The following is a 60,948-nucleotide window of genomic DNA, read 5'->3' as shown; positions in this document are numbered from 1 at the left end:
TCTATTGACTGAGAAGGAACCATCAAAATGTAAAAGAGTACAAAAAATTCCATACAAGAATTAAGAGTTTTTATTTTCATAAAAAATAAAATGTATTGAATTGTATGTGAGAAATCTCTCCACAATACAGAAATTAAATTAAAAAATAAAATGTATTGAATTGTATGTGAGAAATCTCCCCACAATACAGAAATTAAATTAACGTTCAAAATATCTCTAAAACTCTTAATAGGACAATAATATTTTTTTTTAATTTATAATCAATTTATGTATATCGTCTTATATAAAAACGAGAAAAAAAAAAGATTTAAAAAAAAGAAAAATATGAAAATATTTAGTTATAAAAAGACTATAGATAGAAACTTGCATAGAAAATTTATGTGCATTCCTTCGCCAGTATACATCTAAATAATAATAATAATAATAAGTCACAATCTTATCATTATTTTAATGTATATAATATATTTTGATTGATTGATTGAGTGTAATAATGAATTTCCTTATATATTTGTTTATTTTGTTTAGTAATGGACTATTTAGATTCAGCCAATCAGAAGACAAAATTGAAGTCAAGAAGGGCGGTGGTGGATCATTAAATCGCAAACGAAGATAGCCTCCTTTCCACTTTGAACATGGAGCAGCACCAATTCTTTTCCTTCCCAATTTTGTTCATCTCCTTCATCTTCATCTTTATGATCCTGAAGATATGGAGAAGGTCAAAAACCAATCACTCCACCACAAATCTACCCCCAGGACCAAGCAAGCTACCCATTATAGGGAACATACATCAGCTTATTGGCTCTCAGCCTCATTATCGCCTAAGAGACTTGGCCAACCAATATGGTAGCATCATGCATCTTCAGCTTGGCGAAGTTTCCAATATAGTGATTTCTTCACCAGAAGATGCAAAACAAGTGATGAAGACCCATGATATTGTGTTTGCTCAGAGACCTTTTCTCATTGCTGCTAGTATTCTAACTTATAACTTCGCAGACATTGCTTTTTCACCTTATTCAGATTACTGGAGACAGCTGCGAAAAATTTCTGTATTGGAATTGCTAAGTGCAAAGCGTGTGCAATCATACAGATCGATTAGGGAAGAGGAGGTATCAAATTTGATCAGTACAATATCTACTTCTGCAGGGCAGCCCTTCAACTTTAGCAGGAAGATTTTTTCTTCAACCTATGCCATCGCTGCTCGTGCTACTTTTGGAAGGAAATGCAAAGACCAAGAGGAATTCATTCCACTTGTTGAAGAAATTACAGAGGTGGTAGGAGGATTCAATCTAGCAGATTTGTTCCCTTCCATGAAATTACTCCATGTAATTAGTGGGTCGATGTCTAGACTCGTGAGGCTGCATCGAGAAGCAGACAGGATCATTGAAAACGTCATTAATGATCACAGAGCTAGGAAGAAAACATCAAAGACAGACAGCGAGGTTGAAGAAGATGACCTTGTTGATGTCCTTTTGAGGCTTCAGGAGCAAGGAAACCTTGAATTTCCATTGACAAACGACAACATTAAAGCAGTCATCCTGGTCAGTATGCCGATTCATCAAGGTTTTTGAGAAAATTTACTGTTCTTTCTGTTGCTGAATATTCTACATGTTAACTGTATTTCAGGAAATTTTCATCGCTGGCAGTGAGACATCATCAACAACAGTAGAGTGGGCGATGTCCGAAATGCTGAGGAATCCGAGAGCGATGGAGAAGGCACAAGAGGAGGTGAGGAGGGTATTTAGTAAAAAAGGAAATGTGGATGAAACAGAGATCCATGAACTGAAATATTTGAAGTCAGTAATAAAGGAAACTTTGAGATTACACCCTCCTGCTCCTTTGCTACTTCCAAGAGAAGGCAGAGAGAGATGTGAGATTAATGGATACGAGATCCCAGCCAAAACCAAAGTGATTGTTAATGCATGGGCAATTAACAGGGATCCAAATCACTGGACTGAAGCTGAGACATTCTACCCAGAAAGATTCCTTGATAGTTCGATTGATTACAAGGGGAACAACTTTGAGTTTATCCCATTTGGTGCTGGAAGAAGGATGTGTCCTGGAATATTGTTTGGAATAGCAAACGTTGAGCTTCCACTTGCACAATTTCTGTATCATTTTGACTGGAAACTTCCTAATGGATTGAGCGCAGAAACTCTAGATATGACGGAGTCTTTCGGGGCTACAGTTCGAAGGAAAAACGATCTGCAGTTGATCCCCATTCCATATAAACCATCCTCAGCTGCCTGTCAATCTAGCCACCAAGACTGAGACAGCAAGGAGTATGTTCACCTCGTATAATCGTATTGCAGTTAAATACAGAACAGAGGACACTATCTTCCATATTTTTCTGTGTAATTTTGGGAAAGGAAAATTTCAAGCAAGTTAAAATAATAACTTCAGCTGTAAGTTTGAATCTAAAATATTTTTAAATTTTGAATAAGATCCGGCTACAAGTTGAATTTAAAGTGTTTTTAAAATTTAAATGTTATTATTTTTTTTAAAAATTTTTTGAAAATCAGAAAATGTGATCTGATAGTTAAAGTTTTATGGTCATAACCATTGAGACATTCTCTGGGTCTTTTCAAATCGTTTAAACCCAATTTTAAAGGCTTGTCTGGATTTTTTCAACTGACTTAAAAGAGAGATTGTTGCGAGAAATTTACCCTTAAAATGGTTGAAATGATCACTTTATCTGTGAAATATTTGATATTGTCTTGTGGAATGATGGGTTTAGCTTGTCCTCAAAGCGACTCTGTTTTTTTCCTTTCAAATGGGAGAGTTTAGTTAGTGGTAAACTAACAAGAAAGATTTGACAACAAGTATTAATTAGACACATCATGATTTATATAAAAAGTTGATATTTAGTATATTTTTGAATTGCATGAATTGTATTAGTATGTGGTAAACTGAGCTTAAAAAAAGAAAGTTACATAGTTTTGTTACATAGTTTTGTTAGCTTGGTGTCCTCTTTACCCTTTCAAGCACTTTTCTTTCCACTGGATTGTATTAGTATGTGGTAAACTGAAAAAGGAAAAAGGGTTTTGGATGAAGTTTTTATTGGCTTAGTTATGGTCCATGTGATTGTGTCGGTTCAATTATTTTTTTTTCCTGTTTGGGAATTAATTCGATGTTGAAAGAGCCTTTTTCAAATATTGCTATTCTTATGGATTAAGTTGCTATGAATTAATGTGGACCATTATTAATTATTTTACTTCCAATTCATAATTGAACATAAATTATATCAGTCAGAAACAATTAGAGTTAAAAGAGATACACCCTTAGAAATTCATAGTTGCGATTTAGCTAAAACAAAATAAGATTCACATTTCAAATTAAAATCCGACGTGGTTTCACTTGATTCAGACACGTAGCTCTCATTAAAAAAATGCTTTCCAAGTTTTCTGCATTAAATAGTAGTTGGTAGTTAGCTATTAATTAAGATTCAGCCAATTAGATATCATATTTCAGAAACTCAAACTGCATAAATGAAGATGTGAAGCTTTTCAGTAATGGATATTCAACCATAAGCCTCCTTTCCACTTTGAAGATGGAACAGAACCAATTCCTTGCCTTCCCAATATTGTTCACCTCCTTCATCTTCTTCTTTATGGTTCTCAAGGTACGGAGAAGGTCAAAAACCAACCTCTCCACCACAAATCTACCCCCGGGACCAAGCAAGCTACCTATTATAGGGAACATGCATCAGCTTATTGGCTCTCGACCTCATTATCGCCTAAGAGACTTGGCCAACCAATATGGTAGCATCATGCATCTTCAGCTTGGTGAAGTTTCCAATATAGTGATTTCTTCACCAGAAGCTGCAAAACAAGTGATGAAGACTCATGATATCGTGTTTGCTCAGAGGCCTTCTCTCGTAGCTGCTAGTATTATATTTTATAACTTCTCAGACATTGTTTTTTCACCTTATTCAGATAACTGGAGACAGCTGCGAAAAATTTGTATATTGGAATTGCTAAGCGCAAAGCGTGTGCAATCATACAGATCGATCAGGGAAGAGGAGGTATCAAATTTGATCAGTACAATAACTACTTCTGCAGGGCAGCCCGTCAACTTTAGCAGGAAGCTTTTTTCTTTAACTTATGGCATCACTGCTCGTGCTACCTTCGGAAAGAAATGCAAAGACCAAGAGGAATTCATTCCACTTTTTGAAGAAATTACAGAGGTGATAGGAGGATTCAATCTAGCAGATTTGTTCCCTTCCGTGAAATTACTCCATGTAATACGTGGGTCGATGTCTAGACTCGTGAGGCTGCATCGAGAAGCAGACAGGATCATTGAAAACGTCATTAATGACCACAGATCTAGGAAGAAAACATTGAAGATAGACAGCGACGTTGAAGAAGATGACCTTGTTGATGTTCTTTTGATGCTTCAGGAGCAAGGAAACCTTGAATTTCCATTGACAAACGACAAAATTAAAGCAGTTATCTTGGTCAGTGTGCCGATTCATCAAGGTTTTTGAGAAACTTTACTGTTCTTTATGTTGCTGAATATTCTACATGTTAACTGTATTTCAGGAAATTTTCATCGTTGGCAGTGAGACATCATCAACAACAGTAGAGTGGGCGATGTCCGAAATGCTGAGGAATCCGAGAGTGATGGAGAAGGCACAAGAAGAGGTGAGGAGGGTATTTAGTAAAAAAGGAAATGTGGATGAAGCAGAGATCCATGAACTGAAATATTTGAAGTCGGTAATAAAGGAAACTTTGAGATTACACCCTTCTGCTCCTTTGATTCCAAGAGAAGGCAGAGAGAGATGTGAGATTAATGGGTATGAGATACCAGCCAAAACCAAAGTGATTGTTAATGCATGGGCAATTAACAGGGATCCAAATCACTGGACTGAAGCTGAGACATTCTATCCAGAAAGATTCCTTGATAGTTCGATTGATTACAAGGGGAACAACTTTGAGTTTATCCCATTTGGTGGTGGAAGGAGGATGTGTCCTGGAATATTGTTTGGGATAGCAAACATTGAGCTTCCACTTGCACAATTTCTGTATCATTTTGACTGGAAACTTCCTAATGGATTGAAGGCTGAAAGTCTAGATATGATGGAGTCTTTTGGGGCTACAGTTCGAAGGAAAAATGATCTGCAGTTGATCCCCATTCTATATAAACAATCCTGAGCTACCTGTTAATCAAGCCAAGACTGAGACAGCCAGGAGTTGGCTGTTCTCCTTGTATAATAATTGTAAAGGGTTCTCTGGGTCTTTTCAACTGACTTAAAGATAAATGTTGTCCCTTAAAATGGCTGAAGGGTCAATTGATATTTACTCCCAAACCCTACCGCTAATAATTTCAAGTGCATATTACTACTATGTTGTTGAAGTTTAACCTAATCAAGTAAAATATATTTATACTTTTAAGATTATTAAAAATTTTTTATAATTTAATTCGATTAACAAGTAGAGACATCTATCCATTTAAGAGATTTTTTCTGTTAATCAATATAATTTAACTTGGTCAAAATTAAGAGAAACAATTATAATACCCTAAATATTCTCAAAATAGAAATAAAGAGGAAAAAACTCCCTCTTGTTAGCATCACCCTTCCGCAACAACAACTGCTCTCATTCTCTCAAAAATTTGACGAGGATTCTCCATGTCAACCTTATCAGCATCATGGGTTATACTGTTGGCAAGGCTGATCTTTTCTCTCAAAATGAAATTTTCTATGACACCTGTTATTTTACTATAACAACTTTTGTTTTCCCCTGCTTTCTCATGAATTTTTACGCCAATCTCTTCAAGATTTGTGATTATGACTATTAGCGTAAGATGCTTATCTTTACAAAAAGCAAAAGAAAATCAGATCCTAATAAAAAGCCTTTTTTTTTTTTTTGCTTATTCTATTATTTTAAATCAAGATTATTTTTTTATAACACTTTTAAAATATTAGAATACAAAACAAAAATAATTAATGATGCAATTCGATAGCGCTTCAATAATGCTATAATAATAATAATAATAATTTATTATTTAATTTCTAATATTATAAATAAATTCACTTATTAATTTTTTATAAAGATTTTTAATTATTCTCACCATTTTATTCATTATTCAATCATGTTATCAATCTCATTTAACAATTTGAATTTGAAGAAATTAATCTAATCAACCGAATTACTAACTCTTACAAAAATATATAAATTAAAAAAAATAGAGAATTGAATTGCCTTTATTATTTTTTTAAATTAAATTACACTTTCATCTTCAAATTTTAAGAAAATTAATAAATTAATCTCTTTATTTTTAAAATCAAATTATTAAATTCTTTTATAATAGAACTGTCTGATAATATAGTCCTTTCATTCCTTTTACTGTGAGTTTAAAGGATGTTAATAGTCAAACTTATGAAAAGAAAATTTTATTCCTACAATATCTTCCTACACCCTACTGCCTATAAAAAGAAAAAAAAAAAAAACTATTAACACAACTCTTCCTTCTTCCTTTTTCTATTTCTTTTTCTAGCAAGTGAAAGAAATAGTTGCTTCAAGTGCATATAAGGAAAGAGTTGACAAAAGTGAAGAATGAGGTGAAGAAATTGAAGGATGATCATAAACTTATTTCAGAGAAATTTGTAAGAATGGAATGCATCTTAAGGCATTTGAAATCTTTATGTGTAATTTATAAAATTTTATTGATTATGGTGAGAAAAATAGTTTAGTTGTTTGAAGTCTTGAATGAAAATCGAAGGTTTTTAATACTTGATTATACATAGGAGTGAAAATAGCATCAAGTATATAAAAATGCATTTTGCACTTTATGTATGAAATTCTAATATGAAGTGTATTAATTTTTATATATTAAAAATGTGAAGACTTAAAGGTTCATAAAAACTTGATTGCTATGATCTAAATTGTACTCGATTAATTTTTTTTTAAAATAAAATTTATGATAATGGTAATAAATAGGGTCGAATATCACAGATACTGATAAGTAAATTAATTTTATTGAATTAACAATAAATAAAAATAAAATAAAATAAAATGGAGGAAGTTTTAAATGTAGACATGTGAAAATGAATAAAATTAATTTAAAAAATAAATAATAAAATTTAAGAGAAAAAATTTTGAAATATAAATAATCTTAGTTTCAATTTTATTGATGGATCACAAATATAAAAAATAATTCTAAATTAATTAATGATAAACCAGTCAAAGATATTAAAAATGTTTTATAAATAATTAATAAAGAATAAAAAAATTTATAATTAGTTAAATTTTATAATTTTATATGTATTTAAGGAAAAATATTTTACATATTAAAATAATATGGGAGCATCAAAGTCATTTTTTTATGACTTAACGAAAACTTCTTTTGAAAAGGGACGGAAGGGTTGCATTGTTGGATGATTACACTGTATAAAAGTTTTGATTTTAAAAATAGAGAGATAAATTGCTTAATTTATTTAAAACTTAAAAACGAAAGTGTAATATACTTTTATTATTATTATTTTATATTATTATTTATTTTTATTTTTAAATATCAATATTAAATATTATTTTAATTATATAAAATATTTAAATAATTTTTAAGAATGATAGCTTATAATAATCATATTGTAATATTCCTTATTTTAATACTATTTAAAAAAGATAAAAGTTTATATTTAATAACAAAAATAACAAAAAGATTGTAATGTAAATATTTTATTGTTAGTATGGATATTTAAGATTTATTAAATTTTGATTAGAAAAGGAGAAATTATGAGAGAGGTAATTGGAGAAAAATAATATTTTATTTATACTAATCTACAAACTTGCTATAGTGAGTAAGAGTGAGTTTAATGATATTTTAAAGTTAATGAGTTTTAAGAAAGAAGCTAAGTTGACGGGATTAAATTGAAAATATTCTCAAAGTTGAGGGATTTGAGAGTGAAAATTATCTATCTCTTCGTCTATATAGCTAACTGAAAATCAAACTCCTGACATAAGGAATAGTTCAATCACCTGAGTATATCTGGACAAAAATCCATTCTTGCCAATTAGCACAAATTAATGGTGTTCTCACACTTCTTCTCCTTGCCTACACTTGTCCCGTTCCTCTTCTTTATCTTCATGGTATTTAGGACATGGAAGAAACCAAGAACTAAAGCTCTGGTTACCACAGATTTGCCCCCGGGGCCTTGGAAGCTACCCATCATAGGAAATCTGCATAATTTACTTGGGTCTCTACCACATCACAGACTTCAAGACCTCGCCAAGAAATATGGACCTCTTGTGCACCTTCAACTTGGTGAAGTTACCACCATAGTCATTTCTTCCCCAGGAATTGCAAAAGAAGTCATGGCAACCCATGATATTATCTTCGCACAAAGACCCTTTAGCCTTGCGTCAAATATAATCTCTTATGATTCCACAGACATTGCATTTGCACCATATGGAGAGTATTGGAGACAGATCAGGAAAATTTGCACATTGGAGCTTTTAAGTGCTAAGCGCGTGCAATCATTCGGATCAATCAGGGAAGAAGAGGTATCAAATCTAGTGAGTAGAATTTCTTCTAATGCAGGATCTGTGGTGAACCTTGGCAGGATGTTGATTTCTTTCACATATTGTGTAACTTCAAGGGCAGCCTTTGGTAGAATAAGGGAAGAGCAAGAAGCATTTGTACATCTTGTTAAAGAATTAATGGCAGTGTTGGGAGGTTTTAGTATTGCCGATTTATTCCCATCAATTAAAGTTCTTCAAATGGTTAGTGGGATGGGAGCTAAAGTGAAAAGGTTGCATCAGGAAGCTGACAGGATACTCGAAGATATAGTTAATGGTCACAAAGCCAGAAAAGCTGTGGTTAAGATTGCTGATGAGGTTGATGATGATCTTGTAGATGTTCTCCTGAAGCATCATGATCCAGAAAACCTCGAGTTCTCTTTAACAATTGAGAACATTAAATCAGTCATCCTAGTAAGTGTTAAGTTAACCAGCAGGAAACTTCCTCTTCGTTTTCCATTTGATTTGATGCTATTTGTTTTTCTGTGACAGGACATTTTCGTTGCAGGAAGTGAGACTTCATCTACAGTCGCAGAATGGGCGATATCAGAGATGCTAAGAAACCCAACAGTGATGGAAAAGGCACAAGCAGAGGTGAGGCAAGTATTCAGGGGAAAAGGCCATGTTGAAGAAGCAGGCCTTGGAGAATTAAATTACTTGAAAATGGTTATCAAAGAAACTCTAAGATTACACCCTCCTCTTGCTTTGCTACTTCCAAGAGAATCTCGAGAGGAATGCGAGATTAGTGGACATCGGATACCCATCAAGACCAAAGTGATTGTTAATGCATGGGCTATCGGAAGGGACCCAAATTCTTGGATTGAGGCTGACAAATTCAATCCAGAAAGATTTTCTGATAGTACAATATATTACAAGGGAGCTAATTTCGAGTTGATCCCCTTTGGCGCCGGAAGGAGGGCTTGTCCTGGAATAGCATTTGGCATGGCTAATGTCGAGATTCTACTTGCAAATTTGCTGTATTATTTTGACTGGAAACTCCCCATTGGAATGAAGCCAGAAGAACTAGACATGGCAGAGTCTTTTGGAGCAGTTGTCGGAAGAAAAAAAGACTTGGAGTTGCTTCCTACTCTCTGCCATCCTCTACCGTCGGCATAACAATTCCAAGGAGGATGATTTTGTCTACTGTGAGTATTTGAAATAAGAAACTGTTAACTGCATTTCAGAAACTGTTCTTTCTGTTTTTGCTAGTATTGAGTTAAAAGAAATTTTACAAATTATTGACCAAATCAGAGTATTTTTAGCCATGCAGTGGGAGATGAAATTTAAACATTTCCAATCATAGTGGTGGTATTGTTTTCACTGAATTTTAGCAAAATGCTCAAAAACAAATATGCAGAAAGGAAACAGAAAATGAGATTGCTGATTACGTCAAGAGATCTCATGTTAGTTGAAAACTTCTTCAGGAAACAGAAAATGAGATTGCTGATTACGTCAAGAGACGTGTTAGTTGAAAACTTCTTCCATTATTGGATAAACACAGTCCACCCTGTTTGCTTAATTTAATTATTCGTAAAAGTAGACTTTGCTTTTATAAACAATAATATTATGGTAGAAACTCTTGAATATGTGGAAATAATAATGACATGATTGCATGTAAAATACCAAGTAAAAGCCACCCCTATCAAATGATAGAGATGCATGAAATTTTTTAATTAAGGGTAATTTTTATCTAGATCGGTCTATACATAAAATCGGTTATAGCCTCATGTCAATACTTTTAATTATAAAGTAGTAACAAGAATCAAATAGTAACAAGTGATAAAATCAAAAGAAATACAATCTACATCTTAAATCCAATTATGAAGTAGATAACTTTTGCCCTAAATATCTCACTCCAACACGACTGCATAAAATCACTTGTAAGGAATAGGAATTAAGACAAGGAATTGTTTTCTTCTAGCAGTTAGGCCACAAGTCTCTGTCATGTCTAGATCTTCATGTTTCAGCCCATTAGCAAGTTTCCAATCAAAATGATATAACAAATGAGCAAGTGGCAGCTCAATGCTAGGCTGGGCAAATGAAATGCCTGGACAGATTCTCCTTCCAGCTCCAAATGGGATGTATTCAAAGTTGGTTCCCTTAAAATCAATTGAACTATCAACAAATCTCTCAGGAAAAAATGTCTCAGCTTCACTCCAGTAACTTGGATCTCTTCCAAGTGTCCATGCATTCACAATCACTCTAGTCTTGGCAGGTATCTTGTACCCATTAATCTCGCAAGTCTCACTGCATTCTCTTGGAAGCAGCAGGGGTACTGGAGGGTGCAGCCTTAAGGTCTCTTTGATTACTAGTTTCAGGTACTTTAGTTCTTGAATGCTTCCTTCGTCCATATCAACTTTTCCATCCAACACTCGCCTTACCTCTGCTTGTGCCTCCTTCATTACCCTTGGGTTTCTCAGCATTTCGGACATTGCCCATTCAATTGTTGTTGCTGATGTCTCGCTCCCACCTCCAAGTATGTCCTAGAACATGATTATTTGACTTTTAGTTCATTAATAATGAAAAAATTTATTACTAATCAATAAAAAATTCATTATTAACCTGTTTAGTAATGAACTAGTAATGCATTTACATCCGTTATTATAAGTCCCGGTGCTAATAATTAACAATTCATAATTAATTTTGTAACGGATTTATAATGAAATTTAGTAATAGATTAAAAATCCGTTACTAATTTAATAAAAATTTAAAAAATATATAAAAATTAAATATATTACTAAATTTAGTAACGATTGAAATCTATTATTAATTGATTATTAATTTGATAAAATAAATAATAAAAAAATATATTAAAATTATGTTCCGTTATTAATTTTAATAAATATTAAAAATTATATTAAACTATTAATTTATTTCATTAGATTTTACCTTAAATATTAATTTAATTATGATAAATTATTAATTTTATCATTATATTTTACATTAAATATTAATATTTTAAATTTTATTAATTTTATGAGAAAATTATTATAAAATTATGGAAAATTTTAGAAAATAAAAAAATGCGAGAGAATGGAAGAAAATGAGATACAAAATAGAAAATAAGGAAAAATAGAAAATAGAAAAAAATAAAGAAAATAAGAAAAAGGGAAAAAATAAAGAAAATGAGAAAATGGGAAGAAAAAAGAGAAAAAGGAAAAGAAAGATGAAGAGAAAATGAATAAAAATAAAAAGAGAAAATAAAGAAAATAAAATAAAATAGAAAAGATGAAAAGAAAAAAGTTGGAGAATACGATAGAAAAAGAAAGCATATGAAAAAATAATGAAAAGAAAAAGAAGGGAAAATGATAGAAAGTGGGAGAGGAAATAAAAGAAAATGAGAGAAAATAAAAGAAAATGAAATAAAAATTAATAGATAAAGGAAGATTGATAATGAAAGAAAATTAAAGAAAATGAAATAAAAAAATAAAGTCAATAATAATAAAAAAATAAGATATGAGAAAAATGAAGGAAAGAGGATAGAAGAGAAGAAAGAAAATGAATGAAATGGTGAAGGTAGAAATGAATATATAAATACGTAAATTAGTAAATTAGTAATAGATTAAATTTAAAAGAAAGTAAATTAAAAAAATTAATAATCTAAATTTTAGTAATAGATTTTTTGAAAATGAGATATTTTTTTTAAAAAAATTAGTAATGAATTATAAAATCCATTATTAATTTTTGAAATAATAATGAATTATAAAATTTATTATTAATTTTTAAATTAGTAATGAATCATAACGGTTATTAAAGTAAAATGAAAATATGAAATTTAATAAAAATAAAAATTTAGATTTTTTTCCTAAAACATAGTAACTATTTAATTCGTTATTAAATTTGTTATTAATTGTATAATAATTTTTATTCTATTATTAAATTTATTAATATTTTACTCATTTACAATTTAAATAATTTATTTATTTACTAGTTTATTTAATAATAAATTTATTAATGGGTTGATATCCGTTATTAATTTTTTATTAATTTAATAATAAATTTTAAAATTAATTATTAAATTTATAAGTAATTTTATTAAATAATAAATTTATTAATCCATTATTAAATAATAAAAATTAATAACTGCTACTAATATCCTATATTATATTTTTTTAGTGTGCTAAGTAATGGTAAGTTTTTTTCAGACGTTTGGAGAAATATTCGTGGTTATTGGGAAGTGAAGTATATAATCCAGTAGTATACTAATTACCAAGATGACTGCTTTGATGTTGTTGTCGGCGAGGGAGAATTCAAGGTCACCCTTGTCTTGAAACCTTAAAAGAATATCAACAAGGTCTTCTCTTCCCTCTTCATCCCCTGTTTTTGCAGCCAACTTCTCTTCTCTGTGCTCCTTGAGAATGTTATCGAGTATCTTATCCATCTCTTGGTGCAGCTTCTCCAGCTTTGGCTTCATTCCACTGATCACTTGAAGCGCCTTCACTGAAGGGTACATATCACCTAAGCAGAAACCTCCAGCTAGCGCTGAACTTCTCAGGATAAGTGACATAAACTGTTCTTGATCTTTGCATTTTTCGCCGAAGGCAGCTCTTGCGGTTATGCTATAAATCATTGAGAAAACCTTCTCTCCAAGATTGACGGGTGATCCTGCAGATGAAGATATAGTTTTTATGAGAGTTTCTACTTCGTCTTCTCTGATAGATCGGAATGATTGTACACGATTTGGACTTAAAAGCTCCATCATACAAATTTTTCGTAGTTGTCTCCAGTAATTGCCGTAAGGAGAAAAAGCAATGTTTGTTGAATCGTAAGACATGATTCTAGCAGCGAGAAGATTGGGCCTGTAAGCGAAGATTATGTCATGGGTTTTCATGACCTCTTTCGCCATATCTGGAGAAGAAATTATAACGGTGGATACTTGGCCAAGCTGTAGGTGGACAACGGGGCCATATTTTTTTGCGAGGTTTCTGAGGGAGTGATGGGGTAGGGAGCCAACAAGCTGGTGGAGGTTTCCTACGAGGGGAAGCTTCCGAGGCCCTGGGGGCAGTTTTTCTGTTTTATATTTCTGTAGAATTTTAAAGGTGATGGGCAAGATGACGAAGATGAAGGTGAAAAGGAGTTGAAAGAAGGGAAAAGGGATCTCCATTGGAATCACACGTAGAGGACACTAATGCTTGGGAGAGATGTCACCCTAATTTGCCGTTATATGTATAGAGAATACGCAGTGGAGTTGAAAGAAGAAAGCTTATTTAACGAAATTGTTTAAATTAATAGACTATTTTGTTAATTATTACACTTGCAAACTTAATTTTTAAAATTTTTAATATTTAAATAATGAATTTATATTTTAAAAATATAAAATATCCATCATGCAATCTGCCTAATAATGAAATTCACAAAATGTTGGAATAAGTAATATTCTATCCTTATGCTTATCTCATGATTCTGCATGTATGGGTGGCTGAAAGACACTAAGAAAATAGGGAAATTATTAGATATATCTAAAATTGAGATATTTTACCTAATTAATCCCATCACAACAATTCATTATATAATTTCAAATCATCACTGACTCATGATATATACACCGAGTACCACCGAAATTTCTCAGCTTCAGCCCGATTGAATTCAAAAATAAGAATGTGGGTTCAAAACTCATCAGATTCTTTTTAGATAAATCGATTTAATATTATAAATTCTGATCTGAACATTTGAAGAAATCAGATCCATCGTAAATATGAATTTAATAAGAAGTAATTCAGATCGGTGATGTGACGTTAAGGAGAACAACTAATCTAATCATTTCGCAGTTTTGTTCGTATATGTGCTGAAGAAATTAAATGATCGTTTGACGTAGAGAAAAACTTTAATATATCCGTATGTATGGACTTAAATGACATAAATATATAATATTGTATAGAATAACAGAAATAAGTAATACTGTGATATAAAAATGGTTAGGCGTTTATTAGCTGACAAAAATAAAAAGGTTAGACATTATTAGCTGATAAAAGTAAAAAGGATAAAAGGTGAAATATTTTTTTTATTCGGTCAAATTTATATATCATTGTAAATTTTATTTTTTTTAATTTCAGAATATTATACAGTAATTTTAAATTTTTATTTTTTAATAAAATTATTGATTTTTTTTTATTGTATTAGTTGGATATGTCATCTTAATTACCAAAATCTTCAAACTGTTTTCTGTTTTGTCGTGTTGTGAAGTGGTGGGGTTTAGCTTGATGTCCCCCTTACCCTTTCAGGCAACTTTTCTTTCTATGTATTGGATGTATTAGTATGTGATAAACTGAAAAAGAAAAAGAAAAAACGTATTGGATGACGATTCTCTTCGCTTAGTTTTTGCCCATATCATTCTGTCGGTTAAGTTGATTTTTTCTTTTGGGAATATATTTTGATGTTGAAAGACTTTTTTTTTTCTTTAAATTTTTTTTTTTATAAAATCATCTTTTTAAATAATTTATATGCAAGCCTGTAAATTTTTATATGAAAGCGTGTAAATTTTTATAAAATAAGATATTTTTAATTGATATTTTTCTTTATTTTATTTAAAACAATTTGTTAGTTTCTTTTTAAGTTATTCTAATAGATTTAATTTGAAAATATTAAAAAATAATTTTAATTACTAATGAGATAAAAAATTATATAATTATATATAAAAATTATATTCCATATATTAAAATAGTTTTTACTTTTAAAAAATTGTTGATATTTATTTTATTTTCAGGGATAAAAATATTAATAGTAATGTTTATTGTTGCAATAAAGAAATTTAGATATCTTTTGGAAGAAAATCTATATCATCATTAATAGTCTTAGTGAAATTATTTGATATTAGATATATTAATGTTTATGAAAAATTTAAATTAATATTAATACAATATATTATCATTAATACTTAATAAAAATAATAAAATAATAGATAGGTATAATTTAAATATTTTTGTATTTGATTTTATTTTGAGTTAATTTTATAATAATTAAATTCTAATGTCAATATCTTTATTTTAAAAATATTTTCATCTTAGTTATTTATGTAAAATCAATATATATATAATACTAAGCTTATGATATAAATATTTTCATCTTAGTTATTTATTTAATTTTTTTAATAATTTTTATATTTCAATATAGATTAATAAAATATTATTAGTTTTATAAAAAGATTTATCTAAAAGTCAGGCTTAAGAGACTCGGTATCTATCCGTTAATCTGGATGGTCCTTTCGGCTGGTGATGGGAGTTAGCAGTGCAGGAATTCAGTAGTGGATGATAATTGCTGGATTTCTTCACTCCGGATCTAAGGTCAGGCCCGCAAGAACAGTCCATAATCTGAATGCTTGTAAGTCTCTCTCAAAAGTCAGGTCCAGCCCACACAGCCATAAGACCGGACTTCACTTAGATTCCTTAATCAGGTCGGCTTAGTGACCAGGCCTTCTCTAGGTTCAGCCTTAACCCTATCTTTCAGTCCGGTCTGGAAGAAGGAAAATGACCAGCCTGTCCAGCTGGTGGGTCCGCCCGCATGCGTGCCAGAGGAGAATTAAATGACCGTTACGCATGTAACAGGAACATGATACTCTCGTACGTCCATATCTGTATGGCAGAGACACATGCCCCAATGACGAGAACTTCGTTATATGTCACTAGCAGACAAAAGAAAAGTAATAAAAGGAGAAACACTCTCCTCACGAAATAAGCCTTTTCTAAGTTGAGAGAACCCTTATAAAACCCTATTTTCTGGATCTCAGATCATCAGTGGATATTGAGGCTTTTTATATTTAAAGTAGACTTTTTCTTTTATCTGTGTAATTTTTTACTTTTGATTGTTTGTTAGAATTTGATAATGTCTTATTCCAGAGTTTGTTGGAATTGATAGTGATCTAATTGCAAATCTCACATGCCATTTGAGATGGGTTGTTACAATTCATGGCGATAGCAGAGAACAGAATGTGACATAACCTAATGAAAAGGAGGAAATCAAAACAAGTAATTATGAACAAAAGTTCCACAATAATTAAAATCTTGCCACAAAATGTATACCCTTTATTGCCAAAACATCTGCAAATCAACAATACACTGTTTAAATTTATATGTAAAATAAAGAAAATCCAACATGATTGGATAAAATTACTTGTAAGGAATAGGAATTAAGACAAGATTTTGTTTCTTTCTAGCTGTTAAGCCAAAGGTCTCCGTCATGTCTAGATCTTCATGTTTCAGCCCATTACCAAGTTTCCAATCAAAATGATACAACAAATGAGCAAGTGGCAGCTCAATGCTAGGCTGGGCAAATGAAATACCTGGACAGATTCTCCTTCCAGCTCCAAATGGGATGTATTCAAAGTTGGTTCCCTTAAAATCAACTGAAATATCAAGAAATCTCTCCGGAAAAAACGTCTCAGCTTCACTCCAGTAACTTGGATCTCTTCCAAGTGCCCATGCATTCACAACCACTCTAGTCTTGGCAGGTATCTTGTAGCCATTAATCTCGCAAGTCTCGCTGCATTCTCTTGGAAGCAGCAGGGGTACTGGAGGATGCAGCCTTAAGGTTTCTTTGATTACTAGTTTCAGGTACTTTAATTCTTGAATGCGTTTTTCGTCCACATCAGCTTTTCCATCGAACGCTAGTCTTACCTCTGCTTGTGCCTCCTTCATTACCCTTGGGTTTCTCAGCATTTCAGACATTGCCCATTCAATTGTTGCTGCTGATGTCTCGCTCCCAGCTCCAAATATGTCCTAGAGCATGATTATTTGACTTCTTAGTTCACTCCGTCAAACGTTACTGCTCAATTAAAAAGTCAGTTTTTAACTGTATTTATTAGTTTAATTTTAAATGTCAAAACAGCATTGAAAAGGGTAATTTATTAGTTTAATCGCAATAATGTTGATAATTATATTAATTATGAACCTATTTAGTTGTGAAGAATCATTAGTCTTTTTATATTTTTAAAAATTTATTAAAATATTTTTTTCGTTAATAAAATAATTATTTTATTTTGTTGTTAAAAATAAATAAAATATAAAAAAATTTAAAATTCAAATATACCTTTAAATAAACATTCTTATTTAATCTCTATGTATTATCATTATTACTAAGTATATCTCTGTATTTTCAAAAATTTATAAAACATCTTTTTCAGAGAAAAATAATTTAATTTTTTATTAAAATTTTAATGATAAAAATAAATGGAACGAGTATTTTATTGGTTGAAAAAAAAGTAAATATATATTTTAATAAATTTTTTAAAATTAAAAAACTAATTTGAAATTAATTAAATAATAAATCTCTCTGTCAATTATAAACATATATTTACCGATTAATAAATGACAAATGGAAAGCAGAATGGCAGTTATAAAGTGTGAATAGAAGATCTTAGACAGCCTTGAATGGTGTTAAGGCAGTCTAGACTGGGAACTCGATGATTAAAATTTTTATATAATAATAAAAAATAATTAAAATCATCTAAGTTATAGTAGCAATATAATTTTTAATTTAACTAAATTATTCATTAATTCACCTAACAATTCCAATCTTAATAATATTGTTATTTCATTAATCTATCAATAGGAAAGTTGAATAATTAAGAAAGAGAAAAAAGAAAGTAAATAATAATAAGATAGGAAATAATTGTTATATTACTTTACTAAAAATAGGAGTAAAATTGAAAAAAGATAATTAATATTTTTCAATCTTCTCGAATAATACTTATAATTTTGGATAAATAAATTTCTCAAGGATTATTCATTATTTTAAAGTTATAACTATTTTAAAATAACTTTTCATGTATATTAAAGAATTTATTTTTAATAGTCTATAATATAATTCGTAAAATTTATAAAACCACAATTTATTATTGTTTTTCTAATAAAAAAAACAACATATTCCTTTATCTTTTATTTTGTTTTTCTAATAATAAATTGGAAACCATTTACTTTGGTAGAAATTTGGTAGATTGGTGCGTATAGGTAGGTAATAAACTGACCAAGATGACTGCTTTGATGTTGTTGTCAGTGATGGAGAATTCAAGATCATCCCGTTCTTGAAACCTCAAAAGAATATCAACAAGGTCTTCGCTTGCTTCTTCATCCCCTGTTTTTGCTGCCAACTTCTCTTCTCTGTGCTCCTTGAGAATGTTATCGAGTATCTTGTCCATCTCTTGGTGCAGCTTCTCCAGTTTTGGCCTGATTCCACTAATCACTTGAAGCACCTTAATTGAAGGGTACATATCACCTAGGCAGAAACCTCCAGCCAGCGCCGCACTTCTCATGATAAGGGACATAAACTGTTCTTGATCTTTGCATTTTTCGCCGAAGGCAGCCCTTGCTGTTATGCTATATATCATTGAGAAAACTTTCTCTGCAAGATTGATGGGTGATCCTGCGGATGAAGATATTGTTTTTATGAGACTTGCTACGTCGTCTTCCCTGATAGATCGGAATGATTGCACACGACCTGGACTTAAAAGCTCCATCATACAAATCTTTCGTAGTTGTCTCCAGTAATTGCCGTAAGGAGAAAACGCAATGTTTGTAGAATCATAAGACATAATCCTAGCAGCGAGAAGATTGGGCCTGTAAGCGAAGATTGTGTCATGGGTTTTCATGACCTCTTTCGCCATATCTGGAGAAGAAATTACAACAGCGGATACTTGGCCAAGCTGTAGGTGCGCAACCGGGCCATATTCTTTTGCTAGGTTTCTCAGAGAGTGATGGGGTAGGGAGCCAACAAGCTGGTGGAGATTTCCTACAAGGGGAAGTTTCCAAGGCCCTGGAGGCAGTTTTGCGTTTCTCAAATTCTGTAGAATATTAAAGATCATAGGGAGGAGAATCACGAAGAGGAAAGTAAAAAGAAAGTGAAAATGAATCTCCATTGTTATAGCAATTGGAGGAGCAGTCGATGCTACCCTAATTTGCCATTGTAATGTACAGACTGTGCCAATATATATAGCGGTGGAATGAGATTTTTTAAATAGGAAATTCTTACATGAAATTAGGTTTAATAAATTCAAGTAAGTTTTTCCCTAATTAAACCTGATGGATTTCAAATTCATATCAAATTTTAAATTAGAGATGGGCTAAGAAAGCACGTCGATCCCGTCCTGTCATGCATATTTTTTATTAATAAAATCAGAAAAAATTTAACATCATAAATCCAGTTAATCCAATTATTAAACCCCAAATACATTGAATCTAAAATAAATTACGTACATATATATAGTAAAACTATATTATGTTTCAAAAGTATAAATTTTTGAAAATATTTTTATATTTTTTATTTCATTAAATGCAAAATTGAGAAAAAGAAATAAAAGGTTGTAAAACAAATACTTTAATGATTTTCCTTCTAATTTTAAATAAAAGGTTAAAAAAATCCATTATTTATATACCCTTTATATTTTTAATGATTTTGATCTAATTTTAAAAAGCTGATCAAATAGTTTAACATGCTATTTATTTTATTAAATTTAACATCTCTTAATTTAAATTGATAAAATCTTCACGCATAGTAATTGTTATTTTTTAAAAAATACAATAAAAACAATTTCAAATAACATTAAAATTTTAAAATAATTTAAATTGTAAAAAATAACATTAAAATTTCAAATAATATTATCAAAAGTTATCATTAAGAAACCGTTAAATTTGAATCAGACTTACAGAGATTGATTTATTATTTTATTAATATTTTTTAGATGATAGAACTAGGGTTGGTAGTATGTAATTATTCAAACGTGGGTGGAATTAATTAATTTTTCATTTTTCTCGGCATTTAACATGATAGAACCAGTCTTCATTTTGGACTGGTTCGTAAATATTTTTATATTTATTTTAAATTAGTAAATAAGTATCATCAAAACAATAATTAAAAAAATATTATTAAAATGACAATAATATTAATATTAAAAACTATATTTTATGTAATTTTCAGTAAGAATAAAATGTTATTTTATATATAATTATTAATTGTATAATTTTGAATTAAAAAATATATGTGTAGTTAATGTTTAATAATATTTTATATAATTCACTTTTATAATTAAAAATTATAAAACAATTTAATGTATGTATATATGAAATAATCAGTACATATATATAATTGATTATATATAGAGAGAGATTGAACATAACTATAACTAATTAATTTATTAAATTACTTAAATTATATATATTTAAAAATATTGAATAACTAATTAAAATATATGATTAATTGTTTATAATATTATTAATAATTAATAAAAAGAGTTTATATATTAAGTTATAAAATTTATTTTATAAAAGGTTGATTCAATGCATACGTAACTCTAGAAAAAAATAATAATAAAGAATCATTCAACTTTCTCGTCAAATAAAATAATATAAATTATAATTCATAATTTTCTGGGCTTGCTTCTCTTTTGGAATCCAAACTCCCCAAGTGCATAATTAAATTAAAACTTAATATATGAAAGTCAGTCCATCTTTGCATATGATTGGATTACACATTGTGAATTAGCCTTTGAAATAGTAAAAAAAAAAAAAAAAGAAATATATTTTTAAAAAATACACCGACCGTTTTATTTCTTTAATTTGTCTGCTACTCATTTTAAAATTTTAATTTAGAACAAAGAAGAAAAATACTTCAACTCAATAAATATTAAAATTTTATCAATCCGACGTCGTAATTACTGATGCAAGTAACCACTCTATGTTGACATTATTTTAGTAATTATAACGTAACCTAGTTATTTTTTTAAATTACTTCCCTCTTTTAGGATGTCAACCAACCAACCCAGTTCAACTTTACATCATTATTTTTTTTTATCCAATTCGATTTTTATTTATTTTAAATTTAAATTAAATATTAATAAATTTAAATTTAATTTTTTTAATAAATAGTTAAAATAAATTAAATTTTTATCGAATTTAATATTTAACTAATTTATTAATAGTTTAATTTATTTATAATTATGATGAATTTTACTTTAAAATTAATGAGTTTAGATTTTAGCAACATGAATATCCGTAAGTTTTGAAGTATAATTAAATCGTATAAAATTAAATTTTGAAAAATTTATATTTAATTAAGAAAATGTTATACCGATTTTGAGTTTAATTTTTTTATAATATTGAATTTAATCTATCTAACGAATTAATTTATAAATTAATTTATAAAACTGTTCATAAATTTAAAATCGAATTTAACGAGTTAAATTCACGAATTTTAAGTATTAAACTCTAACTCTAACTCATTTATTAAATAAATTTAAAAATTAAATTCAAACTTAACATTTTAAAAAATTGAAATGAATTTGGTCGAGTTTTTATCGAGTAAAATTTAATAATTTAATTTATTTAAATCTCTACTTCTCTCACCGCCTTTTTCTTTTACGAATTAAAACCTCCACTCACATAAAAATTAAAAATAAATGAATAAATAAACTCCAACCAAATTAAAATTAATTCTAAATTCTTCTACTCAAATTGCGAAATTAGTTGTGAATGAGACGAAGAACCAGAAATGGTATTTTCGACCAGTCGCTCCTGCCCCTCCTCTGTAGACTATACAAGCTTCCCCTAATCTTCATTATCGCATTGAAGGAGAAAGAAAATAATTTAAAAAAAAAAAACCTGAAAATTGAAGTTTACTGCCTCTATTTCAACAGTAAACACTGAAGAAGACAAAAAACTTAATTTAAAACCAAATAAATTTAATTAATTGGGTGTGATTTTGTTATTGGTGAAAATTTTATTTTTTATTTATTCCGCTGCCGTTTCATCTAATTATTGAAATTCAAAAATAGTATTAAAATTCTGTTTAAATAATTAAAATGTAATAAAAAAATTATATTTGTTATTAAATTAATTAAATTAAATTTTATAATAATTTATGATTAAATTAAATTTTGGGTGCTATAAAATTTAGTGTTGTTCAAAATTTTTTTAAATTTTTTGTTTTGAAATTGTTTTATCTATAAATTAAAATAGGTTAATTTTGATTAAATTAATTTTGATAAAAATTAAAATAATTTAAAAAAATTATGAATTGAACAATTATCGTGAATCAATTTTTTGAGAAATCATCTGCAAGCCTCGGGGACGCCCGATGACAAACGAAGGTTGTTGGAGATGCACAAACGCTGCGCTGAGTGGCCGTATGAGGGACCGGGCCTCCTCCATATCGCAGGGAAGCTAGAACCGTGGTGCTGGTCGTTCTCATCGCCGGTGGAATCAGGGGAGAAACTATATCTCACAAGTCTAATTATTATCTAATTATAATAAAAATATTAATTAGAAATATTTAGATACACTATATAAATATAATTGAAATTTTACAATGAGATTTTTTTTTCTCTCATTCGCAGATAGATTTTATTTTATTTTTTCTCTTATCGCAGATAAATTTAATTAAATGATTAAAGGTCTATTTATTTTAATTGTTTGATACAGCCAATAATTAATAATTAATTACTAATTAATTGCAACTAAAATACTTCAAGTATTTAATAAATTATATCTAATTGTTACTGTTCATGGATAACATTATGTATAAAAATATGTATATTATACACATACTTTCGATACAAGTTTTCCTCTATGGTCCTTTTGAGACTCGATATACTCTCGTATTTTCTTTTTTTTTTAAACTTAATTTTTTTCTCTTTTTCATGTAAAACGATCTGCGTCAATTGACTATTGATAAACAAAAAGATGTCGTCTCTATTAAAAGTTCTAGAGATATTTCGATCTTCATTTATGATTTTTGTATGGTGGAAATGTTTCTCACATACAATCCAATCAATTTTCAGAATATACAGACCTTTTGGCAGATTTATGACATCATTTAAAGAGGCATCTATTATGGAATTAGAAACAAAAAGATATTGTTTCGGTTTTTAATAATGTTGATTTTGAAAATGTAAGGAATGGAGACCCTTAGTTATACAATCGATTTCTGCTTGTTTGAAAGAAGATATAAGGTAATGAAAATCCTCTTCATATCTCTTTAACTTATTCTGATTTTTGAATTCTGATTAAAGATCTCATTTCTGGTTATTATAACGAGATGTTGGCTAAATTGGTCGGAAATTTTGTTAGCCACTCTAAAGAGTATGATGTGAAAAATACTTCAGTTATGTCGTCGGACCCTATGAGAGTTAAAAGTTTGTTTGGACATTCGGCAACCTCTGAAACGACGGAAGAAGTTTGTTGGAAATAATGATATTGTGTTTACTGTGAAGTTTCAATACGAAAAATTGACTATTTTTTGCTATCTATGTGGGAAATTAGGTCATGTGGAGGCTTTCTGTGACTTGCGGCTGAGATTAAATAAAGAAGATATCAAGTTTGGTTGGGGTAATTTCCTCAGAATACCTGTTCATCAGAACTATAGACCGACAGGCCTGTAACTGCGTGATTTCGACAATTCTGCTCCACCGGAATTTGTGGCAGGATTGACATCAACTAACAATTTTGAAAACATTAATTTGGCAGCACATACTAGACAATTCTCCTTATTTGGCAAAAATCAACCCATTACAAATAATGAGACCGAAGACCATATTATGGACATGGACAAATGCCTTATTATAACATGGACAAATGCCTTATTATTTTAAAATCAATCGTAATACTATTTTAACTGCTCATACTTTGGTTAGAAAATCTATTAGGTATAATCGTCTCTGTTTGGATAATATATCTCTTTATTTGATAGAATTTTATTAATACAATAAGTAGTTTTATTTAAAAAAAAGAATATGTATATTATATAATTATTAATAATTAAAATAAAATAAAATAAATAATTTATTATATAATATATATAAAATTTAAAGTATGATTAATAATAAAATATTTTTTTTATGTATATATACAATTTATTATATAAAATTGATCAATATTATAACTAATATAATTATTGTTATAATATTATATATTTATTTTATAATTATAAATAATTTATTAATATATATTAAAATTTATATTAATATAAAAATTAATTAATTAATAAATAAATCAAAATAAATTATAAAATCTCGTTAGCTATCTGCTAATGAGAAAAAGTTTTAAAATTAGAACGGATGGAAAAAAATAGCTAATAAAATACTTATCAGCTATCATTTGTTTATTTTAAAGAGTTATTATTAAATAAAAAATTAGCTGTTTGAAAATTAATTAGCCATTAAATTAAAAAAAAAAAATTTTAAAATAAAAAAAATAGCAATTAAAACGTGTTGGTAAATTTAGTAACATATTTTAAAATCTATTACCAAATTTATCAACATAATTTATAATTTTTTTTCAAATACATAATATTAAAAACACATACACTCTAAAACTTAATATTAGAAAAAGAAACAAAAGAGAACAGATAAAAAAAAAATTTAATGTGATTGGACGATAAAATAGAAATTCAACCTTTAAAAAGCTTCAAAATATTAGAAAAAAAATATATTTTTTCCATTTTTACATTCAATTTATACCAATATATTTGAAAAATAATGTTTTAAAAGTATGCATATTTTTTTTTATGTATATTAATTATATCATATTTAATTACATGAATTCATTTTTTAGATTTTCTTCAAACATAAATACAAATTTTTTTTAACATCAGCAAGTTTTGAAAATCCATTCCTTTACAAATTAATTATTGATTTTTTATTTTTATTAAAAAATATAGATGCTATATATTTTTATTTTTATTAAAGTTCTCTTGCCTCTTCTTCATCCCTTGTTTTTGTTGCAAACTTCTCTTCTCTGTGCTCCTTCCGAATGTTCTTGACTATCTCGTCCATCTCTTGGTGCAGCTTCTTCAGCTGTGACTTCATTCTACTTATCACTTGAAGCGCCTTGACTGAAGCCCTTACTGTTATGCTATAAATCATTGAAAAAACTCTCTCTCTGGGATTGATGGGTGATTCTGGAGATGAAGATAAAGTTGCTACTTCATATTCTCTGATAGATCGGAATGATTGTACATGATTTGACTTAAAAGTTCCATCATACAATTTTTTCGTAAGGAGAAAATACAATGTTTGTAGAATCATAAGACATGATCCTACCAGCGAGAAGATTGAGCTTGTAAGTGAAGATTTTGTCATGGGCTTTCATGACCTCTTTCGCCATATCTGGAGAAGAAATTACAATGGCGGATACTTGACCAAGCTGTAGGTGCACAAGGGGGCCATATTTTTTTGCCAGGTTTCTCAGGGAGTGATGCGGTCTTCGTCTTTTCTTCGCAATTCAAAACGCTATTGATCTGTTTGTTTCCCAAGAAAGTCGAAGAAAAGACGAAGAAAGGGAAGAAATTTGTGTTAAAGAGAAGAACAGGTTCACAAAAACAGGAAATTTCTGTTAAAGAGAAGAAATTTGGCAAAATTTGTGTTAAAGACGAAAAGACGAAAAGACGAAGACCATACTCTGGAGTGAAGGAAGATCATAAATTTGTGTTAAAGAGAAGAATTACAAGATTTTCTAACACAAATGTCTGATTTTCCTTCGCTCTCTTCGTCTCATCCTTTATCTCTTTAAGCAAAACTATCATATTAATTCTTCTCTTTAACACAAATTTATGATCTTCCTTCACTCTCTTCACCTCATCTTTTATCTCTTTAAGCAAACCAACCATATTAATTCTTATCTCACCTGAGCTAACATTTACTATTGTATTCAAAGGCTTATACTAACGATGAAAGCTACCACAAACACTGTCTCTATAGTAGTAATAAGATTTATTTGGGTTATCCACAGACTTTAAAATACGAATTTCAACTTTCATTCCGCATCTACAGTTAACATTTAGCAACCTCACATCATAAAATGTCATAGAACCGCTTGAAGTAGACATCTTTCAACTTTTGGACATTCACCTTCGGAAGAGAGATGAGAATGAGAAAGGAAAATGGAGAATTGAGTTTTTAGATATAAAAGTTGTTTTTATGAGTTGTATGGACTATAAGGGTATTTTGGAAAGAAATTTTTTTCTTTTAAATGTTTAACCAGTCATTTTCCGTTGAACTAACGGAGAAATAGATGGAAGGGCTGTACATTTGGATGGAATGAAAATAAAAGGGTTTAAGTGTTGGATTTTAAAAATATAAAAATCAATAAGTTAATTATGCTAAAATTCAAGAACTAAAGTGTAATTTATCCTATTATTTTTTATATAAATTAATAATCAAATGGCTGAAAAGGCTCAATATTCATATTATTTTGCATTTTAATCTAAACGTTTAAATTTTATATGAATCAGTTCAATATTTATATTTAAATATAATTTTAGTCAATTTTTAAAAATTAAAATGTAAGAGTTCGTATAAGATTTCCATATAATATTTTATTATTTTTTAAATATAAAATAATTTTATATATAAAAATAATATTAATTTATATTTAACTATAATTAAATAATATATTTAATTTTAAAATTAATAATAATATAACCATTAAATATATCATCAATAATTTCAACAGCAAATAAATTTTGTTTCGTACTAAAAATTATGAAAATTTTATAACAGCTATATTATTTTTAATTATATGTAATTCACATATAATTATTACTGTAAAATAAAATTATACAAATATTAGGTCTTTTTTAAAGATTTGGATTAAAATATAAAATTATATAAATATTAAGTCTTTTTTAGCCATTTGGCTAATTAAAAAAATAATAAGAATACATGTAATATGTAGTTAAGTTATTAAATTGTCATATAGACTATTAAATTTAAAAATTTAAAAATTTGTTAAAATTATACTGAAATGTAAAGGTTGGATTAATTAAATCAAAATTAAAAGAATTATCGATTAAAATACAAATAACGATTGAGTTTTTTTTTTTTTGAATGAATTCACCTTTTATTTAACCTCATGGAATCTTAGTTTAATATTATATTGGAACCTTAATTTTAACCAAAGTAAATGTATGGAGTTAAATTGTTTAGTTTAATTTTCAAAGTAAATTTATATGTTAAAGTAAATAGAACCTACATATCTTAAATCCACCTGCTATATAGATAAGTTCCCCCCCGACATATCACTCCAACATGATTGGATAAAATTACTTGTAAGGAATAGGAATTAAGATAAGATTTAGTTTTTTTCTAGCAGTTAGGCCAAAAGTCTCCGTCATGTCTAGATCTTCCCGTTTCAACCCATTAGCAAGTTTCCAATCAAAATGATACAACAAATGAGCAAGTGGCAACTCAATGTTAGGCTGGGCAAACGAAATGCCTGGACAGATTCTCCTTCCAGCTCCAAATGGGATGTATTCAAAGTTGGTTCCCTTAAAATCAATTGAACTATCAGCAAATCTCTCTGGAAAAAATGTCTCAGCTTCACTCCAGTAACTTGGATCTCTTCCAAGTGCCCATGCATTCACAACCACTCTAGTCTTGACAGGTATCTTGTAGCCGTTAATCTCGCAAGTCTCACTGCATTCTCTTGGAAGCAGCAGGGGTACTGGAGGGTGCAGCCTTAAGGTTTCTTTGATTACTAGTTTTAGATACTTTAATTCTTGAATGCGTTTTTCGTCTACATCAGCTTTTCCATCAAACACTCGTCTTACCTCTGCTTGTGCCTTCTTCATTACCCTTGGGTTTCTCAGCATTTCGGACATTGCCCATTCAATTGTTGCTGCTGATGTCTCGCTCCCAGCTCCAAATATGTCCTAGAGCATGATTATTTGACTTTTTAGTTCACTCCGTCAAACGTTATTGCCAAATAAAAGATCAGTATTAGCTGTATTATTAAAGAATTTAATTACATTGATTCAATTTTTTAACATGAGCAATTTTAGAAAATTCATTCCTTTGCAAATGAATGATTTTATTTTCCAAAAAAAATGCTTAAAAGATAAGAAGTTTGGAGAAACTATTCAAAGTAATTGGGAAGTGACGTATATAATCCAGTAGTATATACTAACCAAGATGACTGCTTTGATGTTGTTGTCGGTGAGGGAGAATTCAAGATCACCCTGTTCTTGAAACCTTAAAAGAATATCAACAAGGTCTTCGCTTGCCTCTTCATCACTTGCTTTTGCTGCCAACTTCTCCTCTCTGTGCTCCTTCAGAATGTTATCGAGTATCTTATCCATCTCTTTGTGCAGCTTCTCCAGCTTTGGCTTCATTCCACTAATCACTTGAAGCACCTTAACTGAAGGGTACATATCACCTAAGCAGAAACCTCCAGCAAGAGTCGCACTTCTCAAGATAAGTGACATAAATTCTTCTTGATCTTTGCACTTTTCGCCGAAAGCAGCCCTTGCTGTTATGCTATAAATCATTGAAAAAACTTTCTCTGCGAGATTGATGGGTGATCCTGCAGATGAAGATATCGTCTTTGTGAGACTGGCAACGTCGTCTTCCCTGATAGATCGGAATGATTGCACACGACCTGGACTTAAAAGCTCCATCACACAAATTTTTCGTAGTTGTCTCCAGTAATTGCCGTAAGGAGAAAATGCAATGTTTGTAGAATCATAAGACATGATCCTACCAGCGAGAAGATTGGGCCTGTAAGCGAAGATTACGTCATGGGTTTTCATGACCTCTTTCGCCATATCAGGAGAAGAAATTACAACGACGGATACTTGGCCAAGCTGCAGGTGCACAAGTGGGCCATATTCATTTGCGAGGTTTCTGAGTGAGTGATGGGGTAGAGAGCCAACAAGCTGATGGAGATTTCCTATAAGGGGAAGTTTCCAAGGTCCTGGGGGCAATTTTGCGTTTTTCAAATTATGTAGAATATTAAAGATCATAGGCAGGATCACTAAGAGAAAAGCAAAAAGGAGTTGAAAGAAGGGAACATGAATCTCCATTGTTATAGCAAGTGGAGGAGCAGTCGATGCTTGGGAGAGATGTTAACTTAATTTGCCTTTTTATATACACAATATGTAGATTAGGCGAGAAAGAAAATAAAATTAATAATAAAAAATTTATTGATTTATCAAATTATTTTTATTCACATATTATAGTAAAAATATTAAAGAAAATTAATTTATCATATTTATAGAATTTTCTCTAGTAAAGCTCGTCGTTAGAATCAGTTTACATTGGGATGTGTTTTGTTTTATATTTACTGCCGTTTTACTATATCTGTTGATTGTATTTTTTCCAATAGAATAATATATTAAAAGATAAATAATTAACATGGACAAGTTTTGATTTGCATGTTATTTTCTTTTTGTCTTTTTTCCCATTCGGCCCAATGAATTTTTTAATTTTTCTAATATAATTGTTCTGTTTCCTTTTTTTTTCTTTCTTTCTTTACTTTTCATAATCTAATTTATTTTTCTAATTTTAATGTTCATTACTAACAATTTAAATTATTTGTTATCATCTAGAAATTTCTCCATTTTATAAAAATATAGTAAAATTGTATTATGTTTCAAAAGCATAAATTTTTTTAAAATATTTTATTTTTTATTTCATTAAATACAAAATTAAGAAAAAAATAAAGAGTTATAAAACTTTAATATCAAGACATTCACAGGCTTAATCTGATAATAAATGTATTCGAAAGTTTACAAACTTAATTTGATAGTAAATATATTTGAGAATAAATTTGAGAGATTTCAGATTTTACTCAATCATTCTTAATTTCTAGTCCAAAGAAAAAATTTAAGTAAAATAAATAATTATTAATTAATAATATTTTAAAATATAGTGTAAGTTGATTAAAATTAGTTACAGTGTATCGATTTCTGTTTAATTTTTGTTTTCTGTTATTTAAATACCCTTTATATTTTAATGATTTTCTTCTAAATTTTAAAAAATTTCAATCCAATAAAATATTTTAACATGCTATTAATTTTATTAAGTTTATTATTTAAATTGAAAATTTCTTAATTAAAATTAATAAAATCTTCATGCATAGTAATTGTTTTTTTTTTAATTACAATAAAAGTAATTGCAAATAACATAAAAATTTTAAATAATTTAAATTGTAAAAAGGGGAATTAGATTTTTGTTCTCAACGTTCATCACGACTCAATAATTATTGAAAAAGAAAAAAACATGACTCAATAATTGCAACGGGACAAGCCTCCATTTTGGACCATGGATTTATCATTAAAATAATAATATCTAATCTGAAATAATTCATTGGTGATAAATCTGAATTTTTTCATGCTCCATATTTGATATATCTAGTTTCTTTTCGTCCCATATTATATGGATCTGGTTTCTTCTTGATCCATATTTGATAAATCTAGTTTTCTCTTACCCTATCATATGGGTCTCTCCACACTCAATTTTAAAAAAAAAATCTGCAAAATGAAAAAAGATGGTCAGAGTACTGGGATGGTCCCCGGTAGAGATCCCGGTAGAGATCCTCCGACGTTCAAATCAAACTCGAGAACTACCGTAGTATCAATAGGTAAAAGTTGCAGAGAAAATCAAAAGAAAATGGAGAGGGAGAGAGGAAGATCCCCTCCTCTTTTTTACCTACTCTTGGCACGCACGCGGACAAGGCACTCAGACGGACCCGGTTGCAAAGTGACTAGAAAAAGTCTGGCGGTGATTAATTGGTGTTCTAAAAGTTTAAGATTTGAGTCTGAGGATCAAAATAAGGTTTTAATAAAGAAAATGTTAATTCAAGCTGAAAATGCTATTGAGAATGGAGTGTTCAAAAGTAATTACTGGCCATTGCCATTTAATATTGCAAGAAAGAGAGAGTTGGTATATTATTGTTAGAATATCTGAAAATGTCATAGGAAATAGCGTTTTCAATGGAAAAAAATATATACGAAACGTAAACACTCTTTAAAAAAATAAAAAAATAAAATTATTTGATATTTGTGATATAAGAAATTAAATAATTAATTTTATAATTTTAAAAATTATATTAAAATATTTTTTGAGATTTTAAAATGTTATGCAAAGAAAAGGAAAATTAAGGGTTAGAGATGGGAGTGCGATAGGAGCGTCATGGTTGTTTACGCAAAAGAGGTTCAGAGTTTTATGGGTATGGAAGGTGACGGAGGATTTTTCAGTTTCGATCATTTATTTATTTTTTAATTAAAATTTAAACTTAAAATAAATTTAATTAAAATTAAAAGAAGAATGAGGTAAAATTTTGTAATAAGTTAAGTTTATAAACATTAAATGTTAAAGGAATTTATAAAATTTTAAATTTAATGGTTAATTTCTATTTTTTTTTTAATAACTTCTTTAAGAAAGAAACATAAAGAACCAGCAACTGAACATGCAATAAATATAATATTTCTTTTTCTTTTCTTATAGGTTATTTATAATTAAGTAATTGAAAATTCTTTTATTATTTTAATAGAATTATATTTAAGAAAAAAATTACTATTTAATTTTTATAGTTTAGGAAACTTCACTAATTAATAAAATTGAAAATGAAGAATATATGGTAAAAAATAAAAGAGAGAAGAAAATTACCAATTAACTAGTAATCAAATAATGCATATTTTTAAAATTATAAATTTTTAATAAATTTTAAATCAATATTTATAATATATGAGAGGAAACAATTTTTTTTTTTTGAAATTACCAATGAACTTCAAAATTTTATCTTAAAAGTGGAAAAATTAAGAAAGGTGGAAAAAAAAATGATAAGTTATAGGAAATTATGGAAATAATTATCATATTTTGTAGAGATGATTAGGGTATAATTGAAAAAAAATTAATTAACACTCTTTACTTTTTTTTAAGATGATAAATAATTTTTAGACAAAATAATTTTTGAGAAGTGACAATGAAAATAATTTTAAAAGTGATAAATGAAAATAGACAAATCATTCGATTTTCTTGTAAATCAAATACAAATAAGTCAATTATGATGAGCATACAAATCAAGATAGTTGTCGTCGTTTATTCCTTCTATCTTTAAAACATTTTTCAAAGTCTTTGAAGCAGCTTTTTCTTTCCATTGGATGATGGTCGAGGATTTTTCTTTGCCAATGTCGGTTTCATATATATATGGAAGATAATATATAATAGAGCTGGGAAAGAGGTGAAAACAATTCCATCTTCTTAGTGATTGACATTAAATTCATTTATTCATGGGTGAGCTTCAGTTCACTTCATTCCATTTACTCTTTGTTTTCCCTTTCATCTTCTTCTTCTTCTTCTTTTTCATGGCAATGAAAAGGAGAGCTAAGCCCTCATCCCAAAAGTTGCCTCCAGGACCGTGGAAGCTGCCTGTCATTGGAAATATGCACCAGCTTTTAGATTCGTTACCTCATCGATCCCTTGCAAGGTTGGCCATGAAATATGGACCATTGATGCACTTAAAGCTTGGAGAAGTATCCACCGTAGTAGTTTCCTCACCAGATATTGCCAAACAAATTCTGAAATCTCATGACATCGATTTCGCTCAAAGATCTTCTTTTCTTGCGCCTGAAATCATTACTTATGATTGTACAGACATCGTCTTTTCTCCATACGGTGGCTACTGGAGGCAGCTGCGAAAAATTTGCATGGTGGAACTTCTGAGTACAAAGCGTGTCCAGTCGTTTAGATGGATCAGGGAAGAGGAGGTGGAGAATCTCATCAAAACTATATCCTCGCATGAAGGGTCGCCAATCAATGTGAGTGACTTGATCTTCTCATTAACATATGGCATGGTTTCAAGAGCTGCCTTTGGGAAAAAATACAAGGATCAAGAACAATTCATGAAAGTTATCAAGAAAGTTTTCGAGCTAGCATCAGGTTTCTCTGTTGCAGATATGTACCCTTCAATCAAATTGCTTCAGAAGGTAACTGGACTAAGGCCTAAACTTGAGAAGCTGCATGGAATAGCAGATCGGATACTTGGAAACATCATAAAAGAGCACAGGAACAAAAATGGGAATGAGATGGAAGAAGATACAGTCGACGTCCTTCTCAAGCTTCAAGAGCATGCTGACCTTGAGTTTCCTATTTCTGACAAAATCATTAAAACAGTCATCTTGGTAATTAGTATGTTTTTTTTTTCATTGTATTTTCCTTTTTCCTGAAGTGAAACTGAAGTCAGTATCAATTTCCAGGATCTGTTCAGTGCAGGAAGCGATACATCATCAGCAACTATGGAATGGGCGATTTCTGAAATGCTGAGAAACCCAAGAATATTGAGAAGGGCACAAACTGAGGTAAGAGATTTGTTCAGAGACAAAGGAAAAGTAGATGAAGACGGCCTTCACGAGTTAAAATTCCTGAACTGTATCATCAAAGAAACCCTGAGGCTGCACCCTCCAGTTCCTCTGATCCCAAGAGAGAGTAGAACAAACGTTGAGATTAACGGATACCATATTCCTGTCAAGACTAAAGTAACTATCAATGCATGGGCCATCGGCAGAGATCCCAAGCATTGGACTGAAGCTGAAAAATTTTACCCAGAAAGATTTCTTGATAGTTCAATTAATTACAAGGGAACAGATTTCGAATTTATCCCATTTGGATCTGGAAGGAGAATATGTCCAGGCATAGCGTTTGCTATGGCTAATATTGAGCTACCACTGGCTCAATTGCTCTACCATTTTGATTGGAAACTTCCTAAGGGAATGAAGAATGAAGACCTGGACATGACTGAGGATTATGGCTTAACATCTAGAAGAAAACGTCATCTCTTCGTGGTTCCCACTTCATATCATCTTTAAGATTTAGGCATGGAATAATCACATCTATAATAGGCTCACTTATTTTAGAGTAATAATTATTATTATTAAAGAAGAAATTTCAAATTATGGGGAGAGCTAAGTACTAATATGTAATTTCTAATTATACATACATGCCTTACAAAAACAGGGGGTTGAAGCATCAATTCCCCAATTTGACTAGTGCCTCTACTGGCTGGAGCCATCAAATGGCTGCTTCATTCACATTGCGAAATACAGCACTCCATTCACAATCTACTTGCAAACCTTTCCTTGATCTTTTTAATATTTTCCACCAAAAGGCATTAAATCTTTATCATTAGGGTTCTGTAATGCTAAAATGATCTGCTGACAATCACTTTCTATAACCAACCGTCTCCAATTCCTGCTTTCCAGCCAACTCAAAACCTCCTTAATTGCTAATGCTTTAGTAATTTTCGGCGTAAAATTTCCAGGCAACCGACTATTCTTAGCTGCAAGAAATCTACCATCCTCATCCCGAATCAGAAAACAAAATCCCTTTTCATTCATGGCCACATGTGTTGCAGCATCAACGTTCTCTGTAACAATCGGCTGAATTCAGCTGCCTGCTCCAGAAATAATTCCACATCGGCAGAGTATAGCAAATTAAATTGTATATAATAGGCGAGCACGAAACTATTAAATAATTTGGATTAATCATTTTGGTTCAATTAGAAAGTGCATCCAAAAGTTATTTGAGTCGGTTTAGACGGATAATTGCAATTGGTATCAGATTCATCATGGATCAGAACCTGTAGGAAAATGATTATCCGCGTGAGACGAGGCATTCTCCTATGCTGAATTTGGCTATTTTTCTGACTTAGATGGTTTAGTACCAATAGTTAGCATGAAACTACTAAACTGTTTCAATTGGTATTACAATCACTTGGATTAGAAAAATTATGCAGAACTAGTGGATCTGTGAGAAAAGGGCTATCGTCTTAGACGAGGTGGAACTGTCCGAAATACCAGCGAACCACAATATTCGAGGGTCCAGTATCCGAGGGTCCAGTATCCGAGGGTCTGGTCTTGATTTAACAATTATATTCGATTCGATTGCAACGATCAGCTGAATTCAACTGTCTGCTTGGGAAAAAAATCTTATATTGGCAGAATACAGCAAATTGAAATTGTATATAATAGTTAGCAAGAAACTACTAAATAATTTAGATTAATAATTTTGGATCAAATAGAAAATGAGTCTAAAAATTATTTGGATCAGTTTAGATACTCACCTTCACCCACCCAGCAGGTCTCCGATCTAGTCCATCGTGTAGCTACCTGCAGATTATTTCTGATTGGTATTGATACTTGAGCAACTCGCCATTCCTGATGGGATTCCGCATCAATTCCTCCATTGTATGTCTGGCAGAGAACCAAATATTTGCGAGTGAATCCCGACGAGCTTGCCAAATTACTTTGTTTCTAGCATTCTATATAGCTCAGCAAATTGCTATTGCCATACGCTTACATCATTACAATTAAATAATCCAAACACTACCTACAGCTATTCCATAAAATTAACAGATTAAGGGTTATACCACCCTGAATAAGAAACATTCCAAACCTGATGTCCAAAGCTACATTGCATTAAGACATGGAAGATAGAGTCATCATGTGAGGAACAAAGAGGACATATAGCTGGTATAGGCATATGCCGTTACGTAACTTCTCTCTTGTTGAGGAGAGGTTGGCAAAGTATCAAGGACATTTTTTTGGAAGGTAAAGAGTGGAAAGTTGGCAAAAGGGACTCTATTTTGTTTGAGAAGGACAGGTGAATTCCTAGATCTTTTTCAAATGGTCCTAGGATTTTAAATAAAAGGTTGATTCCAATGCATGTAACTCTAAAAAATTAATTAATAAAAAAATAAAGAATCATTCAATTTTCTTGTCAACCAAGCACAAATAAAATAATATAATTTACTCATAATGTTCTGGGCTTGCTTTCTGTGGAATTTTCCCGCATTTGGGGACCAATTTTGCAATCCAGCCTTCCCACCTGGATAATTAAATTAAATTCAATTTGTTTAACTGAAAATAATTAAAATAAAAAGTAAGTGGAAAATGATAAAAAAGAGAAAGATATTTTTCATATTTTGAAATTTGTATTAAAACTTTTATATATAAATTCATTAATAAATTTTATTTTTTAAATTAAAATTAAATAATAAAAAATAAATTATTTTATTAAAATATATTTTTTATAAAAAATATTTTCTATATATAAATTATTTTCCATAAATCAACAGAGTTTTAATAAATTAATATATGAAAGTATGTCTACCAAAATATATTGTTTTATAAAATTCACCTACCGTTTTTGTCATTTTTTAATTTTAATTATAAAAGCTTCAACTCAATAAATATAAAAATTCTCTCGATCAAATATCATAATTTATAAATCAAATTACTGATGCATGCGACAATTCTATGTTAACATTATTTTTAATAATAATAATAATAATAATAATAATAATAATAATAATAATAATAATGTGACCTAAATATTTTATTAGAGGACCGAAAAACAATTTTTAATTTTTCCTACCTACCATCTCCCTTTCTCTTTCATCTCACCACCCAGAAATAAAAAAAATAATAATAATAATAATAACTTACTTTATTTTTATTAATATTTAAAATACGAAATTAATATTTCTTTATTTAAAATCTGAAAAATAATATTTTATTTTTATTTCTAAAAAATGGACTACTTAATCAGAAAAAGGTTAACTCATTTTATTTGAACTTTCTTAGAACGTTAGGGGGCAAATTTTTAAAATATTTTCCAAAACAAAAAAAGCCGCCAGAGGTAGCATCCGCGATAGTTCAAGTATTCCATGTTCCAATAACTTTAAAACAAACTTCTCTGACAGTCTGAACAACCATGTCAAAACCTTGAGAAAAACCTTATAACAATGGAACTTGCTGATTCTCTGAGGCAGGGTATATTAGCTTTTCTTTCCAACTCTTCCTCACTAATGTATTCAGGAACTGATTTCTTCTTCAAACCCATTTTCCTACGCGGGTTTTCTGGTTCATTACACTTAGCCTTGTTACTGGTGTTGATCGTCTCGTTTGTCTGGAAGAAACTTTGGGTGGGTGATAGTGAAGGTTCTAAAGATCGATTTAATAAGAATAAGAGAGTCTTGTTTTATAAACAGACTCTGGTTTGCTGTTTCGGTGTTTCGGTGTTTAGTCTTGTCTGGGGATTGTTGAGCTACTTCTATTGGTATAGAAATGGTTGGTCCGGTGATGAACTAGCAACCCTTTTGGATTTAGCTCTTAGAACACTCTCTTGGGGTACACTTTCTGTTTATTTGTATACCCAATTTTCTCATTCAATTAATACAAAGTTCTCATTTCTTTTGAGAGGTTGGTGGGGCTTTTATTTCTCAGTTTCTTGTTATTGTCTTCTTGTGGATATTGTTCTTTATATAAAACTTGTTTCCTCACAAGTTCAGTATTTAGCATCGGATGCAGTTTCTGTGTTCGCTGGTTTGTTTCTGTGTTATGTGGGCTTCTTGAAAGTTGAGGATGAAAATACCCTTAACAAAGAACCCCTCTTGAATGGTGATGCAAGCAATGATTCGGAGTCAACTAAGTCTAGAGCGAGTGACTCTGTAACCCCTTACTCAAATGCTGGTTTCTTCAGTATCCTGACCTTCTCTTGGATTGGTACTCTAATTGCTCTTGGCAATAAGAAAACATTAGACCTTGAGGATGTTCCTCAACTTTATAGTGGCGATAGCGTGGTTTCGGTAGCCCCCGTTTTCATAAATAAGCTCCAGTCTAATAGAGTTACCACATTTAAGCTTGTCAAGATCTTGTTCTACTCAGCATGGAAGGAAATTGTGTGGACAGCTTTGTTAGCGGTGTTCTACACATCAGCTACTTATGTTGGTCCATACCTTACAGACGCATTTGTTCAATGTCTCACTGGGAGAGGACAGTTAAAAAATCAGGGATATCTTTTAGCTTCCGCCTTTCTGGTAGGAAAACTTATAGAGTGCCTCTCACAGCAGCACTGGTTCTTTAGGACCCGGCAAACTGGTTTTAAGATGCGTGCAGTACTTGCGACAGTGATCTACAACAAAGGCTTGACCCTTTCATGCCAGGAAAAGCAGGGCCGCACTAGTGGGGAGATTATCAATCTTATGACTGTTGATACAGAGCAGATTGTTGAATTTTGTTGGCGCATGCATGATCTTTGGCTGCTCATTGTCCAAGTTGCTTTGGCCTTGTTCATATTGTATAGAAATCTTGGGCTTGCGTCTCTTGCTGCTTTTGTTGCTACTGTAATTGTTATGTTGTTAAACTGTCCATTGGGGAGACTACAAGAGAACTTTCAGGACAACTTGATGAAATGTAAGGATAAAAGAATGAAAGCAACATCTGAGATTGTGAGGAATATGAGAATCCTCAAGCTTCAAGCTTGGGAGATGAAGTTTTTGTCTAGGATTGAAGAGCTACGGAAAACTGAAGCAGGATGGTTGAAGAAATTTGTTTACACTTCGTCAATTGTTAGTTTTGTCTTCCAGTGTGCTCCAACTTTTGTGGGTGTGGCCACTTTTGGTGCCTGTATGCTTATGGGAATCCCACTCGAGTCGGGAAAAATCTTATCAGCACTTGCAACATTCAGGATTCTTCAACAGCCAATTTATAATCTTCCCGACACAATTTCTGTTATAGTTCAGACCAAGGTTTCCCTTGATAGAATAGCATCTTTCATCCGTCTTGATGACTTGCAGTCTGATGCGGCAGAGAAGTTTCCAAGGGGTAGTTCTGCCACGGCAATCGAGATAGTTGATGGGAATTTCTCTTGGGATTTGTCTTCTCCTAACCCAACATTAAATGATATCAATGTCAAAGTATTCCATGGAATGAAAGTTGCTGTATGTGGTACTGTTGGTTCAGGCAAGTCGAGCTTACTTTCTTGCATTTTGGGGGAAGTACCCAAGATCTCAGGAACACTTAGGTTGTGCGGGAAAAAGGTTTATGTTGCCCAGTCACCTTGGATACAGAGTGGCAAGATTGAGGAGAACATATTATTTGGTGAGGAGATGGACAGACAAAAGTATGAGAGGATACTGGAGACTTGTTCCCTGAAGAAGGACCTGGAAATCCTCTCATTTGGTGACCAAACAGTTATAGGTGAGAGGGGTATCAATCTGAGCGGCGGACAGAAACAAAGAATACAGATTGCACGAGCTCTCTACCAAGATGCTGATATCTATCTCTTTGATGATCCTTTTAGCGCTGTGGATGCACATACTGGCTCTCATTTATTTAAGGTAAATAACCAAGGCTCCTAATTCCATTGGACATAATGCAGGCTATGGTTTGTTTTTCAATTTATGCACTTCCAATCTCAGAAAATAGTTGCATGTTAGTTTGTGCTGTTCTGTCATTTTACTTTTTGGTCTGCTGTTCATTTTATTTATAGTAACAGCTCTTCTGATAAAGCATATCTATTTGATAATCGCATGACAGGAAGTTTTGCTTGGCCTATTGAGTTCCAAAACTGTTATTTATGTTACTCATCAAGTTGAGTTCTTACCCGCTGCAGATCTAGTATTGGTGAGTAATCACCTCTCTTTTCTTTAATACTTTTTGGGATTTATTTTGTCAACTAAATCACTGGAGTCAATTTGTAACTTCTGGTCAGGTAATGAAAGATGGAAGGATTACTCAGGCTGGAAAGTATAACGACATTCTCAATTCAGGTTCTGATTTTATGGAACTAGTTGGTGCGCATAACACAGCTTTATCAGCACTAGATTCAAAACCGGCAGGGCCAGCTTTTGGAAATGAAAGCCTCAGAAAAGACGATGATGTTATGGAAAGTACCAGTGGGGTTCCTCCGAAAGAAGAAACCAAGGATCTACAAAAAGGTAAAGCTGACGAGATATCTGAGCCATTAGGACAGCTTGTTCAAGAAGAAGAGAGGGAAAAAGGTAGGGTTGGGTTTCCACTCTACTGGAAATATCTTACAACAGCATATGGAGGGGCTCTTGTGCCCTTTATTTTGCTGGCACAGTTTCTCTTTCAGATCCTTCTGATTGGAAGCAATTACTGGATGACTTGGGCAACTCCAGTGTCAAAGAATGTGAAACCAGTTGTTAGTGGGTACACAATAATAGTTGTCTATGTAGCTTTGGCTGTTGGAAGTTATTTTTGCATCCTGGCCAGAGTCACTCTTCTTGCAACATCTGGGTTCAAAACAGCAACTCTGCTCTTCAATAAAATGCATTCTTGCATTTTCCGCGCGCCCATGTCCTTCTTTGATTCAACTCCCAGTGGACGAATCCTAAGTAGAGTAAGCTAATTTTCTTGTATGCACTCTCAATTAGGTGGCTTAATATTTACATTGCATTCGTTTTTATATTTTCCTTTACTTTTCCTTGTCTTTGTTCCTGTGAATGAAAGTGGAAATTTTGTGACAACTTAATGGATGTTTCATCTGCTATGTTAGGCTTCTGCAGACCAAAGAGCAGTCGACATGGGAATTCCATCTCAAGTTGGGGCAGTTGCCTTTTCAATGATCAAACTTTTGGGAACCATAGCAGTGATGTCTCAAGTAGCTTGGCAACTTTTTATCCTATTTATCCCTTTAATCGCTGCCTGTATCTGGTACCAGGTAATCCTCCTGATATCTCCAAACACTTGTTTTGTATTTGAAGTTGCTTCTTATACCAACTTCTTTGTTATGTGTGTGTTCCAGTTCTTCCTTAAGATGAACTTTTGTAAGTACTAAATAACATTTATATAGCATGTGATTATATATAGCTTCACTTTCATTTTTTCATGATAATGAATACTATTCTGTTCAGAAACTGAGGATTTCTAACAATTTTTTTCATTTTCAGCAATATTACATCCCTTGTGCAAGAGAACTTTCTCGGATGACCGGAGTGTGCAAAGCTCCAGTTATCCAACATTTTGCAGAAACAATTTCAGGGTCAATAACTATAAGGAGTTTTGACAAACAATCAAGATTCCAAGAAACAAATATGAAACTGTTGGATGCATATTCTCGGCTCAGATTTCATTATGCTGGTGCAATTGAATGGCTTTGTTTCCGCTTGGATATGCTTTCTTCTATTGTATTTGCCTTCTCTTTGTTTTTCTTAATCTCTTTTCCAAGGGGAATTGATCCAGGTTAGTAGTTCCTGGCTTGCATATTTATTTGTCACTCATCTCTTTAACAATAAGTTGGTGAGTCTGAGTAACACCTCTTTCTTCTGCTTTTCCCTTTCAAAGCCATTGCTGGTTTAGCTGTAATTTATGGGCTCAACCTAAACTCGTTACTGGTTGAATTGATATGGAACATTTGCAATATGGAGAACAAGATCATATCAGTAGAGAGAATTCTGCAGTACATGTCTATTCCTAGTGAGCCTCCTCTTGTAATTGAAGAAAATCAACCAGACCATTCTTGGCCATCACATGGAGAAATTGATATTGATAATCTGCAGGTAATTTTTCACTTTGTTCAATGGATGATTGATTCTTTTATTAAATGTTTTTAATCATAGAACCTGATTTAGGTCCGGTATGCTCCTCATATGCCACTTGTGTTGCGAGGCCTCACATGCACATTCCCTGGAGGGAAGAAAACTGGTATTGTTGGGAGAACAGGCAGTGGTAAATCAACTCTCATACAAACACTTTTCCGAATTGTTGATCCTGCAGCTGGTCAGATTGTGATTGATGGCATAAATATCTCATTAATTGGTGTGCATGACTTGAGATCAAGATTAAGCATTATTCCTCAAGATCCTACCATGTTTGAAGGGACTGTACGGAGTAACCTGGACCCACTTGAAGAGTACACGGATGAACAAATTTGGGAGGTTGGTTATTTCTGTTATTTCCACCAGAGGAGTTCTTTAACTGTCAACTTTAAGAATGGCATGTGCTGACATGTATACTTCAATGGTTTCAGGCTCTTGATAAGTGCCAGCTTGGAGATGAAGTTAGGAAGAAGGAGAAAAAGCTAGATTCCACAGGTTTGTTTTTATAAATTTCAAGTACGTAATTGAATTAGAGTTTGGTTTTGGTTGTTTGGCCTTTTGCGGTGATATCCACCATTATTGCTTGCTATATCATCGTCGAAAATACTTGGGACCCGGTCCATCGTGGACCAAGTCACTGTACAAATAAAAGGGTTTTATTTGTTCCTTGGAAAAAAAAAAAAAAATGAAATCCACTTCAATGTCTCTGGGTATATGACCCAGTCCATCTAAAAATTTCTGGAGTTTACGTCATAAATGATCATCCTGGTGCTGCAGTTACTGAGAATGGAGAGAACTGGAGCATGGGACAGAGGCAGATGGTTTGTCTTGGGCGTGTGCTACTGAAGAAGAGCAAGGTATTGGTACTCGACGAAGCTACTGCCTCAGTAGATACTGCAACTGATAATTTGATTCAGCATACAATTAGGCAACACTTCTCTAACTGTACTGTCATAACCATAGCACATCGAATAACTTCTGTCCTCGACAGCGACATGGTTCTGCTTCTGGGTCATGGTAAGCACAGGTTTGTTTGTTTAGCATGGTAGCAAATTTTGTTAATGTACAATGTTCTTGATGATTCATAATCATGGTGCAGGGCTTATTGAAGAATATGACAATCCAACTAGGTTGTTAGAAAACAAGACATCATCGTTTGCACAACTTGTAGCAGAGTACTCTGCAAGATCAAACTCCAGCATTGAGAAGTTCACTACATTGAATTATAAAGCTTTATAAACCACAATTTAACTGAAATAAGCTTTATATTGATGGTGTAAACCACAATTTAGCTGGTTAATTTGATTTCTTTTTCTTCCAATTTTTTGTTGCCAAAAGAATGTTAGCACTGTTCTTTGCTGGTTTATGCAGTGACTGGCACCTCATATTTCTTTTTTTAAAAAAACATTACTCTTATAAAGTGTTCAATTTACTCATTTAATTTTTTTAATATTAAAAATCTAGTTAAGAATTGGTTTTCTTAATAATTATATAAATTTTAATAATATTTAAGATAGTGCATCTGAGAGGTCTGTCTATATTCTATTTCTCTAATTCTCCGTTTCAAAAAATAAATATTTAAGATTTTAAGTATATTTTTTTTAATAAGTTGACTCTAAAAAAGATGAATAGTACTCGAGAATAGAACTATTTTAGACTGGAGTAGAATTAATAAGAGCTTCTATTAGCGGGTGATTTTTTTTAAAATAAAAAAATAAAATAATAAGAAAAAAATACTATTAACATAATAATAAAATTATTTTTATTAAGAATTTCACTATTTAACTAAATAAAAAACCTTACATCTATATCAAATTATTAATAGATATGAAAGTCGAATCATCTTTTCTATTTACGAAAAAAAAAAAAAAAGTTTAAGTGAAAGAAAGAAAGACTACCAACATACACTTAAACAAAGAGAATTTTCTCTTAATGCCGAGGAAAAAAAGCAAGGTGAAATAACAAGCGAAAGAGAAACTTTGGATTTTTGGATTTGATTTTACCGATTTCTTCTTTATTGTTTTTTCTTTTGCTTGTTTTTCTTGTTTTTGAGGGGTACTCATTTCATCCTCTTATTTAAGATAAGGGCAGGGGAATTTTTTTTTAGAGTAACCACCTTTTTTAAACAGAGTTTTTTGTTAGAATAATTGTCCTTCCCGAATATTCTAATCGGTGGATAACTCACCAATTACATATTTCCCTCTATTTCTCTATTTTACATGTCTCTGTTTTTTTATTTTTTGCCGTTTGCCATGCTTGCTATGGCGGTTGGCGGTTCTGTCTTTTACTTAATTATTCTGTTGTCTTATGTAGTGAATGGTCTAGCTTCTTGTTTTGATTGACATGATTGGATGGTTTAATTTATTTTGATTTATTTAATAATTTTTTATTGAATTAGTTTTTAACCTCTTTTCTGAAAACTATTTCTTTACATCCATTAAAAAAATAGTAATGAATAAGCTTTAATTCATGTATACCAAACACATTATTTATTACAAATTAAGCAAACATATCTTTAACCAAACTTAGATTTTATTACATATTCCCAATTTGTTTGCAGCCATACATAATAACTTAAAAGAAAAATAATTAATATATTAAACTTTAATAATCTTATCATGAATTCTATTTAAAAATACTTATAAATAACAAATAATTTTTATTAATAATGAATAGTATGGACAGAAAGATCCTGTGTAATCTATTATTCAATTTAAAAATAAAATTTAAATAAGTCAATTTTAAATTAAATGATTCCATTTCTTGTCAACCAAGAAAATCAAATAATTCTATTGGCCTGCTGTTTCAGTCTTGAACTATTTCGTGCCACTCACACAAAAAAGGGGAGTCAAGGTGTTTTCATTGATGGAAAATCACAACGAGTTGATGTAAGTTACTTTTTGCTTATTTATCGTTATCACATTATTTTTCTATTTGTTATGTTATCATTAGTTGTGTATGGTGCATGAAATGTTGATTATGTTTTCTTTTTTTTTACTTAGGGAGCTTATTTGACTGTCATTGCTGAAAATGTGAATGACAATTGTGAGAGTCAGTCTGCTTTTGATTTAAATAAGTGGATTGAAATTTCTGGAAGTAGTAAAGGAAGGGTTTATGGTTTTGGATCTTCTGATATTGTAAAATCTGGAACTCCAACTACCTCTTTCTCATGCACATCAGCTCATCCTGGAGGACTTTCTCAAACTATGTTTTCTTTAGAGGAGGTTAAACAAATATTAGAGCAAAACCGGGTCAAAATGAAATAAATGCAAGAGCAAATGCAAGAGCAAATGCGAGTGCAGATAGAAAAGCAAATAAAAGATCAGATGAAATCATTGAAGTACAAAAAAAGATTTTCACCGCATAATCCAACTGCAGATTGTACTTCTCTATCAGATGATTCAACAAATTCATAGATTAGTTTTGAGTTTTACGAACATTGTTCAGTATTATTGATTTATTTTAAATTTTATAACGATTGTTAAGTATTATGAATTTATTTTAAATTTTATGAAAATTGTTAAATATTATGGATTTATTTTATATATTCTGAATCTTGTTAAGTATTATAAACATTACTTATAATTATTATGAATGATATTTGATTTATATTCAATATGATTCTTAATTATAAATTATTTGATTATACAGGGAATATCTAAATAAAAACATGGAATTATTTTTTGTGATTGAATTTTAACATATTAGCGACGGATTTGTGAGAAAATTTTTTTAAAATGTGTTACTATTTCCGACGGAAAATTTCCGTCGCTAATTATTTTCGACGGATTAGCGACGGAATGTTCATAGGATGAATTGGAATTTCCGACGGATTTAGCGACAAACGTTTTTCGTCGCTAAATTTTTTCGACTGAATTTTCCGTCAGAAAACCCGTCGTAAATTTTTTCGACGGAGTTTAGATCCGTCGGAAATCCGTCGCTAATATTTCCGACGGAATTGTAATCCATCGGAAAAAATTAGCGACATGACTTTAAGCGACGGACTAAAGTCCGTCGCAAATCTGTCGCTAAAAGTTTCAGCGACGAATTTTTTACTTTCAGCGACGGAAAAATCCGTCCCTGATAGCCTATTTTTTTGTAGTGAATGGCAAATATTTCTTTAGCATAGGTGGACCAGGTTTGTTTAGAAACTCCCAAGGATTTGCTCATAAAAGCAATGGGTTTATCCTGCTGAGAAAGGACAGCCCCAATGCCTTCATTCGAAGCATCTGTTGTTATGACAAATTCCTCATTAAAGTTGGGCATAGCCAAAGTTGGTGTGGAGGACATTGCTTGCTTTAAATCTGTAAAGGATTGCTCTGCCTATTCTGTCCAAGCAAACCTTACCTTCTTTAGCAAATCCGTCAAGGGTCGTGCAATCATGCCATAATTTCGAACAAATTTTCTGTAGTAACCTGTAAGCCCTAAAAAACCACGTAAATCAGAGACATTAGTAGGTTTTGGCCAATCAATCATTGTTCTAATTTTCCTTGATCCACCATTACTCCTTCATGAGACACAATATGACCCAAATATTCAATTTGTTGCTACCCAAATGCACATTTACTGAGCTTAATAAAAAATTGGTGTTGTCGCAATATTTCAAAAGCCAATTTGACATGTTCAAGATGCATGGTCCAATTGGGGCTATAAATCAACACATCATCAAAAAATACTAGCACGAATTTGCGTAAATATGGCCGAAATATTGAATTCATAAGGGCTTGAGAGGTGGAGGGGGCATTACATAACCCGAAGGGCATGACTAAATACTCATAGTGACCATTATGGGTACGAAAAGTTGTTTTATGAATGTCATCTGGATGAACTCTTACTTGATGAAACCCCGCCCTAAGGTCAAGTTTAGTGAAGTAGGCTGCCCCATGTAATTCATCTATCATATCGTCAACAGTGGGAATCGAAAATCTGTCCCTAACAGTTACAGTATTTAGGGCTCTATAATCTGTATAGAATCGCCAAGATCAGTCTCTTTTCTTAACAAGTAAAACAGGAGAAGAAAAAGGACTTGTGCTAGTTCAAATAAGCCCCAATTTTAACATGTCATGAACTTGCTTTTCAATTTCGGCTTTTTGAAAATATGCGTACTTGTAGGGATGAACGTTAACAGGATCTGTCCCTTCCTTTAATAGGATGTGATGATTAATTTTCCTATCCGGAGGCAGCTCAGTCGGATGTTGATAAATATCAGAATACTGATGGAGTAATTGTGGCATATCTGGATGAATTCCATTTGGAAGTACTTCTTGTTGCATTTGGAAGTAGATTGCAAATATAGATCCCCCCATGTCTTAACTCTTTCTCCATCTTCTTGGTGGAATATGGTTGAATGAGTTGGCTGTTAATTCCTTTAAGAAATTGGAGATGTCCATTCCAATGGAATTTCATAGTTAAGTTTTTCCAATTGCAATTCACATCCCCCAATTGTTGGAGCCACTGGATTCCTAGCACCATATCCAAACCCATTATAGGTAAAGAATATAATATAATAGTAAAGGGTATACCTTGAACCGGGAGATTCACATTCTCAAACTTTCCACTGCACTATAAGTGTCCCTCATTGGCGACTTTCACCTTATTTGGCATAACCGCCGTTGCCAGTAATCTGAGGGATTCTGCCATCTTGCCATTGATGAAGTTGTGAGTTGAGCCACTATCAATGAGGACAATCATCTCTGTGGATCCAATTTTGACCAGAACTCTCATGGTTTGTGAGTTCGACCACCCGGTAAGAGCATGGAGGGATATTTCTGGCTCATCTTCATCCTCATCCTCAGTGCCGCCATCTAACAAAAGCAATTGAGGTTTAGCACACCTATGCCTAGGAGTGAATTTTGCATCACAGTTGAAACAAAGCCCAGCAGCCCTGCGTTTTTGCATCTCTTCCCATGAAAGGCGTTTTACCGGAGTTGCAGTCTTTTCCTTTGTTGGCGATAGCAAGTTGGTTGGAGTAAATGTTCGAATGGCTTTCTTTTGCCTCTGGAGTTGTTCATCCCGCATTCGAGCATAATTAATGGCTTCCTTGAGCGTCTTGGGTGTGAACATTCTAATTCCATCTGATATCTCTATTTTAAGGCCACCCATAAAGGTTCCCACTGGGGCTTTCTGGGTCCACCCCTTCACTTTGTTCCCCAACCATTCAAATTCCCGTTGATAGTCTCGTAGAGGGCCCGTTTGTCGAATTTTGGAAAGGGACTCATCAAAGTCTTCGCATTCGGTTGGTCCAAAACGGGACCATAATTCTTCAACAAATGTGTCCCAAGATACTTCCTTGCCTTCTTCTTCGTATGAACGCTTGAGCCATCTCCACCATTGATTTGCTTCACCCTGGAGGTGGTAAGAAGCCAAATACACCTTTTCAGAGGTATCTGTTTTTTGGTAATCGAAGAACTGCTCCACTCTAGTCATCCACTCAGTTGGGTCATCGCCTGAAAATTTAGGGAATTCAATCTTTGCGAGTTTGGAAGTAAAAATAGGCTTTCCTCCCTCTCTTGAATCCTCTCGGCCAGATCGATTTTGACTTCGATCTCCGACGTTGCTGGATCCATCTTTGTTAGAGAAAGACATCTCAGAGAATTTTGAAATAGCTGCCTCAATCTGTTATAACTTACTATTAATCCCATGATCCATTTAGCTAACAGAACCTTGTAGTTGTCCAACAGTGTTTTGAAGCTGTCCAACTGCAGTTTCGAGATTTTCAATACGTTCTTTGTTGGTTGTCATAAGAAAAAAGAAAAGAAAGGAAATAGAGAAGGTTAGTAAGCTTTGATACCACTGATAGGTCCCAGTCAAAACTTGTAAAAGAAAAGAATTAAATTGAGAATAATTTGAGTTATTTCCATTGATGATCATAGTTGCTATACAAGCTTTCTTAAATAACAGTAGAACTTTAACAACTCAGTCCTATATACAGGCCACTAATACAGATTATTCCCCAAAAATAGCTAAAAATATGCAAGTCAATTAAGATATCAACTATGACTTGTTCTTACAAAGAATTATTCAAAAAAAAAAGAAAAAACCAGTAAAAATATTCAGCAGCAGCAAGACTTTATTCAGCAGCAATAGTCAACTCAAAACAAAATAATTAATCCAAATACTTCTATTTGGAACAACCATTCGATTAGTCCTCTGAGGCTTATCAGAAACTTAGAATATAGATTCTATATAATTAAAATTATTTCACTCTTATAATGAATATATAGATGCTCACCTCTTATTATAAATAGCAGCTAATATATCAAGACCAATTTGCATATTAATCTAATCTAACATATTGCCACAGATCGCATGTCTTCATTATTGCTGTAATTTTTTGGTTTAGTTAGATAGTTTTTTGAAAGCTGTGAAAATCCTCACTTTGAGGATAAAAAGTCTGATTTACTTTCGTGTTGTAGTTAGCGATGAGAAAAAGCACTGCAACTTGCAGTTTCTTTGTCTGCACCTTCATTTCATGGTTTGATTGTGATGACCGCTGGATTTCTTCACCCCAGAACAGGGGCTTGACCACAGCCAAAGGCCCATGACACAGAGGCCCACGTACTTGATACCCCCCAACAAGCCTGGCTCATTCCAGCTTCCGGGCCGGGCTCAATCAAGCTTCCTCACTCAGTCCAGCCTGATCCCTGACCAGCAGACCCCTCTCAGGCCCAGCGTCCAGCCCAACTCTCGGCCCAGCCCGGGGTCCAGAACAGTACTCACCAAGACAGCCTGGCAGATCCGCTCGAACGTACGCATGAGGAGAATCAGAGGCCGTTACGCATGTAGCAGGCCGCTGATACCCTAGTACACCCAAATCTGTATGGCAGAGACGCGTGGCCCAATCCTGGAGAGACCTTTACACGTCACCAGCAAGTAAGACAATGTATAAAAGAGGAGTCCCCTCCTCAGAAAGTTTTAAGCCTTATTCTATAACACAAAACCCTTGAAAAACCCTATTCTATTGGATCTCAGATCATCAATTGGCGCCGTCTGTGGGAAACGAAGGAGATCTTTTCATCACCGGAGTTTTCACTTTCAAAACCCACTAAGATCCACAATGGCAAACCACCAAGAAAGTAACCTTAATATTCCAAATGACTTAAGCTCCGCCCAAGAGGGGCAGCAGTTCTCTTTTTCTAGCCCTACGACGTTGAATAACCAAACACCCATCTCTCTTAATCCCTCGCCAGGCTTGGCAGGGAATACTCCCACCATGACCCTGTCTAACCAAGACATTCAAACCATGGCTCTCCAGCTACAAACCACTGCTCACTGGTTGGGGCAGATAATGCAATAAAGGGGACTTAGCACCCCAGTAAACGCACTCCCAGTAGTGGAGGAACCCAGAACCGATGAACCCCGACCTACCTCTATCCGCCTCCAAACTAACAACCACGATGCCGGAGAAGAGGAAGAACCGGAGGCCCGAATCCATGGGAGAAGGGCAAGAGAGATGATAGAAAATGAAGAGGTGGACGACTATTCTGCTGAAACAACCAGGGAAACGGGAACTGAAACAGAGGAGGAAGAATGTAGTTTGGGCAAAAGATCCAACCCAGAAGACGAGAAAATGAACCAAAAACTGAAAAGGTTGAAGGAGCAGCTCCTAGCCGAGCTAGGTAAGAAAGATCAGAGTCAAACCTCCTTGCCTACTTCTTCTCCCTTCTCAAAGGTAATGCAGCAGGAGACCGTTCCCAAAAAGTTTATGATGCCGCCGATGGCGGCCTATAATGGGGCTGGAAACCCGAGAGAACATGTCATGAACTATAAGACCTTCATGGAGTTGCAAACTCTGTCAGATGCTCTGATGTGCAAGGTGTTCCCAACAACGCTCTCGGGACCAGCGAGGGCATGGTTCAACAGCCTGGAGGCCGGAAGCATTAAAAGTTTTGGAGACCTTGCCCTCCGCTTCATCAGCCGGTTCGTAGCCGGGGTGCCAGCAGATAGGAAGACAAGCTATCTGGAAACAGTTAGGCAAAAAGCTGGTGAATCTCTCAGAGAGTATGTCGCCCGTTTCAATACGGAGGCCCTGCAGATTCCCGAGCTCGACGAAGGAAGGGCGGTAGAGGCCATGCAAAAGGGAACAACCTCTGCCGAGTTCTTTGGTTCTTTGAGCAGGAAACCTCCGACCTCACTGGCCGAGTTGATGAAGAGGGCGGAAAAGTACATAAGGCAGGATGACGCCTTAGTAACGAGTAGATTTGCCAAAGGGGTGGCAGGAAAAGAGAAAGCCCCGGAGGAAGGAAGGCTGGAGAAACACGATAAGAAGCGTGGGAAGAGGCCTGAGCCATATAAGCAGGCCTGGGAAAGAAGGGATCAAAGGCCCCCCCTCCTCCCAGGGCTCATGAACCACGAGTGCTCCCCCCTTGGGTTCCTGAGAAGCCTACTCCCCTCAACGCTTCCAGAGCCGAAGTGCTCATGGCAGTCCAGGATAAGGAGTTCCTCCAGTGGCCTAAACCCATGAGGTCGGAAGCAGATCAGAGGAGTCCTGACAAGTATTGTCAGTACCACCGGACACATGGCCACGATACAAATAACTGTTTTCAGTTAATCGCGGAGATTGAAAGATTGATAAAAAGGGGGCATCTCAAAAATTTTGTGAAGAAACCGGAGGGGCAGAGGCCTCCGCCCAGTCCGGCAGCCCAGATGCCCAGGAGAACCGGAGCTGGACCAGTGAATGATGGGTCTAGTGGAACTATTAATATGATTGTTGGAGGAACTGGAGGACGGATGAGCCGTCGAGGAAAGAAGAGAAACCGGGAAGGAGAGATCAGCAATGGCGAGGTCATGCAGATCGTTGAACACTCACCCATGGCCATCGTTTTCTCTTCAGAAGATGCACAGGGCATTCAGATGCCCCATGATGACGCGCTTGTTATTGAAGCAGTCATTCATAATTTTCGGGTGAAGAAGGTTCTGGTGGATGATGGGAGTAAGGTCAATTTATTGCCATATCGGGTTTTCCAGCAGATGGGAATCCCGGAGGAACAGCTGGTTCGGGACCAGTCACCCATCAAAGGGATCGGAGGAGCACCGGTATTTGTAGAAGGGAAGGTGAAGCTGGCCCTTACCTTGGGAGAAGCACCCAGAGCTCGCACCCATCATGAGGTGTTTTTGGTGGTTAAACTCCCACTGAGTTACAATGCGATTTTAGGGAGGCCGGCGTTGTTTAGCTTTGAAGCTGTCACCAGCATCAGGTATTTGGCACTCAAGTTTCCAACGGAAGAAGGAGTGGGAATGGTTCGGGGCAGCCAGGAAGAAGCAAGGGCGGTATACTTGGCCACAGTAACAGAACCGAGCTCAACTGGAGAAGCACTCGACTCGGAAGTTCTGGAGGTCAGAGATGAAACAAAAGAAGCCCGGACAGAGCCAGTCGGAGAATTGGAGACCTTCCCCTTATCAGAAGCAGATGCAAGCAAGGTTTTCAGTCTTAACGCCAACCTCACCAAAGAACAAAAAGGTGAAGTCATGACTCTGATCCGAGGTCACGCGTCGACCTTCGCATGGAAGCCCTCAGACATGCCAGGAATTGACCCCAAAGTGATGACACACCAATTGAATGTCCTCCCCGAGGCCAGACCAGTGAAGCAAAAGAAGAGAGTAGTAGGAAGAGAAAAACAGCAAGCCACCCGGGAGGAAGTGCAGAAGTTAGAAGAAGCAGGCTTTATTAGGGAAGTAATGTACCCACAATGGTTGGCAAATCCTGTGTTAGTCAAAAAAGCCAATGGCAAATACAGGATGTGCATAGATTTTACCGACCTAAATAAAGCCTGCCCCAAAGATTGTTACCCCCTCCCCGATATTAATAAAATGGTCGATTCAACGGCCGGATTTGATTATATGTCTTCTTTGGATGCTATGTCTGGTTATCACCAAATCCCAATGGAGAAGTCGGATGAGGAGAAAACCTCATTTATTACTGAAGACGGGACTTACTGCTACAAAGCTATGCCTTTCGGATTAAGAAATGCCGGGGCAACTTACCAACGATTAATGAATAAAATCTTTAAGAACCAGATTGGCAGGAATGTAGAAGTGTATGTGGATGACATGGTGGTTAAAAGTTCAACTTTTCAACAACACATAGCAGATCTAAGGGAGATATTTGGGGTGTTAGATCAATACAGAATGAAGTTAAACCCAGCAAAATGTGCTTTTTTCATCAGGGGAGGAAAGTTCTTGGGATACATGGTGAGTGGAAAAGGCATTGAGCCTAATCCGGAGAAAGTAGAAGCCATATTGAATATGCCAGAGCCGACCTGCGTAAGGGACGTCCAGAGATTAACCGGGAGAGTGGTGGCGCTTAACCGATTTATGTCGAAGTCAGCAGAAAAGTGTTTACCATTCTTCAAAAAGTTGAGAAAGGTACCAAACTTCGAATGGACGGAAGACTGCCAAAAAGCTTTCGCGGAACTTAAGAAATATCTTAGCTTGCCTCACGTGCTCAGCAGTCCCATAAAAGGGGAAGAGCTTCTGATATATTTGGCAGCCTCAGAACAGGCAATCAGCGCGGTACTAGTAAGGGTAGAAGGAGGAGAGCAGAAACCTGTTTTCTACATCGGCAAGGTACTCAGAGACACTGAGGTCAGGTACTCGAACATTGAAAAATTGGCTTATGCCTTGTTGTTAGCAGTCCGGAAATTCAAAGTTTATCTGGAAGGCCACCAAGGAGTTGTGATGACGAACCAACCCTTAAAGAAGATCCTACGTAGGCCGGAAACTTCAGGACGGATGTTAGCATGGTCCGTGGAAATCAGCCCCTACTGTCTGGAATACCGACCTCGGACAGCAATAAAATCTCAAGCGCTGGCTGACTTCATAGCAGAATGCTCATTTAACGGGGAGAAGGAAGAATCATCCTCGGAGATGCCTAGAAAGGAAGGAGAGCAAGAGCTTTCCCAAGAATTTAGCTGGAAGCTATATGTAGACGGAGCATCAGGATCTGAGGGCAGCGGCGCAGGGATAATGCTTAAGGGGCCGGAGGGCTTCAAAGTGTGTTATGCTTTACGGTTAGAATTCAAGGCTTCTAACAATATGGCCGAGTACGAGGCCTTGGTGAATGGGATGTTGGTAGCCTCGGAAGTAGGGGTAACCGACCTCGAAGTAAATAGTGACTCTCAACTGGTGATCAACCAGGTAACGGGGGTATATCAAGCCAGAGACCCCATCATGCAGAACTATCTTGATAAAGTAAAAGCCATAGAAGCCGAGCTCACAGAGCGGGGAGTTATTGTCAGATTTCAAAGAATACCTCGGGATGAAAACGAGGAGGCAGACCTGCTTAGTCGATTGACCAAAGAAGAGTTAGAACAGCTCCCTGACAAAGTATACATACAGCATATCCGCACACCTGCTTTCCAAAAGACAAACACAGTACTGCAAGTGGATCAGAACCCAACGTGGATGAGCCCCTATCTAAAATATTTGGAGAAGGGCGAACTCCCTGAAGACAAAGACGAAGCCAGAAAGATAGCAGCTCGAGCTGCCAACTACCAAGTAATAAGGGGAACTTTGTACAGAAAGGGGAAGTCCAGCCCATGGCTCCGATGTGTGAGTCCGGAAGAAGCTGCAAAGATAATGGAGGAAATACATAGAGGCCTATGTGGGGCTCACGAGAGAGCAGGGACATTAGCTAACAAAATATTTAGGCAAGGATACTACTGGCCTACTGTTAAGAAAGAAGCAGAAGAGTTTGTCCGAAGGTGCGACGTATGTCAGAGATTTGCTAATGCCATCAGGACCCCTGCCACTCCTCAAGCAAGCATATTCAGTCCATGGCCTTTCTCACAATGGGGAATTGACATCCTGGGACCTTTCCCCAAGACTACGGGGCAAAGGAAATTTGTAGTAGTGGCTGTGGAATACTTCTCGAAATGGCCAGAGGCAGAAGCAATAGCAACAATCACAGCCAGAAAAATGATAGATTTTGTATGGGGGCATGTCATTTGCAGATTTGGCATACCTAGAGTGCTTATCTCAGACAACGGCAGACAATTTGACTGCAGCACCTTCAAAACCTTCACGACGAACATGGGCATATGGCATAAGTTCTCCTCCGTGGCCCATCCTCAGACCAATGGTCAAACGGAAGTCACTAACAGAGCAATCCTCCAAGGATTAAAAAAGCGGCTGGACGGTGCAAAGGAAAACTGGGCAGAAGAACTCAATAGTATCCTATGGGCACTCCGAACTACTCCCAGAGCACCCACTAAGGAAACACCGTTCGCACTCGCTTACGGTACAGAGGCCGTAGTTCCAGTTGAATTACAGATCCCCACTCATCGAGTTCAATTTCTCAGTGAGGACACCAATGGGGACAAGTTAAGAAGCAACCTGGATGCTCTTGAAGAAGTTAGGGAAGAAGCACAAGTCCGAACTGCTGCTTATCAACAACGAGCGGCAAGATATTATAATCAAAAGGTCAGAGAAAGAAGCTTAAAGGTGGGAGACCTGACTTTAAGAAACTTGGAAGCTACAGGAAAAAGAGCAGCCGCAGGCAAGCTAGCACCGACCTGGGAAGGTCCATTCAAGGTGACAAAAGTGGTTAAGCCCGGGGTATACCGAATTGAAGATATGCAAGGAAACCCCGAGCCCCACTCCTGGAACATCCAGCACTTAAAAAGGTACTTCCCTTGAAATATATGTAAAGAAAAATATTGTACTCTGAAAGGCACAAATAAATAAAATAACGCCATTCTTTACGCAATGATGTTATCTCCATTAAGAATGTTACTTCTCTTTGAAAAAGAAAGAACAAAACTAGAAGACCGGGATCCCCAAGATCTCCCGGACACAAGACCAGGATCCCCAAGATCTCCTGGCGAAAGAAGACCTCCTTGAGACATAGAGACCTCCTGGAGGTAGAAGACCGGGATCCCCAAGATCTCCCGGACACAAGACCAGGATCCCCAAGATCTCCTGGCGAAAGAAGACCTCCTTGAGACATAGAGACCTCCTGGAGGTAGAAGACCAGGATCCCCAAGATCTCCTGGCAAAAGAAAACCTTACTGAGACATAGAGACCTCGGTGAGGCAGAAGACCAGGATCCCCAAGATCTCCTGGCACTAGAAAACCTCCTTGAGACATAGAGACCTCCTGGAGGTAGAAGACCGGGATCCCCAAGATCTCCCGGACACAAGACCAGGATCCCCAAGATCTCCTGGCGAAAGAAGACCTCCTTGAGACATAGAGACCTCCTGGAGGTAGAAGACCGGGATCCCCAAGATCTCCCGGACACAAGACCAGGATCCCCAAGATCTCCTGGCGAAAGAAGACCTCCTTGAGACATAGAGACCTCCTGGAGGTAGAAGACCAGGATCCCCAAGATCTCCTGGCAAAAGAAAACCTTACTGAGACATAGAGACCTCGGTGAGGCAGAAGACCAGGATCCCCAAGATCTCCTGGCACTAGAAAACCTCCTTGAGACATAGAGACCTCCTAGAGGTAGAAGACCGGGATCCCCAAGATCTCCCGGATGCAAGACCAGGATCCCCAAGATCTCCTGGCACTAAGAAGACCTCCTTGAGACATAGAGACCTCCTGGAGGTAGAAGACCGGGATCCCCAAGGTCGTCCCGAAATTACAAGACCAGGATAGGTCGTCCCGGAATTACAAGACCAGGATCCCCAAGATCTCCTGGCAAAAGAAAACCTTACTGAGACATAGAGACCTCGGTGAGGCAGAAGACCAGGATCCCCAAGATCTCCTGGCACTAGAAAACCTCCTTGAGACATAGAGACCTCCTGGAGGTAGAAGACCGGGATCCCCAAGATCTCCCGGATGCAAGACCAGGATCCCCAAGATCTCCTGGCACTAAAAAGACCTCCTTGAGACATAGAGACCTCCTGGAGGTAGAAGACCGGGATCCCCAAGGTCGTCCCGAAATTACAAGACCAGGATAGGTCGTCCCGGAATTACAAGACCAGGATCCCCAAGATCTCCTGGCAAAAGAAAACCTCCCTAAGACATAGAGACCTCAGTAAAGAAGAAGATCGGGATCCCGTAGAACTCCCGAAAAAACAAAATAAAGGATAGCCGGTGAGGCCCCAAGGTCACCCCGGCACAGCCAGGATCTCGTAAGACCTCCTGAAGGTAAGAATAGTTGGTGAAGGACTTCAGGGCCCCCCAAAAAACGAAAATTTCCCATAACTTTATGCAGGAACAACTTACAAAACTATATTTCCGACCTCACAAACATAGAGAGGTCCGGCGCTGCAAAAAAAAAAAAAAAAAAAAAAAAAAAAAAAAAAAAAAAAAAAAAAAAAAAAAAAAAAGAGGAGGTCGAGCTCCCAGCTCGGACCGATAAGCCCAAGACCGAGCTCCTACCTCGGATAGATTCATATCTTCAAAAGATCAAGATGCGCAAGCCAAAAAGAAAGGCCGAGCTCCCTCCATAGAAGAACTCATAAATCCTTAGGAGGATACTAAGGCTATAATCAAAGCCTAAATCAGTTTATCTGGAACAAATATACAAAGTCACAGCCAAGAAGGCAGGGCTAAAAACAAACATGCAAGTCGCCAATAAAAAGGTATGAGATTTGATCTCTCAAACTATCAGCTAAAGAGCTGAGTTTGCAACTTAAGATCAATTCAGAGTTTACGAATAAAACACATAGTATATATGACAAGTACAGATAAATTCAAAGATAGTAGGGGAAAAGAGGAAAATGATATTTCATTAAGATGACAGTTACAATTTATCCTTCTGATGAGGAGGAGGGATAAATAGTCCTTAAAGGACTTACATCAGTAAGAACACCCTCGCCTACATTATTTCTCTTTACAGCCCCCTCCGAAGGAAGCTCGGTGTCCCTTGGGCCAGAACTCTCAACGTTAAGGGTGGGGGCAACATCTGACCCAGGGTGGAGGCTTTCTTTCTCAGAATCAGGGTCATCTTCCTCCGACCTTAACCCGGGTTCCCCTGAAGAAGACTCAGCTGGCCGGTCTATGTTCCTCCGGCAATCCCCTCGGGGCATAGGGCAATCGTCTTCCCCATATAGCACTGACTCACCATCTGAGTCCACTTCGCGCTTGCAAAGCTTGGCCAAAGGAATATCAGGAGCCTGCCTAGCTTCTCTTAAACCGCGATTGTAGCCGGTCACATACATGCGGAAGGCCTTATCAAGGATAGCCTTTTTCATTTCACCAGAAGCTTTATACTCATCCAGATGTTCTTCACAAGCCTCAGCTACAAATCCCTTAAACTCAGAAGAGTCTTTATAGTCCTGTAGATGAGCTTCACAGGCCTGTTCAATTTTAACCTTCAGCTCATCAGACTCCTGATACTCCGCTACATACTGTTCACGCTGTAGGAGAGCCTTTCCTTCGGCATACTTTATCACCTCGAGCAGGGCTAAACATTTACGTTCCAATACTCTGACTTCATTTTTCAGCTGTTGTTGGCGAAGGTCGAACTCTTCAGCCGAGGAAGTCAAGTCTCTGATACGGTCAGAGCTTGTGCTCAACTCCTGCTCAAGGACCTGCACCCGAGCTAAGGCCATTTCTCTCTGAGCCTTTACTTCCTCCAGATGAGTCTGAAGTCCTTCGAGATCAGCCTTTAAGGCATCAAATTGGCGCTGGACTTCAGCTTTCTGGCTAACGGCCTCATCTCTCTCCTTGAGAGCCTCTGTCATAGAGGACAGCTGCTCTAGAACTCCTCTACAGCGAACCTCCAAGGTAGCTGCCCTCTCATCAGACTCCTGGAGAACATCGCGAGTCCGAGACAGCTCATCTTCTAAGGACGAGGTATGCTTTGTTTTCTCGGCTGTTTTCTCTTCAGCCTTTTTAAGGGCCTCCAGCGCAGAATGCAATTCCACCTGGAGGGACTGGATCTGCTCCCGAGCAGCTACCAAATTGCCCCTCGCATCACTGGTGGCAGATATATTCTCTTCCAGACGTGCCTCTTCAATTCGGCGATCTACAGATTCCCGGAGGGAGCGATCACGGACATCCACCTCCATAAAGAGGCCCGTCACCTAACATGAAAAAGCAACCGTCAAGAAAAAGAAACAAAGCAAACAGAAAGGAGGGGGAAAAAATGACTTACCATTAGAAGCATCTCCCTAATGGACGATCCGAGCTCCTCACGAGAGCGAGACTGGAAGGATGCTTGCTCCTTGGTAGAGCTGGCTAAAAGGCCGGTCAGAGCAAGAAGGCGTGGATCCGAGGCCTCTGTGGCTCCACCAAACATTTGCTCCCTAAGAAGGTCGGCAACAGCACTGGCCGGAGACTCGGATGTAATACCCGACGTCTTTAGCGAATTGCCAGGAGAAGGCAATGAAAGGTCAGCAGCAACACCTTTCCCTTTCCCAATGGGAGGAAGAGCTGGAGAAGATCCTGTTGCAACCCTGGACTTCTTCCGGACAGGAGAAGAGGTAGATTTTCCAGAAGAGGCTGGGCGCTTGCCTCCGGACTTTGCTGGAATGCCCTCAGAACCCTCAGGTTCGGTCCTCACAGGGGCAGGGGCACCTTCAACAGAAACCTCTGGGCTTTGATCCTCTAGGATGACGATCTCCATCCCTGTCCCAGAGGTCTCCTTGTCTTCAACAGGGGGCTTAAACTTTCCCCCTGATACCCCCTCAGTGGAATGGGCAGCACCCAGCCCCACTCGTTCAGTAGCTTGGGTCTGCTCCACAATAGCCAGGGAAGTTTCCTTCACGACCTCGGAGGAGGCTGGAACGGACCTAGACCCTTCAGCAGGCGTCGAGGTTGAGCTTGACCCACCACGGCTAGATGGCCGAGCTGATTTGGTGCTGCGAGAGCTCGGCTTGGAAGTTCGAGAAGAACCTTTGACAGGAGATCGGCTGACCTTCTTGGAGGAAGCGGCCTGAGCCAGCTCTGTAGCAATCTCAACTACCGAACGCCCATCCCCAAAGGCGTCAAAAATGGCATGCATATTCTCCCGAGACAGGGCAAAGTTCTTGGGGAATTTGATGCTATCCATTTTAACCTCAGAAGCTGCAAAAAACAAGAAGTTATAAAAAGTCAGCATATTTTCTAATATTATGAGCAAAGAAGAAATAGAATAACTGGACAAAACACTATACCCGTGTCACGGATATCCCTAAGATTGGCAGCGAACATACACTTTTCGACGTCATACTTCCTTTCAACGGAAGTAAGTCGAAACAGCCCGACCTGCTCAATAAGACTCAATTCGGGCAGATCGTTACAGCCCGGAAAGATCTCCCCCCACCTTAGGTCCACATCCCACGATCGGCAGGACCCTAGTTTCAGCTCCGCCACAAGGAAATTCTCTACCCATCCCTTTATAGAGTCCTTGTAGCCCGTCAGGAGAGATAGCCCAGTACGGGGGGAAAAATAATAGAAGTTTTGCTTCGCCCTAACCAGGCGGAAACAAGTGACAAACAGACAGGCCGTAGGTGCGAAACCCCAACCCAGACAGATAGACTCGAAACAGGACATGAATAAAATGGAGTTTGGGGATAACATCCGAGGAGTTACCCCGAAGTATTCGAAGACCTCAATAAAGAAAGGGGAAAAAGGAAATGGCAGACCAAATTCCCTTTGCTTTAGAAAAAATATTATACGGCGATTCTCCTGGGGATCGATCAAACCAGGAGGGGGAGGGTAAGGAAGAACTATCCTCTCATTCGGAAGAGCCGCTCGAATAAAATACAGTGGAGTATCTAAGAACCTCCGGGAAATGTGATCAGTTATATTGGAAGATGTAATATGCGACTCAAGGTTAACAACATCAGGAAGCTTTGAACTTGCCATTGAAGAACAAGGAAGCGTACCTGAGAACACAATAAGGTGAAAAACGCAAAGGGAGTCGCAGGAAGACAGAGAGCAGAAGAGAGCTAATTTCTTCGGAAGACAGAAGGAATTCGAAATGAAAGGCAATGATGAGACGAAACGTTGAGCTGAACAGTTTTGTCTTGGAGCGGCGCGATCATTAATTGCTCTCGAAGTTTACCCTCTCAACGGTTAAGTAATAACCGGAGAGAAGGTAAAGGGGCAAAAGGATGATCGATTGGGCTTGTCTACATCTATCAAGGGCCAGGTCCACAATGATAGCCCATCACTTGAAGGCCCAGGCAAGCCCAACTTGTTCAGACCTGATCTCCAGCCAAGACAACTTAACCCACAAGATTCATCACTCCACCAAGGTTAGACCTACTCATCACATAGAATATATAAGATTTGACTTGTTAAAACAAGGGTACCTCGGATCTATACTGAGCTGAGAGCTTAGAGTTCAACTCATCAGAAGCCGAGCTCATAGGTCGGAACAGTCCAGCTCGGACAACATGACCTGAGAGCCCGGCCAGCTAAAGGAAACCCAGAGCTCATTTTACTAAGCGAAAGACAGA

General features: G+C 34.7%; 7 protein-coding genes across 7 annotated transcripts; 4 read left to right on the top strand and 3 right to left on the bottom strand.

The window, feature by feature from the left end:
* The first annotated feature begins 556 nt into the window (after window positions 1-556).
* Window positions 557-5,374, top strand: LOC110611911. Its single transcript, XM_043955109.1, has 4 exons — window positions 557-1,538; window positions 1,624-2,264; window positions 3,469-4,453; window positions 4,539-5,374. Exons 1-4 carry the CDS (start codon window positions 633-635, stop codon window positions 5,148-5,150), a joined length of 3,144 nt encoding a protein of 1,047 aa, XP_043811044.1. The 5' UTR covers window positions 557-632; the 3' UTR covers window positions 5,151-5,374.
* Window positions 5,375-8,004: 2,630 nt separating this feature from the next.
* On the top strand, window positions 8,005-10,165 carry LOC110611912 (premnaspirodiene oxygenase). Its single transcript, XM_021752475.2, has 2 exons — window positions 8,005-8,930; window positions 9,009-10,165. Exons 1-2 carry the CDS (start codon window positions 8,025-8,027, stop codon window positions 9,630-9,632), a joined length of 1,530 nt encoding a protein of 509 aa, XP_021608167.2. The 5' UTR covers window positions 8,005-8,024; the 3' UTR covers window positions 9,633-10,165.
* A 149-nt stretch (window positions 10,166-10,314) lies between these two features.
* Window positions 10,315-13,700, bottom strand: LOC110611916 (desmethyl-deoxy-podophyllotoxin synthase). The gene is made up of 2 exons (XM_021752478.2): window positions 12,727-13,700; window positions 10,315-10,999 (listed from the first exon to the last, which is right to left on the bottom strand). The coding sequence occupies exons 1-2, from the start codon at window positions 13,618-13,620 to the stop codon at window positions 10,391-10,393; spliced, it is 1,503 nt and encodes a 500-aa protein (XP_021608170.2). The 5' UTR covers window positions 13,621-13,700; the 3' UTR covers window positions 10,315-10,390.
* Window positions 13,701-16,588: 2,888 nt separating this feature from the next.
* LOC110608429 (desmethyl-deoxy-podophyllotoxin synthase-like) lies at window positions 16,589-19,362 on the bottom strand. Its single transcript, XM_043955108.1, has 2 exons — window positions 18,475-19,362; window positions 16,589-17,227 (listed from the first exon to the last, which is right to left on the bottom strand). Exons 1-2 carry the CDS (start codon window positions 19,360-19,362, stop codon window positions 16,619-16,621), a joined length of 1,497 nt encoding a protein of 498 aa, XP_043811043.1. The 3' UTR covers window positions 16,589-16,618.
* Window positions 19,363-27,415: 8,053 nt separating this feature from the next.
* On the bottom strand, window positions 27,416-29,314 carry LOC110611913 (desmethyl-deoxy-podophyllotoxin synthase). The gene is made up of 2 exons (XM_021752476.2): window positions 28,401-29,314; window positions 27,416-28,145 (listed from the first exon to the last, which is right to left on the bottom strand). Exons 1-2 carry the CDS (start codon window positions 29,292-29,294, stop codon window positions 27,537-27,539), a joined length of 1,503 nt encoding a protein of 500 aa, XP_021608168.2. The 5' UTR covers window positions 29,295-29,314; the 3' UTR covers window positions 27,416-27,536.
* A 3,205-nt stretch (window positions 29,315-32,519) lies between these two features.
* LOC122723246 (cytochrome P450 71D8-like) lies at window positions 32,520-34,374 on the top strand. The gene is made up of 2 exons (XM_043954964.1): window positions 32,520-33,395; window positions 33,471-34,374. Exons 1-2 carry the CDS (start codon window positions 32,580-32,582, stop codon window positions 34,077-34,079), a joined length of 1,425 nt encoding a protein of 474 aa, XP_043810899.1. The 5' UTR covers window positions 32,520-32,579; the 3' UTR covers window positions 34,080-34,374.
* A 2,641-nt stretch (window positions 34,375-37,015) lies between these two features.
* On the top strand, window positions 37,016-42,935 carry LOC110610977 (ABC transporter C family member 3). The gene is made up of 10 exons (XM_043954962.1): window positions 37,016-39,391; window positions 39,591-39,677; window positions 39,766-40,416; window positions 40,573-40,737; window positions 40,967-41,258; window positions 41,361-41,575; window positions 41,648-41,953; window positions 42,046-42,109; window positions 42,392-42,631; window positions 42,714-42,935. Exons 1-10 carry the CDS (start codon window positions 37,016-37,018, stop codon window positions 42,851-42,853), a joined length of 4,536 nt encoding a protein of 1,511 aa, XP_043810897.1. The 3' UTR covers window positions 42,854-42,935.
* The last annotated feature ends 18,013 nt before the right edge of the window (window positions 42,936-60,948 follow it).

The sequence above is a fragment of the Manihot esculenta genome, chromosome 3 (genome assembly GCF_001659605.2).
Source record: "Manihot esculenta cultivar AM560-2 chromosome 3, M.esculenta_v8, whole genome shotgun sequence".
Lineage (NCBI taxonomy): Eukaryota > Viridiplantae > Streptophyta > Magnoliopsida > Malpighiales > Euphorbiaceae > Manihot > Manihot esculenta.
The sequence above is the reverse complement of the archived record's forward strand: the minus strand, read 5'-3'. Positions and strand labels throughout refer to the sequence as shown.

Excerpts from the sequence above, each read along its gene's own strand:
- LOC110611912 (XM_021752475.2), top strand. The coding sequence starts at position 8,025 with ATGGTGTTCTCACACTTCTTCTCCTTGCCTACACTTGTCCCGTTCCTC. Across the intron at positions 8,931-9,008 it reads ACATTAAATCAGTCATCCTA|GACATTTTCGTTGCAGGAAG; the intron begins GTAAGTGTTAAG and ends TTTCTGTGACAG.
- LOC122723246 (XM_043954964.1), top strand. The coding sequence starts at position 32,580 with ATGGCAATGAAAAGGAGAGCTAAGCCCTCATCCCAAAAGTTGCCTCCA. Across the intron at positions 33,396-33,470 it reads TCATTAAAACAGTCATCTTG|GATCTGTTCAGTGCAGGAAG; the intron begins GTAATTAGTATG and ends ATCAATTTCCAG.
- LOC110610977 (XM_043954962.1), top strand. The coding sequence starts at position 37,016 with ATGGAACTTGCTGATTCTCTGAGGCAGGGTATATTAGCTTTTCTTTCC. Across the intron at positions 39,678-39,765 it reads CCGCTGCAGATCTAGTATTG|GTAATGAAAGATGGAAGGAT; the intron begins GTGAGTAATCAC and ends ACTTCTGGTCAG. Across the intron at positions 41,576-41,647 it reads TTGATATTGATAATCTGCAG|GTCCGGTATGCTCCTCATAT; the intron begins GTAATTTTTCAC and ends AACCTGATTTAG.
- LOC110611913 (XM_021752476.2), bottom strand. The coding sequence starts at position 29,294 with ATGGAGATTCATGTTCCCTTCTTTCAACTCCTTTTTGCTTTTCTCTTA. Across the intron at positions 28,146-28,400 it reads ACATCAAAGCAGTCATCTTG|GACATATTTGGAGCTGGGAG; the intron begins GTTAGTATATAC and ends ATCATGCTCTAG.
- LOC110611916 (XM_021752478.2), bottom strand. The coding sequence starts at position 13,620 with ATGGAGATCCCTTTTCCCTTCTTTCAACTCCTTTTCACCTTCATCTTC. Across the intron at positions 11,000-12,726 it reads ACATCAAAGCAGTCATCTTG|GACATACTTGGAGGTGGGAG; the intron begins GTAATTAGTATA and ends ATCATGTTCTAG.
- LOC110608429 (XM_043955108.1), bottom strand. The coding sequence starts at position 19,362 with ATGGAGATTCATTTTCACTTTCTTTTTACTTTCCTCTTCGTGATTCTC. Across the intron at positions 17,228-18,474 it reads ACATCAAAGCAGTCATCTTG|GACATATTTGGAGCTGGGAG; the intron begins GTCAGTTTATTA and ends ATCATGCTCTAG.
- LOC110611911 (XM_043955109.1), top strand. The coding sequence starts at position 633 with ATGGAGCAGCACCAATTCTTTTCCTTCCCAATTTTGTTCATCTCCTTC. Across the intron at positions 1,539-1,623 it reads ACATTAAAGCAGTCATCCTG|GAAATTTTCATCGCTGGCAG; the intron begins GTCAGTATGCCG and ends ACTGTATTTCAG. Across the intron at positions 2,265-3,468 it reads TGTCAATCTAGCCACCAAGA|AAACTCAAACTGCATAAATG; the intron begins CTGAGACAGCAA and ends ATCATATTTCAG.